This window comes from Budorcas taxicolor, chromosome 15, assembly GCF_023091745.1.
Source record: "Budorcas taxicolor isolate Tak-1 chromosome 15, Takin1.1, whole genome shotgun sequence".
Lineage (NCBI taxonomy): Eukaryota > Metazoa > Chordata > Mammalia > Artiodactyla > Bovidae > Budorcas > Budorcas taxicolor.
Genome location: NC_068924.1, coordinates 20,946,051 through 21,018,139, shown reverse-complemented (window position 1 = coordinate 21,018,139; position 72,089 = coordinate 20,946,051). Strand labels below are relative to the sequence as shown.

General features: G+C 42.1%; 2 protein-coding genes across 2 annotated transcripts in view; both read right to left on the bottom strand.

Moving 5' to 3' along the window:
* The window catches only part of POU2AF3 (POU class 2 homeobox associating factor 3), a 9,382-nt gene extending 4,421 nt beyond the window's left edge, over window positions 1–4,961 (bottom strand). The window contains exons 1-4 of the mRNA XM_052653021.1: window positions 4,955–4,961; window positions 4,326–4,572; window positions 3,912–4,210; window positions 3,082–3,176 (exon numbers count right to left, since the gene is read on the bottom strand). Coding sequence (XP_052508981.1) covers window positions 3,082–3,176; window positions 3,912–4,210; window positions 4,326–4,572; window positions 4,955–4,961 — 648 coding nt within the window. The remainder of the gene's footprint in view (window positions 1–3,081; window positions 3,177–3,911; window positions 4,211–4,325; window positions 4,573–4,954) is intronic.
* A 9,863-nt stretch (window positions 4,962–14,824) lies between these two features.
* Window positions 14,825–45,408, bottom strand: POU2AF2 (POU class 2 homeobox associating factor 2). The gene is made up of 5 exons (XM_052653020.1): window positions 45,363–45,408; window positions 44,107–44,216; window positions 19,044–19,086; window positions 16,348–16,646; window positions 14,825–15,226 (listed from the first exon to the last, which is right to left on the bottom strand). Exons 1-5 carry the CDS (start codon window positions 45,406–45,408, stop codon window positions 14,825–14,827), a joined length of 900 nt encoding a protein of 299 aa, XP_052508980.1.
* Window positions 45,409–72,089: the final 26,681 nt, after the last annotated feature.

Below are 72,089 nucleotides of genomic sequence, written 5' to 3'. Positions count from 1 at the left end.
GGGTTTTAAAAACTCGGCTTCATTGTAGAGCTCTCGTTAACCCCATTCCTCCCCCGGAATGGTCCCTTTGTAGACCTCCCCAGGTTATCTCCCTCAGGTATGTTTACAGTATCCTACGTGATATTATCTTGCTAGTCATGGGTTCACTTTCTACTCTGCTCCAAGAATACAGTCTCCTCTCTAGATTTCAAACAGCGCAAAAATCCACAATCTCTGATTTATAAAAACATATCTGTTTGAAAAAAATTAACAGTAGAAAAGGGTAAATTATGTTTTTTGGTAAGTACTAATTCAAGTTTCTCTTTATCCTGTAGGTGAGAGAGTTATGTGTGTGTGTATGCGTGTATGTGTGTAGGGCTGTTTGTAAACTGATTCTGCTGAAGGAAGTTTTTGAAATGGACAAATCTGACATGCATTTGTGTCTCCTGGCACTACTGGATACCTTAACATTTGTCTCAATCTATAACTTCCATCCAGGATTGCCTTCTTAAAATTTCAAATTGTGGATACTACTCTGTCTTTATAACAAATAATGATAAATTTCTTCCTGCTTTACGTATTTGATAAAAAATCAACTCTTTCCTTGGCTTAATGCTTCCCAAATGTCTCCTTCAACCACTGAACAAATTGGAGAAGATCTCTGTTAAACCAGAAGCAGGCACACATACACCATCCCCTGCTACCTGCCATCCGTGTCTACTGACTATACCTCCTAGGCTTCCTAGAATCCCAGATCCTTCTGCTGGTTCCCAGTGAGGAATTTTACATCTGACTCTCATAGTTAAATCATCTCTGTGTTACTCCTCCATGCCTGCGAGGACCTGGGTGGATATCATCTTCCAGAAAGCAAAGTTGGGGCCAGCTTTGCCCTGCATGTTCCTGCAAGGCACTGGTTTAGAAGTACTGCTTGATTATTTTTCAGAGAGGAATTCAGAAAAACTTAGATAAGTCAAACTGCTCTAGGGAATAGATACTGGTCAGATACACAAATGAAATGTTTCAGCCTTGCTTTCATTCCAGCAGCTAGCTAACAGGAAAACGGTGGCCAAACCAACCCAGAAGTGGCCAAGAATAATACAGTAGCCATGTGCAAGTGGGGCTTCTCCAGGCTGCAGCTGGAGCAGAATGATACAAGGTGCCAAAGCCCCTTAATGAAAGATTACATTTTGTTAACATCCTGATGAATTTTTTTTTTTCACCACTAGTATATCCCAGTTCCTTTGTTCCTGGGATTTTATTAATTTTAAAATAATCTCTGAAATAAAGGAGTTGGTAGTTAAGGCTACCAGACTCCTGCTCAGTACAGCTGGATCTGCAGGAAGATGAATTTAGGGAGCCAACAGGTGGGAAGGTTGTTTGTTTGTTTTTTTTCTTTTCAAAGAATAAGCAGGTCTTGGTCCCACTTTTTGCTCTACCATTAGCAATTGTAAGGCTTCGAACTTTAGCTGTAATAGAGGCATACAGATCCCTGATCCACTCACCTCTCCTGGTCATTATAAGAACTAAAATAAATAGTGAGTGTGCAAAAGTGCTTTAAAAGAACCACTGGAAAGCCCTCTACAAATGGAAGAAAGTTTAAAACTTTAGCATGAGCTGAAGTTCTACATATGGAGGTCCTGACTTTGCATGCATGCTCACTGGCTCAGAAGTGTCTGATTCTTTGCAACCCCACAGACTGTAGCCCGCAGGCTCCTCTGTCCATGGGATTATCCAGGCAGGAATACTGGAGTGGGTTGCCATTTCCTCCTCCAGGGGATCTTCTTGATCCAGGGATTGAACCTACATCCCCTGTGTCCCTTGCATTGGCAGGTGGATTTTTTTTTTTTTTTTTTTTACCACTGAGCTACCTGGAAAGCCCACCAACTTGACATCCAGCAAATATAAAATTTGTACTGCCCATGCCATATCATAGCAACCTCTAAACTCTGAGCAAAGGCTGTGAGTGAACACTAGTGAATATCTGGCTTTTAACTTCCGATTCTAATTTTATTTTAGCTACTAATAATGATAGCTAACATGTATTGAGCACTTTCTAAGTGGAAAGTGTTCTTCTAAGTGTTTATGTGTAATAATGCATATACTCCTCACAAAATCCCATTATCTCCAGCTTAAAGATGAGGAAACCAAGACATGAGAGACTGAGTAACTTGCTCAAGCCTTCACACAATGGAGGAACTGAGGTCTGAACCCAGTGCACTGGTTCTAGAACCTGTGTTCACCACGCTATGGGATCTGCATCTTCCCCAAAAGGCCCATTTTATGAAATCAGGCGTTGCACACAAACAGCACTGGACACAAAAACTGTTGTGGGACAGATGCCAATAAGCTGAAGACAGGACCAGTCTTACCACTGGCAATATGGGCCCATCCTTCATATCTGAATCTACACCCAAACCAACCCAAAGGCAACTGTGTGATCGTGGGCTCTAACTGCCCTCTCTTGGAGGAAACCACCCTAGTTTATTTGGTTCTGCTGCTGAGCATTCTTGCTAGTATCTTCTGCTTTAGGATGCACATAAAGTGGTAGGTATCCTTATGACTGCCCAGGTCTATCTCATAACCCGGAAGTGCTTAAGGCTTCATCACATATAAGGAGGTGGTTCTATATTCCAAGCTGTCTCCTCTGAGGCTACACAGCCCCTTTCAGCTGGGTAATTTCAGTGCTTGGGATCAGAAGAATGAGGAGAGAGGGTGCAGTGAGGGGGAGGTTCCATGGAGAATCGCCCCATGAAGGGCTCCCTAAAAGGACATTTCTGGGAGAGATCTCCTTTGCCTATGTGAGGGCACATACACTATCTTCCTACAGAATAAGAACCTACTTACCTACTGGCTGCTTCTCTCCCTGCTTTGGACCAACACGCTTGACTATGATCAGTGAGGTCTGGACTCCCCCAAGTTCTGAGCCCCACAACATGTCTGTTCTCTGTGGTGAACTGGGATGAAGGTGGGCACAGGTGTTATAAGATCAGCTAAAGAAGGCCAGGTCTGGGGATGGTCACGGGAGGCCTCCTACACTTTCCCAGACACAGGGCAGAATGAAGCTGAACGCCATTTGGGAACAAGTGAAGGGTTTATGCTTACGGTTCCCCCTGAGGCTGCCTGGTGTGCCCTTCTCTGCTGCAGCAGCTCCTTCACCGTGATCTTCACCCGGACACCTTGATACACCTTAGGTTTTTCTGGGGAAAGGCAACTGAGTCAGTGGTCAAGGGTAAGGTCTGCAGTGTCAGGCAGGGGTGTAGGGGTCTTTATAAACTATGGCATCTAATGCCAGATCTCTAGGTCTGGATAACAAAAAGAATGCTAAAAGGCAGATGGGAAAGAAACTCAAATTTCTCAAACTTGAAAGGATGAAGGGATTACCACGGGCAGGTTTCCGGGCTCCAGTGGAAACAGAACCTATGGAAATCTGTGGGCCCACCCACCCCAGGTTGGGCACAGGTTTTTCTGCTCAGGAATGTGGAGACCAGTCTAGGGAGGCTCTCCCTCTTGGCTCAGTTAGGGAAACCCAGGGTTCTGGTCTGGAAGAGAGAGCAGGGGGAGGGTCTGGATGCTTCAGCACTGACCTAGCCCACCCCACTCCCACTCCAGTGGAAGTTCCAAGTCCCTTCCTTTCCCACGGGACCAGTGGTGGCTTCTGGGGAGCCTCTGACCTCAGTGTGCCCCTGGTCTGGAAGCCAGCCCTGGGGCAAGCAGCGGGCGGTTGGGGTTTGGCCGACCCTGGGCCTTGGAGGACCAGGCCTGAGAACTGCCCCCCATCCCTCCCGGCTTTTTCTCCTGCCTCCTCTCTCCTTGCCCCCTTTCTGCGCCTTCGTCTCTTTCCCGCCTCCCTCCTTAGGCCCCGCTCCTGCTCGCCCCTATTCCCGTCTCTCCCCACCCCCTCCCTTTCTGGGGCTGGCATTTCCCGGCGGCGCCCGAAGACTCCAAGTCGAGTCCGCGCAGCGCGAGCCCTGGGGAGGCGTGCGGGGCGGCCCAGGACCGCGCGCTCTCGGCAGGGAAGCCGCCCTCCAGCAGGGGCCGCCCCGGGCTGCCCGGCTCCCGGGAGAGGCTGAGCGCCCGAGGGGTCGGCGAGGAGGGCGTCCGGCGCGCCGGGAGCTCGCGGCAGCCGCGGCCCCGAGTGGCGGGTGGGGGGACGCGGAGCCGCGGTGAGTAGGTCGGGCCGGGCGAGCGTTCGCGGGGAGGTGGCCGCGGGAGTCCGGGCGCGACTCCGGCCCTGACCTCGACCCCGGAGTGCGCGAGTGCGCGACAGCCGCGCGGGGAGGGGCGGGCCGCTCAATCGGCCGGAGCGCCCGCGACCGTGTCGGGCCGCCAGCGCCTCGCCTGGTCACTGCAGAGACCGCCGCAGGACCGGCGGGAGCCCCCGGGGCCGGGTCCCGGGAGCTACACGTCTCCGCCCGGGAAAGGAGGTCGTGCATTTCGTCGCCCAGACCCAGGGGATCCGCATCTGGCCCGCGGGGCTGGGCGCCGCACCCCCGCCGCCATCCACCGTGTCCCGGAGACTTCCTCCCCGGGTCCGCGGCCCCACGGGCAGCGAGGGCGGCCCGGGGTCCGCGCAGGAACCGCCACGGCCCGGCTCTGGGCGGCCGGCGCGCGTCCCGGGCTCATCGCGAGCCTCTAGCTCCCCCCGCCGCCGCTGCTGCGCGCGCAGAGTCCGCGCCGCCGCCGAGAAGTCCCAGGGTCACATCTGTGGCCAAGTGAGCGGGCCGGTGGTGGACCGCGCGGGACGCGGACCGCCGCGGCGGCCAACTGGGTTTCTGGGCCTCTGCCCTGGGGACCAGGCGCCGAGTGGGAGCGGCCACAGCGTGGCCCGTGCCCTCTCCTGATCGATCCAGGGCTCCTACTTGCATGCCCTGACTTTGTGCCTCTCTGTTCCATGCAGGAAAAGTCGTGGAAATACACCCGGATCAAAACGCCCCTCGCCCTCGTGACCCTAACCCAGAAGAAGCAGCGGAGTTACCCGACATCGTGGTCAGCAGAAGCTGAGGTGGTGGCTGGATGCTGCAGCTGCAGGGACTCAGCGTGGAGGAGGGCTCCTGTGCAGGGGGAGAAGCAGAGATGCAACATTTTTAAAGTTTCACAAAGCATCCAGCTGCACCCAGGTTCCTGGAGCAGGAGACAAACAGAATTAATGTTTTATACCTTCGGGTATAGGTTTGAGTTTTTTCCCCCTCATGCCAAGTATTTAAAACCTCTAGAAACCCATGATTTGACAATCAATGATTGCGCGATACTTTCAATTTGAATATTCAAAGGCTTAACAAAATGGACTATCTTCTGCAGAAATCCTGCACACAGGCACCCCAGGGAGAGTCCACAGAAACAGGGAGTGAGACCCCTTTTGGTCCTGACCCTTGCTTTTACTGTATTTTGAGCATTTTGCCCACCTTCCCACAGAGAGAGCAGGAATCCTCAAAGATGCTCTGTGTTTCTGCCTCAAAGGGAGCTCTGGGATCCATGAGTGACCTAGGCTGCCCTTCATGTCCACCTGAGCCAGACTGACTGGGCTGACTGGTTTCCATCTCCTCAGTCTCTGTTTTAAGGGAAAATCTCAGGTTTTGGGGATTGAACATGGCAGCCAGTAGGTAAGGCCTGGCAAGAAGTCACTCTGGGCCCAGGTTGCAGGCTGGAGGCCTGCAGAGGGCTTCGCTCTGCTCCTCATCTCCATCTGGCCCCGCCTGGCCACGTGCCGGCTTCCCTCCCCTTTTCCCCCCTGCTCTGTGTCTGTGCCCCAGACACTGGGGTTTTAGCACAGAATGCCTGCACATTAAGACCCTTTGCTCCTCCCCACAGAGCTGGGGATGCCTGTGGGGCCTCACCCTCTGGAGAGTTTCTGATTCCGATGGTTTTTCACTATGAAGTTCCCTTTTTGTTTTTTTTTCCCTCTCCTCTTTTTCGCTCTAGAGCCACCCCTGCCTTTTGGCCACAGGAGCGTGTGTTGAGAAAGGATGATAAGCTTGGTTTTTGCTCATTTTAGCTGAAAGAATATGGATTTGGGTTCAGGCCTTCACACTTTGGGTGAGAGGTGGGAGGGCTTTGAGGTCAGCTGCCCCCTCGGTCCCGGCCTAATCCCCTCACAGATAACCTGACGTTGCGCTGGGTTATGTTCTCCAACCACCTGCTGTAACTCCCCTGTGTGATCTGGAAGCTTGAGAAGATATGAGAGGCCCAGAGAGTGAATGGGTGCCAGGCCAGATCCTCTCCTAGCCCCCAAGGGAAGGCAGAGTGGGGTTCCCTTTCCAGGTAAGCCAAGACATTTCCATGTTGCCAGGACAGGCAACGCTTATAGGCCCCTGTTCTTTGTTCTCTGAAATGCGTACAGTGGATTTGAGTGTAAAAAATACCCAGATGCTCTGGGATGTGTTGGTTGCAGGGTGGAGAAAGGAGTTCTCTAAGAGTGACAAGACACCAAGAGTGTGGTGGGTAAGTTGCCTGACAAGTGGAGCCATGTCTCTGGGGGAGGAGATCAGGGCTGGGGACCCTTGAGGTGGGCCTGGCAGTAGATTTGTCAGCAGTCCACCCAGAATCTGTCAGCTCTGGAGCCTCTTTCTCCAAAGGCACTGAGCCTATGTTTTCCTGATGGACCTCAGGACCAGCCTGGTGAGGAGGGGAAGGCTACCGGGAGTTTAGAGAGGAGAGCCCCTGTTTCCTTTCTCCATGCCCTCTTGTGCGTGGGCACAGCCCTTCTGAGGAAACTGAGTCAAGCAGCATAGAATTAGGGACAGTCTCTTGTCCTTCTATCTTCCGTTCTCTTTTGCCCTCCTTTTTGTTTTACACTTATTTTCTTTTGATTTGCTTTTAAAAAAAATCTTCTCTTGCACCTTTGTGTTATTATTATCATTATTATTTTCCTGGGTTTCTTTTTTTTTTATTCGTCTCTCTTTTTGTCATCACTTTCCTCCATTCGTTATCTGTATTGCTGTTTTTCTCCTGGGCTTTGTGTGTGTGTGTCTGTTTTTCTGTGTTCTGGGGTGCTGTCTCAGTTTTTCAGGCTTAGTCACCTTCCTAATTTCTCCTTTCATGTAGAGATGGGCGGGGATGGCAGGAGCCATAGAGTGCCCTTAGCAACATCATGGAAACTGATGGTGGTGACTGGTTGCCCTTTGGAGAAGGCAGGCAGGGCTGCGTGAGAGGTGAGCAGTGTGGAGGCCACAGGCTCTGTAGGGACAACAGAGACCTCTCTGTCCCTTCCTCCAGAAGCCTCTGCCCAAACCAGAGCAGCAATTCTGGGGGCTTCTGCGTTGGCCCCTAGCTGAAGTGATGGATGTTCCAGTGCTGTGGTTAGCTAGCAACTTTGGAAAACTGGATTTCCTTAGGCTGGAGGCCTGATTTGAGAGACAAGGCCTCCGCACCCCTCCTGCCCCAGTTTGTAGCCTAACATTAAGGAGTTTGGTTTCCACTGTTTCTATAATTGCAAAACTCTAGCACAGATACTAAAGAGCCAGATGCCACACCTGTAGGGTGAGGGAGCATTCTTTCTAACTTGCACCTGTAAATTGTCCTTGTGGGGCCACGTGAGTCTTGTGGCCTGGAGCAGTGAGCTCGGCTCTGAGACCCCATAGCTTTGGATGTTCCACATGGACGTTTTAGAGTCTGTCCTTCACTGAGTGTTTGTTGCAAGTCATGCACTGAATGGTAGAACCTCCCCAGATCCCAGATGAGGAAACAGGGTCAGAGGGATGAGCAACATGATCAAGATTACTGAGCAGGTACATGCAGGATTAGGAATCAAAGTTTCATAAATCCCTTACTCTTAACTATTATAGTTATCTCCCTGATCTTTTATAGCAGACACTTTCAAACTTTTTAGACTTCAACCCACAACTAAGAAATTCATCTTACACGTTCACATACTATAACAGTATTTATATGCTTATAGAATAAATTTTCGTGGAACAATGTACTCCTATGTGTGTAATATGTTCTGAAATTTTCTGTTCCATCTTTTCCATCTCGTATAATTTAGGAAAAATCTATGTTGATTGGGAGTCGCTGAGATAATTTAATGATCCGCTGATGAGTTGTGACTAAAATTGGAAAATCTTGGCTGTGAGACACGCAGACCCACTTGTCAGAGCTGTGCGTGAACAGCACGGGCTGTTGTGTGTGGACTCTGTGCGCTGTCTGCTGTGCTGTTGGCATGTGTGGGGAGGCTGGGGCAGTGCAGATACTGACTGGAGAGTGGTCTGTAAACACTGGGGTCGCTGGAACCCCGAGAAGAGGCTGCCTGGAGGGGAGGAGGAGCTGCTAATTAGGCTAATGACAGCTTGTGTGCCTCGGACTGGGAACTCTTCTTTCTTGCTGGGGGCATGTGCTGTGCTTAGTCATTCAGTCGTGTCCAGCTGTGTGTGACTCCATGGACTGCAGCCTGCCAAGCTCCTCTGTCCATGGGGATTCTCCAGGCAAGAATACTGGAGTAGGTTGCCATGCCCTCCTCCAGGGGATCTTCCCAACCCAGGGATCAAACTCAGGTGTCCCACACTGCAGGTGGATTCTTTACCGTCTGAGCCACCAAGAATACTGGAGTGGGTAGAATATTGCTTCTCCAGGGGAACTTACCAACCCAGGAATCGAACTGGGGTCTCCTTCATTGCAGGTAGATTCTTTACCCACTGAGCTACCCTCATGGTTACCTGCTATGTGTCTGCCCTGAGGTCCTGATCATCCCTTTGGAGTTTTTAATAAAAGACTGAAAAATAAAATGTGGTGGACTTTAACAGTTTCTCTTGCCTCAAAATGTAACACAAGGTCCTGATGTTTGGATGTTTAAAGGGATCTCTGAGGTACTGAGACAGACTTGGTGTGTTTTTCAAACATCCCTGCTGGTGGTCGTCTGGCCTAGGCTCCCTCTACCCTTGGGATGAACTGTAGGCCTGTAGATGAATCTTGAGGAAATGGGAGCTCACTACATGTCAGGCAGCCTGTTCCTCTGCTGTAAATATAACGATCACTGGCTGAGCCAAAATCCAATGTGTTGTGTTAGTCGAGCACCATGTACGTGCTTGGCCTGGTATCAAGCACCAGGAATACGAAGGCAGAGAGTCCTGCTTTCTGCCATCAACTGCTTGGTGAGTAACGCGGATTACCTGTTCTCCCACTTCCACATTGCTGCTCCTTCATTATGGGTCTGTCCAGCACATTCATTGGTTCATTCATTCATCCAACATGTGTATAATGATGACCTGCTTTGACCAGGCCCAGAGCTAAGCCTGAAGAAGTTATCACACTTCCTTCCACTCCTGCTGCAAACCTTTTCTTTTTGAGGTTCACCATCCATAGTTCCTCTAAGCCTTCATGTATTACAATATTTCAGACCTCTGAGCCACTGACCTTAGAAACCCTTAGTTGGTCCTTGACCGTCTTGAAGTCCTGTAACACCAGAAGAATGGGAATAGAATACATTTCTTTTTAAAGTTTTAAGCTGAATATTTTAACTGAAAAGTTTTGGCAGGCTTTTGTATGCAAATGACACTGCAAAGCATTATATTTTTCCCCCAAAGTAGGAGATTTTATTAAATTACACACATTTGACACATGGATATGGAAGAACTTTCAGTATAAGAAAAAGAAGGAGTTTATTCCCTCTAAATTTGACTATGGCTATAAATTCTCTTTATTAATGCAAAGTTCTTTTGTCATTCTTACTGAGGAACACTGTTACCAAACCTTGTGTGTAATATCAAGTTCCAAAAGTGTGGAGGAAACAAGTACTTACTGGGACCAGTGTGAATACTTGGTCCATATGAAAATGACCAGGAAAACTATTATACGAAGGTTATTTAATGATTTGTGGTAAGTCAAAGTCTTTCCATAAAACAGATTCAAAGTTTTTACTTTAAGAGACTTCCGTGGGGAATGAGCATTTGATAGTTTATCATTTAGGAAGATACCATCAAATTCTTCTTGAAAAGTTCATCTTTTACTTAAAACATTTTTATTATGCAACATTTCAGACATAAAAAAGCATTAAGATTACCACGATAAAAGCCTATGAATATATTATCAAGGTTAAGAAATATTACCAAGGCTAAGAAAAAATAAGTAATCACTCACTTATGTTTAATTTTTTGGATTTTTCTACCTAAGATATTTGGTTAAGAGAGAAGGCTATTGATTTTCCTAATGTGAAGAGCTAATTCTTAGATATTATTTGTTTTATCCACATTTTTTCCCTTCAGGACTTGGACATTTTTTACCTCTTTTCCTTTTGGCTTGTAATATACTGACAATTGCATATCACAAACCCACATATCTTATTTATCAGGAATTATGAATAAAGGACACTTTAATATCAAAGATCAAATAAGTCATGGTCTTATCATTTACAAATAAGTATAAAAGATTTTCTTATTATTTATTTATTCTGATCTTTAGGGTTTCTAATTCCTAATCTATTTATCATATTTGTTTTAATCACACCAGATATAATACCAAACACTGAGTAACTTTTATTTCTAAGAATTCTTAGTAATATTTACAGTCTACATAGATCCTAAATGAATTCATAAAACATTTTCTGTGCTACTTCAAAGGTTCAGTAATTTTCCTTGTTAAAGACATTTAAAAATACAAAATTAATCATCTTAAATATATTACCAGTAAAACTCAATATCCAGTACACTAAGTTAAACATCAAACCTGGCGAGGATTTTCTTAAACATCAGAACTGTCATCCATAGTGTTGGGATCTAAGTTGTTATTCATCTTTGTGGTATCATTTTTGCTCAATTTAACAAAGACTAACGGTAACACCTACAGCCTGCTGGACACTAAGCCAGCTTCTGAGGACACAGAATTGAAACAATCAGGAGTCTTTTCCTTGATGAGTCTAGTTAGAGAAGCCTCTTTAGCCAGAGGGTACAATTTTGCACTTAACCCCTCAAGAGTCAGCATTTATCGAGTACGGTATATAAGATGAACAGGTTAATATTGTTTTCAATGGAAGGGCTACCTGATAAAGAACTTAATGACAGAGTGTAAAGAATGAGTATAGGGACTTCCCTGGCGGTCCAGTGGTTAAGAATTCATTTTGCCATGCAAGGGACATGTGTTTGATCCCTGGCCGGGGAACTAAGATCCCACGTGCTGCTGGGCAACTAAGCCAGGGTGCCACAACTGAGCCCGCACGCCTAGAGCCCGGGCTCTGCAACAAGAGAAGCCATTGATTGCAATGGGAGGCCTGTGCAACACAGCTAGAGCAGCCCCACTTGCTGCACCTAGAGAAAGCCCACACGCAGCTAGCAAGACTCAGTGGAGCCAGAATAAAATGAAGGAGTAAATAAAACATTTTTTAAAACAGTATAATTTTAGTAATTTTTAATTTTTTTTGGTAGAATGACTATAATGTAATGTGACTTAAACCTTGAACACCAATTGTTATTTCAATTCTTTAAATATAACTGATGTTTTATTTTTATGAATGTATTATTTAGATTTACATAGTAAAAATGGATCACAGAGGAACGACTAATACCTTTATACACACACACATATATATACATGCAAATATTTATTTTACTATTGGGGTTAGTAATTCTTTTCCCTTTGTGGAATTTTCTGTACAATAAGTACTCTAGTACTAAAATCTCCCCCTTTTCCACTAGAGTGCCATCATATTGTATTAAATATTAACTGGGCTGTAGCAAGTCATAATGCTCATTTACAAGAAGTTATTAAATAAATGAGGTAAAGCTATTGTTTTCTTCTCTCATTCTTTGGGATTTGTATAGTATTATAAGAGAAATGCAAACACTTTCAACTACATACTATAATATCTGTATTTAGTGATTTATAGGCAATTGCCTCTATTTTAGTTTTTGCATGGGCAAAATTTGCTTTCCATTTTCTGTGGACATTGTCCTCTAGGGAGATAGCTTGAACTTGATATCACCATCTCTGCTTACATACTTTGTTTATTTTAAAATTGTTATTGGAGTATAATTTATTTACAGTATTGTGTTAGTTTCAGGTGTACAGCAAAGCAGATCAGTTATACATATACATATATGCACTCTTTTTTAGATTCTTTTCCCAATAGGTCATTACAGAGTATGGAGTAGAGTTTCCTCTGCTATACAGCAAGTTCCTATTAGTTCTTTATTTTATATATAGCAGGGTGTGTATGTCAATCCCTCTGTCAATCCCTTTAATCTCTGCTTATTTCACATCTTAAGGGACCTAAAAGGGATGGTGTTTTGAACCTAAGCTCTTAAATTTTCTCTCACTTCCCCAGAAAAGCTGTGAGTCTGAGAAGAGCAGGTTTAATAAGGAGAGGGAAAGGAGAAGGTATATTATTATTATTTTTTTGACATCGTGCATTATTACAAAAAGGCACAGTTAGTCTCTGGAGTGCTCTAGGAAACAGAGAGTACATGAATGGGAAATGGAATAGGGAAATAGAATTAACTTCCCTGACATAAGTTTATATCTTGGTTTCACTTTTTAACAAGTATTGTAAATTCCCAGAGCAATAAAACAGAATTAAATGAAAATATATGCAGTATAGCAATACACTGTCAAGCTAAATAGAATTCTTAAAAATTATTTACTGTATAGAATTATTACTACCATTCCCCACTCCACTTGACCTTTTAGACTGGAGAACTGACAAGGACACAGCCTATGGGCTGGTGTGTGTCTCCTTTTTTATAAATTAAATTTCCCAAAGACTTGCATGCTCTAAGAAGGATGTAGACGCCATTGGTCACTGAGCTCTACTTATCTGAGAGCCAGGTTATGAGAAGAACATGACAAGTGAGCAGAAAGCAGCAAACCAAGAGAAATAAGCAAGCCTAATATTTAGTGTTATAATCAAATCAAAATTAAAGTTACAGGAGCATATATTTATGATTTACACATACATTTATAATATCTGTGTTGCGTGATACTTGGTAACACACAGAAGCAGTAGATGACTGTAATTATTATGAATTTCATACAGTCAATCTAGAAAAGTGACTTTAAGGCCGTTCCTTGTGAAGGCTCCTGTACCTCCAGGGATGGCCAGATCTTCTCCTAATGAGGGGCTTGTCGTCCAGGTGTGAGTGAAGCTGGATGACAGATGGCTCTGCCAAAGATACTGGCAATCAGGACTAAGTTCTCCAGTTTGATCAGACTTCAGAAGGGCAGCTCCCTCTCCTGTTGTAGAAGCTACCCGCTTCCATGGTAGTGCAAAGTGAATACTGAGCAAAGTAAAGATTAGGCTGTGGGAAGGAGTGTGGGAGGAAGAAGTAGCCAGGGGACCTGGGAGAGTGCGGTCCAGCAGCTAAGGACCACCAGTGCTCCTTCCATCAGCATCTGTTCCTCTGAGGATGCTCTCCCAGGGGTGGGGTGAGGAGTAGGAGTAAAAGAGGCTCCTATTCAAGCATTTCTGTGGGGATGCCACAAATCAGGAGTGTGGTTGCTCAATCAGAATATACTCTTGAATGCCCAGAGGAGGAACATCAATTATTCACTTCTAAGTGTGAATTACTATCCGTTTTTGACTTTCTAGACTTCTAAACAGAGCATGGGACCCTGTCACAGAGGATGTGGTGGAAACTGTTTTGAGTGGCTTTGGGCCCCTAGGAGATGGAGGAAAAAAGCATTGGATTAGGAGAAACCTGAAGGGTTAGAAAATGTGGTGAAGGGAATAAAGAAGAGAAGGTGGTAAGAAGACAAAAGGAAGATTCTGGGTGTAACCTGTGGAGCTTGACACAGGCTTTGCAAAGTTAAAGTGGGTGCAGGGTGTTTATGATGGGCTTGGCCTGCAGACAGGCATGGTACTTGGTGGGAATTACTGTGAGAGCTTAACTGGCAAAGGAATCCGAACCAATGAGACTTACACGAGACAGATTGATTCTTCAAATATCAGTTTCTTCATTTATACAAAGTAAGACCTATATATTTCTGGCCAATGAGCCACCAGCAAGGTCTCTCTTCAAATAGGAGGTGTGCGCACATCAGACACTATGTCCTTTAGAGCCCCTTTGCTTCTGGTGTTCTTGCCGACAGTCTAGGCCTGCTGTCTGTGTTTTCCTTATAATGCATGCATTCTTATTTGATTATAGAACATCCATTTTACTAATCCACTCTGATAACTGTTGGTGTATTCCATCAGAGAAACAATATCTAGCTTAATTGATCAAAGAGGCCATTGGTCAAAGAAAGGTTTTGGCCTTTATTGTTTTGGGGATTAGCCTAATTTTTGGACATCCTGGGCTTTCGTGCAGAGTCAAAACCATGTAGTCATGAAGCCATAGTGTCCTGGCTTCATCCTACTTTAATGACAATAAAGCATTTTTTATGGCATCACATTTGTTACTTGCAAGTTATTATTTATTATTTGCAATTCCCTGTAAGGTGAGAAATGTATGTAATATTTCACACTTTATAAAGTCACATGCTATAAAATGCATTTTGTTTTATGTGCCCTAATCTATTTTATACCCTATACATTCTCTTTTATTGAGGAACACACATAGTACATAACTAAGAAAAATTAGACAGGAAAATCAGTATGTTTTATGAGCTGCATAAAGTTTTTAATGTAATTTAAGGAAAACTATCAGTGTTTAAATGACACTTCAAAGATAACAGAAGATTCAAAACATAATGGGTTATTAAGCCCCAAAACCTCACAGTCAGGCTGTCTATCCCTGACACACTGAATTTACATTGTGGTGTGTTTCAGTGGGGTTATGGTGGGTGGATCACAAATGAATGCTGTCGTCTATTAACAAAGGGTGGCACAACAGCTTGTCCTGAAAACCCACTTCTGAAAGAACTGCCACACCACAAGAGTCTGTGAATACAGAGAACTGACTTAAAGCACAGAAGTCCTCTGGTGCCCTCAGTAGGCTCTGCGGCACTCGTATGCCCCCCACGCCAGGCTCCCATCATCTTTGGTCCATGGAGAAGCATCCTGGAGGGCAGAGGTGTCTGCCCCCTCGTCTGGGGAGAAGGGCCCCACCTTGGGTGGTGGGTCACTGGACATCGTCATGAAAGAGGTGAAAGGGTAGGGGGCCGGGGTGGGGTACCCCTGCGTGTGGTACAGATCCTCCAGCGCGTGCAGTGAGTAGGACTGAACCCCGGTGAGGGGGCCCCCCCAGCCGGCGCTCCTGTGCTGGGCCGCACCTCCCGACTCCAGCTGGGAGAAGGAGCTGGTGCTGGGTGCCAAGCTCTGCAGGGCATCGGCCGGCACAGGGTCTGGCTGGCTGAGGCCTTCGGGCACCGTCTGCTCCCACGAGTCCCTCTGAGGAGGATGGAAAGGTCACTGGGGTTAGTCACTAGGTGATGGTCTGACGGGGACACATTTCCTTCCCGATACAGGGGCCCGTGTCTTCCAAAGCAGGCTTGGTGTCCTCCCTGTGCTGTCCAGCGCCTCCTTACAGGCGGCTCTCTCCTCTGCTGCTGGACACTGAGTGTTTTAGTGCCTTTCTCAGTCTAGAATTGGGTGTGTGTGTGTGCGCGTGTGTGCGTGCATGTGTGTGTGTGTAAATAGAGTCCTTTCCCTAGAAAACATTAAATGAGTAAATGTGAAAATGATAAAATGAACATTTAGGCAGTGTTTCATCTACTCCTGGAAGGAGAAGCCTCTAAATTACAGGGTGGGCTTCTAAGGGGGCTGGGAAGGCTACCCTGCCCCCAGGGATCAAAGACCTGGAGCCTCATAGGTTGGGGGCTGGAAAGGTTTAGGCTTGATTCAATGCTAGGCCACTTACTAGCATCCTGACTCTGAGTGCCTGGCTTTGTTCTTCTGTCAAATGGGGCTTTAATAACTATACCCTGAGTTGTTGCCAGTATTAAATGAACATGTGCACGTAATTCCCACTCTCTTGCGGCCTGTTTGGTCTAAAACCACATGTCCACAGATTCATTCCTTTGTGGTCGTGGGCTTTACAGTTTTGTGTAAAAAGGTTATTCGTGCTCTTTCTTATGAACTCCTCTCTGGAAGGACTGTGAGAGAAGCAGGTTCTAAAGGGTAGAAATGCCCTCGGGGAAGGAGGAAGGAAGGGGAAGATCAGAGGCCTCCTGATGCATCTGCCCCGGGGACGGCCTCGCTGGGTCTGCGAGGTAAGACCGTGCTCTTTGCTTAAGCGCTGGCAGAATGATGGGGGAGCATCTGGCAAAATCCTTAGAGTGTTCATACAATGGCTGTACGTCCCGTCCTATTTAGTCGTCCCGCCTCAACCCCTGGATAGACAGAGCCTCCTCCCGCGTGGCTGGCCCGAAGCCCCGAGGAAGGCTCTCTGGGCGTGGATTCTGGCCTCTCCCGGGGCGAGTAGACCCTTGGCTGCTGGGCGCACGGGCTGTCCAGGGCCGCAGGAACCCCGACTTCGATGACTCCCCTAAACTAAGCCTCTGAGTACTCACCAGCACGAAGTGTGCGGGGTCGCTGGGGAAGGGCGGCGGCAGGAGCGGCGGCAGGGGCGAGGCGCTGAACAGGGTGCCGCTGTTGGGGGTCAGGGCCGTGGGGCGGTGGTCCCCGTAGGGCTCCGGGAAGTAGGGGTCCAGCAGGGCTGCGTGGCCCTGTCCTGCTGAGGACTCGCAGGCAAAGGGCTTGGCCGCGCTTGACGTGCAGGCGTCGTTGGCAAACTGCTTGGTGTTGTGAAAGTCCGGGTCAGAAAGGAAGGCTCTCCTGACACCATAGTAACCTGACATCACCGGTGAGCCTGTTGCCAAGGGGAAAACAGACGGACAAATGTCTCCTTGGAGGAAGTCAAGGCATGTCTATGGCAGCCCGGTCTTTCCACGTGTGACATGGTGTTTCTAACGCAGGCCTGACGCCAAGGCCAACGTTTAAATAGATAGACGGCTTGAAAAGCATTCAATAGGGCGGCATTATCGCTTTTAACTACTCTGCCCACCAAAGCTGGTATGTTTAAGGTTCGAGCTGCCTTTGGTAATGAGCTCACTTTACATGGAGTTATTACTGCCCAGTGTCTCTCACATACACATTTTTTTTTTTTTTTTGGTACACCTTCTGTATGCGAGGTGTTCTACTAGGAAGGGGCTTGGCTAAAGAGGACAGGATCCCCTGGCATTTGCTGTTATCTAATGATGCATCTTTTTCACAGCTTCTGAGCCTTGTCCCCATAGATTAAGAGGCTGCTTCTGGGGCATGCTGTATGAGATTCAGTTTCTCTAGATAAGGTGAGACACTGACCTCACCCCGAATCAGAGGCAAGTTGTACTCTTCTTTTAATTTTTGTACACTGACGGTGACTTGCACCTAGCAGGCAACTGAAAATGGTTTGCCTTGCTTTGCTTCTGGGAAGCCAAGTTAGAGGACCGCGATGAAGAGTCTGGTGTTATTTGCTGCCCTCTCGTGGCCAATTCGAGTCCCCAATCAGCTCCCCTGGACCCTGCAAGCGTGAGAAGGGAAAACCTGGCACGGAAAGCCCCCTTGGTCGAAACCTGGAGAGGCTGACGCTAAGAATCTCAGTTAAGGTAAGCCCAGCGAAATAGTCCCAGACGAGGAGAGAGGTGTTTGCTAAACGTTTTCTGAACCTGTAGCTCAGTTGTATCAGGGAACCCTGTATCATTTAGAACGTGTTCAGGAGCATAGACTCAAGGACTGTAAAACAGATTTTTTTTTCCCCCAGCTGGTGTTGGGTGTGATCCAGTTAGCTCAGACCTACTCCCTTAGTCACAGAAGAGTTGATCTGGGAGGAAGTTGCAGGTGCTTGTCTTTCTTACTTTCCACAACCGCAGTGGACTGCTTCTGAGCTTTGTCCCTGCCCACCCTGCCCACTCTTCTGCAGGGAGAGAAGACAGACTCATCAAGACCCTCTTCCTTGTTACCCTGACTCAGTCGTACACGACTCTCCAGACGTAGCACTTAGACCCCTGCTACCCAAGGCGGCACGTTGTATTGTGCTCAGTACTCTTTCATCTGAGCGTAGTCCTCTTTCCAGTTGACCCACCGGCTCTACGCGGGCAGAACTTACATCTTATACATTTTCTGTAATCCCAGTAGTATAATACTATGTGCAACAATTCATGTAAATTTATTCATTCATTCAAAAGAAATCAAAATTCCTCGCAAAAACTTAACAGCACAATTCCACTCACTCCATTTCCGTCTTAAATTCTGTAGCCCCCGAATTCTAATCTGCTCATGAATTTGAAAGCTGCAGTTGGAGGTTTCATCATAAGCATACTTCTCTAGAAAAAAATATCTGTGCCTGTGAAAATCAGTATCAACAAATAAGGTTTTGTTTCATGCCATGAATCTATATCTATTGTAGTGGTTAAGGCTGTAGTGGTTGGGCCCTAACCCTAACCCCTAACCCTAACCCTAACCCCTGACCCTAATCCTAACCCTAACCCTAAGTAAAAAAGGGTACCAGGAGACTAAGTAAAAAAGGCTACCAGGCTCTCCTGTCTGCATTTCCAATTTTCAAACAAAAAAACACAGAGAAGAAAAATCCTTCGCTGTTTAAACATGTATTTTTTCTTCTTAAAAAGAGGAAGAGCCATTCCAGGTGATGAGAGGCTGCAGAAATTTTGTTCTGTAGAATGGAGCAGATACAGCCAAATTCCAGTGACAGTAAGTACGACTGGGAAACACAGTATAGAGACATTCAGACGTGTGGGATCTTCTCCTGCTCTAATGTCTTTCCCTTATCCAGCTCTGAAGATGACCCAAATTATTAGGAAAACCTATGCCGTTTCTGAGCTTGGAAGTGGAATTCTCCAGGCAAGAATACTGGAGTGGGTTGCCATTCCCTTCTGCTGGAGATCGTCCCAACCCAGGGTTTGAACCGGGGTCTCCTGCATTGTAGGCAGATTCTTTACCATCTGAGTCACCAGGGAAGCTGTAAAAACTGTATGAAGGGCCTAATTGCTATTGCTTTTGCCCCCAAAGCTTATACTGGACAGAATGCATTCCAAATTCAGGAACGGCTGCATGAGGTCTCCCTTTCCTGATTTTACATTTTAGAAACAAGTATTTTAAAGCAGCAAAATGTTCAAGTCTTGTAAGGCATCTTTGAAAGAATGGAAGCCTAAATGCCCGATTTACTTCAAAAGGGAAGGAATCGACCCCTGTGAACTGCAATACTTACCTGGCACGGGTCCAAATGGAGACTGAGTGGAACCGACACTGCCCTGGAAGACAGAGGGGCATGCATGTTTTATTCTTTTAAAAACTTTTTAATTAGCAGATAATTGCTTACAATATTGTGATGGTTTTTGCCATACGTGAGAATGAATCGGCCGTAGGCATACAAGTGTTCCCTCCCTCCAAACCCTCCTCTCTCCTCCCTCCCCCCCCTTTTTTCCTCTACTGTTTGTGTTAATGAAAGTGAAAGCTGCTTAGTCATGTCCAACTCTTTGCAACCACATGGACTATACAGTGCATGGAATTCTCCAGGCCAGGATACTGGAGTGGGTAGCCTTTCCCTTCTCCAGGGGATCTTCCCAATACAGGGATCGAACCCAGGTCTCCCACATTGCAGGCAGATTCTTTACCAGCTGAACCACAATATCCTTTTTCAAATATGTATCAGTGATTTATATAAATGGGCTATGGGCTTCTCAGGCGGCGCTAGTGGTAAAGAACCCACCTGCCAATGTGAAAGACATGGGAGATGCAGGTTTGATCCCTGGGTTGGGAAGATCCCCTGGAGGAGGGCACAGCAACCCACTCACTCCAGTATTCTTGCCTGGAGAATCCATGGACTGAGAATTGGCGGGCTACAGTCCATAGGGTTGCAAAGACAACTGAAGCAACTTAGCACGCATATCACACACACATTTATATAAGTATATACATACATACACAAATAAGTTTGTATTTGGTTTTATCATTGAATGGCCCTCTTTTAAGCTGTCTTCCTCCCTGTAGAATGGAAGCTTCACTAAGGGTAGAAACTTTGACTGTGTGTTGTTCTCTGCGTATGGAACGGGGTGATTCATAGTAGACACAACAAAAATATGTGGAATAAAAACAGCAGTTTAATGAGCATAGGAGGTTGAGGCTGTTGTCAGTTGAATTACTTCCCCTGAAAAGATATATTGAGGTCATAATTGCCAGTACCTGTGATGTGAACTTATTTGGAAACAGGATCTTTGAAGCAGTAACTAGTTAATTTAAAATGAATTTACTCTGAAGGATTGTGGAACCTAAATCTAATATGACCGATGTCCTTATAAGAAGAGGGGAGACAGACACAGACACAGAGGGGAGCAGGCAGTCTGAAGAAAGAGGCAGAAATTTGAGAGATACAGCTTCAAGCTAAGGACCACTAACGTTTGCCAACAACCTTCAGAAGCTTGTGGGGATGGGGGTGCAGGCTTCCCCAGTGGCTCAGCAGTAAAGAATCTGCCTGCAATTCAGCAGATGCAGGAGACGAGGGTTTGATCTCTGGGTTGGGAAGATCTCCTGGAGGAGGGCATGAAATCTCACTCCAGTAATCTTGCCTGGAGAATTCCGTGGACAGAGGAGCCTGGCGGGCTGCAGTCCATGGAGTCTCAAAGAGTTGGACATGACTGAAGCAACTAGGCACGCATGCGCCTACGCCAGAAGCTAGGAAGAGGCAAAGAAGGGTATACCCCTAAAGCCTTCAGAGGATTCTGGCCCTCCTGACAACTCGATTTTGGACTTCTAGCCTCCAGATCTGTAAGAAAATAAATTATTTTTTACGCTGCTTTGTTTGCGGTAATTTGTTACTGCAGCCTTAGGACATGCCCTAGTGAGGGTGTGATTAATGATGAAACAGAATTCACCACAATGTGAGAAGAGGCACTATAGTAGTAAGATGGGGTGAGGGGGACACTTAAGCTGGTATTGGGGATGGGGTGGGGAACACATCTTGGAGGAGGAGATGCTCAAGCTGACTACTGAAGAAAGGGTATCCAGGTGTGTCAAGTCTTAAAATGCAAATTATGACTCCAAGATGCCCAGGAACAAAGTAAGTGGAAAATGTAGCTGTTGTAAAAGTGAGGAGGTATCAACATCCACTTTTTCGGATTTGAATTCTGTCCTGACCCTGATAATCCTACAGACTCTCAAGAGTTGGAGGGATTTTAGAGAGTCTTATTCAACCAGCACTCAATGCTGAAATCCTCTCCAATGTTATTAACCCTGGATGCATTCAGCCTCTAGTGATGGAGAACTCAACACCCTCTGAGAAAGCCAATTTCTTCTTTGGCAACTTCTGTTACAAATGTACTTATTTCTAATCTCCTTGGTCCATACCAGATAAGTTAAACCCTTCTTCCGTAAATAGCTCTTCAAATATCTGAGAGTAACCCATCATTTCCCAACTGCCTTAATCAGACTGCGCTGACATAACAAATACCACAGACTTGGTGGCTCAAACAAAAAACATTTCTCCCAGTTATGGAGGCTGGAAGTTTGAGATCAGGGTGCCAGCATGGTAGGGTCCTTTGGGGGACCTTCATCCTGGCTTGCAGATGGCTGTTTCCTTGCAGTGTCTTCATGTAGCACAGAGAGAGATCATCTTTTCCATGTGTCTCTTCTTATAGGAGCACCAGTCCCATTCACGTGACTTAACCCTCATGACTTCATTACCACCCCAAAGGCCCCAACTTAAAATACCATCATACTGGGGACCAAGGCTTTAACATATGAATTACAGAAGAAGGGAGTGAAGTATACAAACTTTCCATCCATAGGACTAAATTGGAATTCTATTTTCTCTAGGGAAATATCCACCAATCGGCAGATTTTTTTTTTTTTTTTTGATGGAGGGGGAGCTCCAAAATCCCTGAGAATAGTGATTGCAGCCATGAAATTAAAAGACGCTTCCTCCTTGGAAGGAAAGCTATGAAAAACCTAGACAGCATATTAAAAAGCAGAGACATTACTTTGCCAACAAAGGTCTGTCTAGTCAAGGCTATGGTTTTTCCAGTAGTCATGTATGGATGTGAGAGTTGGGCTATAAAGAAAGCTGAGCACCGAAGAATTTTGAACTCTGGTGCTGGAGAAGAATCTTAAGAGTCCCTTGGACTGCAAGGAGATCCAACCAACCAATACTAAAAAAAAAAAAAAATCACCCCTGAATATTTGTTGAAAGGACTGAAGCTGAAGCTCCAATACTTTGGCCGCCTGATGTGAAGAACTGACTCATTGGAAAAAACCCCAATGCTGGGAAAGATTGAAGGCAGGGGGAGAAGGGGATGACAGAGGATGAGGTGGTTGGATGGCATCACTGACTCAAGGGATATGAGTTTGAGCAAACTCTGGGAGATAGTGGAGGACAGGGAAGTCTGGCGTGCTGCAGTCCATGGGGTCTCAAAGAGTGGGACGTGACTGAGCATCAGACATGGCTTAGCGACTCAACAACAGCCACTCAGAGGTAGCACGGTATTTGAAAGAGAAGACTCTGGAATGCGTGTCTGTATTTGAATCCCAGATCTGTCTCTTGTTTGCTGTGTGATCTTAGGCACGTGAAGATTAAATATGATCTTATATGTCATGCACTGAGAATAGTTCCTGGTTTTGAGTAAGGAGGTCATAAGTATTAGCTATTATCACTCAGATGCATTTTAAAGTTTCTTCAAGTCTATGGTTTATTCCTATAAACATGTCACCGTGTTTGATATTAAAATTTTTTTTTAAATTATTTTGCTGATGTATAGTTGATTTACAACATTTTGTTAGTTTCTGCTGTAGAGCAAGATGATTCAGTTACATACATTCTTTTTCATATTCTTTTCTGTTATGGTTTATTACAAAATACTGAATATAGTTCCCTGTGCTATACAGTAGGATTTTTAAATTTTTTTACAAAACATCCATTCTGCTTATAGTGGTTTGCCTCTGTTAATCTCAAACTTCTTAGTAGGTGAACAATGTGTGTGGGGTCCAAGGTCAGGATGCTGTGATGTCTTGTACCGGAAGGAAAGGAGGTAATGATTAATTAGAGAAGAGCTGTGTTCAGGCACATTTTCCCATGTTGCCAGGGCCCATGGTATCTAGTGTTCCCCTCTGCTTTCCATCTCTTTCTGGCTGGGTGTTTCCTCAAAGGCCTGTGCCAGGACCCATTCCCCCTGCCTCTTGCCTCAGCCTCCTTCCCTGGGGAAGCAGAGTGTGGGAGGGTGGTGGCTGTCCCGGGTGCTGCCTCGGGGGGAGTCCTGTTGCCCTCTTGCCTCCTCTTCTCTCTGCTTGCTCCCCTTAAACTGCTCTGGCCAAGGCTGGGGACAGGAGGGAGGCTTCTTGTGAAAGGCAGGGTGCACATCCAGCTGGACAGACAGAAGTATGAGCGCCTCTCTGTAATGCACCGGATCATCAGCTGGCCTGGCCCGCCCTGGCCTCTGCCTGAAGCATGAGCAAAGGCTACTCTGGGCTCACACAGTCGCTGCAGCGTCTGCCACCACGAGGGCCACCAACAACCTTCTTCCATCCCTTTTCGTTCTGCCCACTTTTACTTATTACCGTGGAATTGCCAGCCCTGCACCCCCAATCCAGTTTTAATACCTGAAGAACTTTCATAATGACTAGGCTAGTTGATTTTATTTGTTATTTGATGAAAAGAAGCCTCTTGTGTTCATTTCCCCTACATAATTTTGCCCTTTACCTGCTGTGGAAATTAAATCCTCTATTTCCATACTTTATGATTAGTCATAAAATTTTACCTTGCGTGTTTAACAAAGCCTACAAAGAGCGTCTTAAGCCTCCCACTGACAGACAAGACCCTTAGGACGTTAGCTCTTTTTGCTCCTCTCCTAATTTACATCAGGGCTTCCCTGGTGGCTCAGGTGGTAAAGAGTCTGCCGCAATGTGGGAGACCCGGGTGTGATCCCTGGGTTGGGAAGATCCCCTGGAGAAGGAAATAACAACCCACTCCAGTACTCTTGCCTGGAAAATCCCATGGACGGAGGAGCCAGGTAGGCTACAGAACATGGGGTCACAGAGTCGGACACGACTGAGCGACTTTGCTAATTTACATGAGTATGTATTTTCTTGAATTTTAGCTTAAACCTCCACAAGTTAAACATCATGATTATTTCATCATCATTTTGCCAAGTATTAGACTTACTACATGTTTATCATTTTCTTTGCTTATCTGTCCTCCAAACTTTTTTCTAGATTCATTTTCCTTCTTCTGAAAGAACCCTTTAGAAAATTCCTTTCCTGTAGGTGTTGGTGGTTTAGTGGCTCAGTCGTGTCTGACTCTTTGTGATCCTATGGACTGTAGCCCATCAGGCTCCTCTATGCATGAGATTTCCCAGGCAAGAATACTGGAGTGGGTTGTCATTTCCTTCCCCAGGGGATCTTCCCAACCCAAGGATCAAACCCACGTCTCTTGCATTGCAGGCGAGTTCTTTACTGACTGAGTTACCTGGGAAGTTGGTGTTGGTGGCAACTTCCAGCTTCTATGTAACTGGAAATATAATTCCTTTTGCCTCTGTGCTTAGAAGATACTATTTCTGGATTCACAATTGTAACTTTATAAGTATTCTTCTCTCAGCACTTAAAAGATTTCACTTCATTGTCTTGTGGTTTCCATGATTGCTGTTCAAAGTCTGCTATTAACCTTACAGATATTCTGCATGACAATCTTTCTTTCTTTTCAGACTACCCTTTAAAGTATACTCCTTTTGGCTTTAAGATTTTTCAGCTTCACCTCCTTTTATCTTGAGAGAGACTTTTAAAATGTATTCTGCTTGTATATGATGTGCTTCATGTGACTGGGGATGCATGTCTTTTGGAAAAGTTTCAACCATCTTTTTCTTAAATATTATCTTGTCTGTATTAGCTGTATTGTCTCCTTCTGAGTCTTTGATGTTTGTTAAATCTTTTACTTTTATCCCAATAAATTCTCAACTTCTTGTTACCTTCCCTCTATCCATGATTCTGTGTTCTATATTTTGGAACAGATTGGTATAGATTTCTTCAGCTCTACCTCCAGTTCACTAATTCCTTTTTCAACTGTAGCTTGTTTGCTGTTTAACTCATGCATTGATTTTTTTTTTTTTTTTGGTATCAATGATTAGATATTTTCTCAGTCCTATAAATTCTATTTGACCTACTAAAAATATTGGTTGGTCTTTTGTTGAGTGTTCACTATTTATTTTTATTGTTATTATTATTAAAAAAATTTGTATTTGGTTATGCTAATACCAAAATTCCCCAAAGTCCTGGGAATTTAGCTTTATTGTTCATGCTGACTCTCATTCCTAGTGATTTGTTTCTTTTGGATTTGGTGATCTTTGATTGAAACATGTATCTGGGTTGACCTTAATCTGTGAAAATCTGAGTTCCTAATGTTGTGTTTCTCCTGAAGATTTATGCTTATATTTCTTGGGAAGCACCTCCCTTCCAGGTTCCCCAGTCCCAGGTTCAGCTACCCCAAACTTAGCAATAATAGCTCAAGGACCAGTCAGTCTTCACATAGAAAGCTAGTTTGGACCCCTGTCCTTAGGGGAATCTGCCTTTCTGATGTGATCATCTTCTCATCATTCAGTGTCTTTATTTCTGCTCAAACATTTCCCCTCCCTTCCCTGTCAACCCTCAAATCATCCCACCAAACCTCCTAGTTTTATTGATTTCCCTTACATCCTACGAGCTCGACAAATCAGCAAAAAATTTTTTATGCAGGATCCAGTTTTGTTGTGGGTAAAATCTCCCCACCTCCAGACTACTGACTCTGCCTAAAACAAAATCACATCCCTAAGGATTAAAAATAGAAGTAGATGCTGTCCTGTCTTTCACACACCAGATCTAAAAAAATTTTTTCTATGACTTCCAACATTTTCCAGCAGAGTTATGAATTATACTAAAATTCATAGGCACATACTTGTAGAAATGTCATAAGCACACTATTAGGTATATGACCAAATATGTAATATTACTATCTCATTTAATTATCAAACCACCCCAGAAGGTCAGTAACATTATTTTCATCTAAATGGTGAGGAAATTGAAATAGAGAATAACTCAGGTTTCTCTGCAGGTAAGGTTATTGCTGGTGGTAATGGTGTGATTTCAGGGTCTGTTTCTTTTATTTTTAAAAAACTTTTTATTGGAGTGTAGTTGATTTATAACATTATGTTACTTTCAGGTGTACAGCAAAGTGAATCGGTTATAGATATATCCACTCTTTTTAAGATTCTTTTCTCATATAGGCCATTATGGAGTATTGAGTAGAATTCCTTGTGCTATACAGTATGTTCTTACTAGTTATCTATTTTATATATAGTAGTATGTATATGTCAATCCCAATCTCCCAATTTATCCCTCCCCCATCCCCTGTGAACCATAAGCTTGCTTTCTACATCTGTGGCTCTACTTCTGTTCAAAACTTATCTCATAACTACCACACCAGACTGCCTTCCAAGAGTTTTAATAACTTGAAAATAAATGTGGGAAAACTTCATAGTTTAAAAACTTAGTATAAAGGAGACTTAGGATATTCAGCATTACTGACTCAATGGACCTGAGTTTGAGCAAGCTCTGGGAGCTGGTGATGGACACGGAAGCCTGGTGTGCTGCAGTCTATGGGGCTGCAAAGAGTCGGAAACAACTGAGTGACTGAACTGAACTGAAGACATTCAGAGAAACCATATAATTAAATAAATTCTCACAAAAAGATTCAGTGGGATTTGTATTTCCCTGTGTTTGTGTGTGTGTGTGTGTGTGTGTGTATATATGTATATATATATACACTTCCATATCTATATCTATCTATCTATACATTTTTTAGCCTTCAGTGAGTATTCAATTTTGGGGGGAGGAGGTTCAAATTCATTAAGGCATAATTTATGTACAATACAATTTCCAGCTTGTAAGCATATAATTTGATCAATTTTGACCATTTCAGAAAACTCCTATATGATCTCCCTCATTGTGATATAAAACATTTCTACATAATTAATTATTTATATCTATAATCCAGAGAAGGTAATGGTGCCCCACTCCAGTACTCTTGCCTGGAAAATCCCATGGATGGAGGAGCCTGGTAGACTGCAGTCCATGGGGTCGCTAAGAGTCGGACACGACTGAGCAACTTCACTTTCACTTTTCACTTTCATGCATTGGAGAAGGCAATGACAACCCACTCCAGTGTTCTTGCCTGGAGGATCCCAGGGACGGGGGAGCCTGGTGGGCTGCCTTCTATGGGGTCTCACAGAGTTGGACACGACTGAAGCGACTTAGCAGCAGCAGCAACAACAGCATAGCTATAATCAGTGCTTATGGTGACCTGGGAAATATTTAGATTGGATAAGTCATATAAAAGGCAGTGATAGCACATAACTTCTGTTCATCTCACAGAACACAGAAGAGCTCTAAAAGGCCTATGTTGGGACCAGGAGGGGTTTTACTGGACTGATTTCAGAGCTGGTATACCAGATTCATATGCTGAGAAAGAACAACCTAAGACATGAGCCTTCAACATGTGCACTAAGTATCTTTGCTCATGTGAAGGGAAAACACATTTCTTTTTACCTTGTTCAAGACATTATATTCATTCAGTTGCATCTCACCATATGAATTCTTTAGAAATAATATTGAAATTAATATTGAAAGGCCCATAACTTTTGACCAAACGAGATGGTATATAATTTTTATTTTGCATATAGCAAACAACAGGATCTTGCAATGCCAGGTAGCCAAATTTAGAGGTTTACATTTGAATGAAATTTGCCAGTGTGCAACTTCCTGTAGCTAACACAGCAGCCTCACAGCTGCCCCGAAAGCCCCTCCATGAAAATGAGTTAATTTGAACTAATAGGTCACCATGATAATAAAATGATAAGATCAGGAGTTTCCCTTCACTACATTTATTGTCACTTTTATGACCCTATAATATTTTTAGGTGCCAGCCTGATAATCGAAAGACCATGTGAAAGGTACTAAAGAAGAGGGCTGCAAGGAGTGTAAGATTTTTCATGATATATTTAAAAAATTCTGACTATATAGTCTGAAAGTGTCTCTCTAAACTTGAAGATATTGCTATGCTATGCTAAGTCACTTCAGTCGTGTCCGACTCTGTGCGACCTCATAGACAGCAGCCCACCAGGCTCCCCCATCCCTGGGATTCTCCAGGCAAGAACCCTGGGGTGGGTTGCCATTTCCTTCTCCAATGCATGAAAGGGAAAAGTGAAAGTGAAATTGCTCAGTCGTATCCGATTCTTAGCGACCCCATGGACTGCAGCCTACCAGGCTCCTCCGTCCATGGGGTTTTCCAGACAAGAGTACTGGAGTGGGCTGCCATTGCCTTCTCCGGAAGATATTGCAACTAATGCTTAAATAAAAATCATAGTCCCTTCTGAATGGCTGGGATTCCTTTTCAGGGAATACACTGCATATTTAATTTCTCACTGTCATCATATCTATGGTTGGGAGAGAGGTGGAGATGATGATATACTGAATATTTTTAAACCATGTTTTAATATCTGAATTGAGAACAACCATTAGTCAAACAATTTTCCTCTGACTTTGAAATGAATGTAAAGTCAATGCTAGGTATAATGTTGTTATCCTTTAAATAGGTACCCATGTTAGGATGGAATACCTTCTTCCTCCACAAGAAAATGGGCGTAGAGAATTAGATGCCTTAGCTAATGTGCCAAGTATGTGGTAGCACCAGGGCATTCTGACTGGTGTGAACTCTTATGCAGTGACTCAACTATAACAAACCTTTTCTAATAAGTCTTTTTAATTTTGCAAAGTTTGCAAAAGGTTTTGATTTATGGACCAGTTATCTGAGTTACCTAATAATTTAGTCATGAATATTGATAAGAGAAATGCTCCATAATGAATAGGAACTAGAGTTCTAAGCATCTACCATGTGCCGGATGCTCTATGTAATGTTATCTTATTATAAAGTCGATATTATCACCTCAAGTTTACAAAAGAGGAAACCAAGCATCAGAGAAGTTAAGTAATGTGTCCCAAATTATCTACCTTATAGATTGCAGGATTAGGATTTAAACCCAAACTCTCCGACTCTAAGACTTATTTCCCCTCAAGCTCTCAGTGATGTAACCAGTAGGTTCTGTGCACTAGCCCTTCCGTCAAACCAAAGATATCTACTGGCACCTCTGATATGCTAGGCACAATGTTGAATGTCTCAGGTGCTAGAAAAAATGCAACCAAAGGGCTTAGAATAGGATCTACTTAGGGACATAAGCCATTTGCTATAGATTAAATATGGCCACAATTACTTTGCAGCTCTTCCCTTCAATAAGTGGCATCTATACCTCTACTGTCTTGAATCTGGGATGTTTTTGTGACTTGTTTTGGCTAGTAGAATGTGGACTAGCATTTTATAAATACCTACTTCATGCCAGACTCTGTGCCATGCACTTTATATATCTTAGTATGGGTTTAATCACTTTTAGTAATTAACATTTGTATACTTCATATACTCTGCATAATGCTAAGTGATTCACATTGTTCCATTAAAGCCTTGCCATCAACCAATGAAACAGACTGCTGTAATTCATTATCTCTAGGTTACAGATCAGAAAACTTATAGGCAGTGTAAAGACTGTAAAGGTCACAGAACTAGTGAGTGACGCAGGCCGGATTCTACTAGCCCTGCTCGGGCTGTGCTCGTAGAGAGGGGAGCTTGGGGTAAGGATGAGGTAGCAGTGGCGGTGAGCTGCTGTCCTGAGGGAGGTGACTGAACACATCATGGAGGTGATATAGGAGTCCTGTTTTGAAGGATGACAGGAAATCAGTAAGCAGATAGGATAAGGGGTCTCATCGTTGAGAGGCAAAGCAAAGGCTCAAATGTGTGGACAGCAAGTCACAGATGTGGAAAAATATGCAGACAGGAAAGCTGGAGGAAGGAGCAAGTGCCAGGTTATAAAGAGCATTTTTTGAGCCAGGCTGAAGGAACTTGAACTTTGTCCGCTAACAGGAAGTGGTTCTTCAGATGATTATTAGCAGTGTAGATGTATTAAAAGTGGCATTCTAGGAAATGTAATCTGGGGCTGAAAATGATGGTCAGAAATGGTTGGTGTGGTGAGTGTATGGGCTGCTGGAGCTTCCCAGATCCGTGATACAGGTCTGATGGGCTCTCGGTGGGGCGGGGTTGGGGAGGCTAGCAGGTGACATTTATATCCACCTCTATCTGGCTTTGTGTTGGAGCCTGGTGAAGGCTGATACTCGCCCCGTGGATGCTAAGGGCTGCTGGCCACCTGCCCCAGTTGTACCAATTCCCAGGGCTCTTTCTCTCTTTTTTTCTTTATCGCCAGCCTCCTCGTTGATACCCATGTGTAAAGAGGGGCCTGGCATGTCTCCCTCATAAGGCCCTATTTACAAAGGAAAAAAACCCTATGTCCTTAAATGATTTAAGAGGTCATTTGTATAGGTTCAGTCCTAAAGCCTGTAAGAATTTGTGAGGAAGCAATATTAAAATGTGTATCTTTAAAAACATTTGCCTTGATTCTATAAAGCCTAGATTATAGAGTATTTATCTCACAAAGAAAGAGTTGATTTTGGGCACCTTATCTCCAATATCACCATCTCAGGTGACAGTAGGGACTATGTAATTGATAGAAGATGGAGACATGATAGTATGAAGTGCTTTGCCTGATGCCTTCAAACATAGAGAGGTAAAATGAAGACTAAAAGAGACCTGTTTAAATTTTCTCTTGGGAGAAGGGAATTCACCACGAGAACACTATGCATTTTTGTAATAGTGCATGTAAATAACATAGATTTTGATATTGATTACCTTGGTGCAACGACTTAATTTCTTTATAATAAAATGTCATAGAGAAATTCTGAAAGATTGCACATGACCCTGGGAAGTAGAACAAGTAGGCAGGGAAGGTCAGTAGACTTTAAAAAAATTATGCTGTTTTATTAAGTTTGAAATTTTATCATGTGTTATTTTTGTAATTGAAACTAGTTAATAAAAATTAAAAACCAGAGTTTAGGTCTTATATCTTTACTGTGGATTTCAAAATAAAAAAAAAATTGTGGTTCCAACTGTCTTACATCTTCTGGTCTACAGTTATGCCCTTTGGAAAGTAATACTGTTATAGAATTCCAAACTTCTGACAGTTTCTTAAAATTTTACTGTTAAAACTTTCCTGCTTGGCACAAAATTATGTCCAGGCTGCCTCTGTGAGAAAGTTATTTCTGTTGCCTGAGTTACAAAATGAAACACATTTTTTTTCACCCTTGGGTCTTGGCGTGCCTTTGGCATGCTATTTGTATTTATGTAGATCGATAGCTAAGTTAGAATGACAGGAGCTACTGGGATGCACATTAATAAATGGTATTGTACATTTTGGCCAGAACGAAATGTGCAGAACTTCAGCTCTGCCAGATGGACTTGCCATGGCTGTTTCACTGAAAAACTTGATTACTTTTGCAAGCTGAGTAAAAGAATTCACCACCCGGAAATATTTTAAATTTCATGACATTAAAAACAACCACTACAGAACCAATAAGACAGCCAAAAAAAATAAGGTGCTTGCAAAAAGTTTGTCTTTATTAATATTATTAAAAAAAAAATCTGCAATTGTGAAGGAGCAGGTGGTTGGGTGGGGAACATGGACAGCCCTGGAAATGTGGTTCAGTTCTCCGAACAGGCAGGACTGTGGGTTAATTAAAGTCAGACAATGGGCCATTTTGTAATCTTTAGATAAAACATTCATTTAAATGAATGCCAGGGATATAATATGTACTTCTATATTCAAACATTGGTGTTTTGAATTTACAGGGCATTGCCTGCTCTGAAAAATTTTCTTTCTTTCTTTTTAAATTCTTTCTGGGCTCAGAAGGGGGTTAGTTGGCAATGTTAACAAACAATATGCAACGCACTGTGCTAGGAGAGTGAGTGAAAGGTGTGGAGGAGCATTCCCAAGGTAGACACTGATTCCCTTTATCGATAACCATGCAAACATTACAAATGAATGGATCCTTCCGCTGGCAATTCAGAAAAAAGTAACAAGGGCAAGTGAGATGTACTCCTTAAGGAAAGATCATATTTTCCCCCAAGAATTTAATATTCAAACATGAAAAGAACAGGTACTTCTAAAATATATTTTTTTAAGTAAGAAAAACAAAACATTAGCAAAGCAGGAAGATACACACTGGGCCATCTGATGACCATTTGCTGCGCCCAGGGGAGCAGGAAATTTTTACAAAAGCCAGACTACATTACAGGATGGGTTTATAAGAGTTGAAGAGATGAAAACTAATTTTTATGGTAAATTTTTAGAAGTCATAGAAGAGCGTGAAGATTTCTTGTAATAGCAGTGGTCCAGATAATTGGCACTTGTGTTTAGTCATTCAGTCATGTCTGACTCTTTGCAACCTCATGGACTGTAGCCCACCAGGCACCTCTGTCTGTGGGGATTCTGCAGGCAAAAATACTGGACTGGGTTACCATGCCCTCCTCCAGGGGATCTATCCAATCCTGAGCCTGAACCCAGGTCTCCTGCATTGCAGGTGGATTCTTTACTGTCTGAGCCACCGGGGAAGCCCAATTTGCACTTATATGTCTTCAAAGCTTGCGATGCCTCTGACCAGAACATGGAATCAACAGAATATGCCTGTTCTCTGTTCTTGACTTGACAAGTCCAGAGAAGGCTGCAGTGGCTGTGATGTCTTCCTTGAATTTATAAATTTAAATTTATATTTAAAGCATGGAGGAGGATAGGCGGGCATGGCAACCCAATATTCCTGTCTGGAGAACCCCATGGATAGAGGAGCCTTAAGGGCTGCAGTCCATAGCGTCATGCAGACTCAAACAGGACTGAAGCGACTTAGCATACATGCACAAATCAGTTTGTGGGCTTATTTACATTCTGCCTCTTCCTTTCACTTAGAATTTTCATTGTTATTTAATACCACCATTAGAATATCAAAGAGAAATAGCACAATATATATAAATTGCCCAAGTTTTAGAAAAGTTTGGAAATGATATCTTGATGATATCTATCTGTCTTTAGCATGGAATTCTAAGACCCACCCAGGAAATGAGATTCTTGGTAGTCTGTCTCTTTCCTTCTTTTACCATATATTCGTAAGATGATAAGAGCAGAAGGAAATTGCCTCCCCTTTCATTACTAGCTATTTTATTTATTCAGCATATGCATATGATTCTTTAGTGTGTACAACTGTGAGAGAGTGCTGGAACACCATGTAGGTTGGGAGAGCATCTAAGAGGTGGATGCCCAGAGTGAACTGGTAAGCTCGGCATTTCCCTGAGCCTGGGGTCTCTTCCAGCCTTCAGAAAGGAGCTGAGACGGGTCTCCTCCTCCTTGGGTGGGACAGTGGTATCTTACATCTTGTCCCAGGAGCGAGTTATGTGCTACCAGCCTCTCAGGTCAGGTCAGCAACTTTCAGAAAAATATCAGACTTCAGCTGAAGGCAGAGCAGAGCAGCAAGCTTCAGGCAAGAAGAGGAGGTCAGGGTGAAATGGATTGGCTGAGGCAGACCTAGAGAGCTCAAGAAGAGAAAGCTTCTGTGAGGTCCGTGTGGTGTGCTTGGACTCTGGCTCTGGAAATGCTTTCCTCTTTTACAGGGAGGGCCAGGTGCCATGCAGAGCCTGAGAGGAATGACACTCGGGTAGCAGGTTCTGGGATGGAGCTAGAGATAGGTTCTGGAAGGAAATTAAGTCCAGTTTCTTCCAAGATGTCTGGGTGTCAAAGGAGAGGGAGGTCCTGGCTCTGGTTTGGACCGTGTGTGGCACCATCTGAGTGGTATACAGAATCACTGCAGGGACAGGCAGGGAGACAGACTTGTGGCTGAGAAGGAGTGAAGGACATGATGGGCCAACGGCCTGTGTGGAGTGTGGAAGGTGAGCTCAGGACTGAGTGAGGACCCGAAGCAAAGTGGTTATTTATTCCCAAAGCTCGTCCTTCCTTGGGCCAGAAATGTAAACTTAAGAAGGCAATATGGTGGGTAAAACAAAGACTGTGAAGTCCTAGAAACCTGGTTTCAAATCTATGCTCCACCGATTCCTACCCCATTCTTAGTTTCCTCGTCTGAAAAATAGATATGAGTGTCACCTTCTTAAAGCTATTGGTGCTCCTTGTTGATAAGTGAAATTTACCCTAAAATGAATAAATGAAAATATTTGTGACGTCTTCTTTACTTTGGAGCCTAGAAGAAATGTTAGCTTAATAAAATATTATTATTAAGAATTCTTATTTACCCCAAAGAAAATTGAGAGGACAGAAGAGGACTCAGGTCCAGAAGTCACCTCAACTGTTCTATCTGTGCCAGTCTTTGACTAGATATTTAAGCTAGAGTAGAATGTTTACACTCCGTGTAATTGTTTTTGTGCCTTATGTGATTTTTCTACTGTCTATTTCCCTTGCAAACTCAATCTGCCACTCTAGCTGAACTAGAAGAAAGGAGATTTATCTTTCTCAGAATAAAGAAGGGATTACAGCCTGGCTTTGGGTAGACCCATCAGGCTGGGGTTGGGGAAATATAGCAAAGCAGAAAGATAAACAGCTGTACCCAGTGGGGAGAAGGGGGACACATCAGAAACACTATGAGTACTGGTCCCCTCCCACCCATACCATTCATATGACTATATGATCCTTTGTATTTGAGGAAATGTAGACTTAAAGAAGTAACTTGCTAGGTCAGTAAATTGATAGCACATCCTAATCAAAATGCTGAGACTTTTATTTCTTTCTTCCTGCCATTTGAAGTCAGTGTTTTCATAAAACAGTCATCCATGGTGGTGGTGGATAAGTATAACACTTGATTTGTTATTCAAGGCTAGTTATGTTTTTGGATATTTAGGACTGCAGGTTGGGAGCTGTTGACTATCTTAATGAAATGCATCAAGCTGAAGCGTCAGCTTAGCTGTCTCCTCATGTATAATGGGGGCTTCCCTGGTAGCTCAACTGATGAATCTGTCTGCAATGCAAGAGAACCGAGTTCTATTCCTGGGTGGGGAAGATCCCATGGAAAAGGGATAGGCTACCCACTCCAGTATTCTTGGGCTTCTCTGGTGGCTCAGAGGGTAAAGAATCCACCTGCAATGCGGGAGACTTGGGTTTGATCCCTGGGTTGGGAAGATTCCCTGCAGGAGGGCATGTCAACTCACTCCAGTATTCTTGCCTGGACAGAGGAGCCTGGTAAGCTACAGTTCATGGGGTTGCAAAGAGCTGGACATGGCTAAGTGACCTAGCACATGTATAAGGGAGGACTGAGTGGTGTTGCTGGTGTTGCTGAGTCACAATAAAAGTGATGTTGCTAACTGTTGCTTCCATTGTTTTGTTGTTTCATTTGCTCACAGTGAATCAATTTTTCAAATCTACAAAAGGCATCCCCTGGCCTTTCTAGTAGCCAATTTATTTATACAGTATTAGAATTTGTAGTAATGATGACAGAAGTATCTATTTCCCAAGGTTGCTGTTCAGAGCTCACCACCACCTATGGATATCTTCCTTTTCACAGCACACTAACATGACAGATAACATTTATCAAATGCTCCCATGCTCCAGATACTAGGAAAACCATAAAAACTGCCATTTTCTGAGCACTTAGAACGTGCCATGCCCCATGTACCAGCCAACCAGAGGCTATGGGCATAGAGGGGAGTGTCTGGGAGAGCTCTGCAGGCAAGACTAGAACTAAATTTTGAAAGGTCACACACTAGGCCACTTCACTTCTCCACCATTTGGACCAAGAGGGTGCACCCACTGCATATCACAGAGTCTCTCCTCTCCCTGTGGACGGTCACCCCTCCTCGTGTTCCGTTGAACTCTGCCCCTCCTCACTGCCCATCTGAGTTTTCTTCTCTCCCAGCTTAGCTCAAGGCTCACGCTCCTCCAAGAAGTCTTTCACCTCCCCTGACCATGGCTTGCTCGCCCTCTTTGCAACCTCTGTCCTGCTCTCTTGATGGTTGCTGTCACGTGTTTGGCACTTGGATACCAAAGCTGTCTTTTAATTTTTGATTACTTATTTCATGCATAACTCCTTCTCTCAGCTGGACTGTACATTTCTTCAGTTCAGTGAATTTCTTATATCACTTGAATACTAATGTTCATTAGATGAAGTGTTTAATGCTCTAGCATTGATTGAACACATACTATGTGCAAAGCCCTTGACACATGTTAAATCTAACACTTACAATAACTTTGGGAGGCAGATATTATTCTCTTCCTTTGACACTAAGATTAAAGTACCTTTACAGTCATCATACAGTTGGCAAATGGCAGTGCTGGAATTTGCATTCAGGTCATCTGGATCCAGAGTCCAAACTCTTCTTCATGCTATGCTGCCTGTGTCTTTGATGAGAAACTCCTGCAAATCTAAGCACTGCAGCTTCTCAGATGACACAGTGATCTGAAACTTCAGCTCAAGGATGCTGGAATTGGAATATGACCTGGTTCTCAGAGACTGAGATATATTTCAAACCATAGTGAGATGGGAACATTTGAAGTACAAATAGTAAAGAAGTAAGGGGATGGGATAAACTGTTAAAAGTTTGAGTATTAAAATTGAATACCGAAGTAGGACCAACGAAACTCTGCTTTTATTGACAAGGACAGAGGCCCAGAGAGGAGAGAGGAATTCCTGGAGACCACTGATATCCAGAAGGAGGGGATTCAAACGGACCAAGGAGGGAGCAATTTCTTTTTTAGTGCCAAAGAGAAGTCTCAGATGTGTTTTCCAAAGTTTCAGGGAAATCAAAGAAACTTTGAGATGCTATAACATGCAATTTTTAATTGCCTATTTTCATTTTTTAATACTTCATGAGAAACTCAAATGCAAATCACAGATACGAACATCATGTTTACATTTGGTGGTAACCGAAATGCGCGTGTGACTGGTGCCACAAAACAGCAGCTGGGCATAGAACAAAACAAATCTCTAACTAGCAGTCCTGACAGAAAGACAGTTGTTACAGATGGAGCTGGACAATGTGCATCTGTTCTACAGTTAAAGGTCACCGACCTCTTAAGGAAGATCAAACACTTTCATATAATCTATGCCATAAACGTATTATATGACTTCCATTCACCTTCTGTTCTTCCAGTTTTTCCCATCAGTATCTACTTTTGTCATGCTTCTTTTTGTGTTTACAGTGTTTTACTTCCAAAAATAATCAGGAAAGGGTGATTAACCAAGATATCCAGCTGACAGTGTAGCCTTATCCTGTATGTTCTTGATGTAGAGATTTTAGCAGCTAGTTTAAGCGTAAGGATTCAGGAACATATAGAAAAAGAAAATAACTGTAACTATTGATGCTTACTATTTGGAAAGCAGATACTTGAGTTTAATATAAAAAGGATCATGTTGAGTGGAAATAGATTTTGGTTTGTGTATGTATATGATATATAATCCAAATATATTTCTCGCTTGGGATATAGCTCCTCAACATTTTTCTCAGTTTGGGTCTTCTAAAAACCACCAGGAATCATCATTTGTTTTTCCTCTGGTTTATGTAGAATATTAACTTAAAATCACTTTCCTATCTATTTCCTTATTGTTCTTCACTATAGCATTTTGATGAATGAGCAGAACAGGATAACTACTAGGATGTCCATAAACCAATAAAATAGAGTAAACATCAGACCCTGATTACCAAGCCCATTCTTAACCCCCCATCCTGCACCATATTCCCCCATTCCACTACTCAGTTTTAACTCCAAGCTGAGCTCCGTTTCCTACTTAGCAAGCTTTGAATTTTTCCCCTCTTGGAACTGTTGTATATTCAATAGTTTTAAATGACTCCTAATCATAGTTTGAGGAAAAATTGATTAGACAGTTCAATAGCCTGCAAACTGTTCACGGAATTTCAAAACAAAATGAAAAATTGTGGCTATTAGATTTACTGCCTCTTCTTTTTAAAATATATTTGATTATTTTAGTTTTATTTATTTATTTTAGTCAGGTGTATTTTTAAAATTTGATTAACTTTCAATTGGCGGATAATTATTTTTAATTTTGTGTTGGTTTCTGCATATATCAACATGAATCAGCCATAGGTATACATATAGCCGCACGCTCATGAATCTCCCTCCCATCTCCCACCCCATCCTACCCCTTTGGGTTGTCACAGAGCACAGGTTTGAGCTTCTTGCGTCATACAACAAATCCCCACTGGCTATCTAATTTAAATATGGTAATGTATATGTTTCCATGTTGCTCTCTCAGTTCTTCCTACCCTCTCCTTCCCCCACTGTGTCCACAGTCTGTTCTCTATGTCTGCGTCTCTATTCTGACCCTGCACATAGGTTCACCAGTGCCATCTTTCCAGATTCCATATTTATGCATTCAGTTCAGTTCAGTTCAGTTGCTCAGTCATGTCTGTCTCTTTGTGACCCCATGAATCGCAGCACGCCAGGCCTCCCTGTCCATCACCAACTCCTGGAGTTAACTCAGATTCACATTCATCGAGTCCGTGATGCCATCCAGACATCTCATCCTCTGTCATCCCCTTCTCCTCCTGCCCCAAATCCCTCCCAGCATCAGAGTCTTTTCCAGTGAGTCAACTCTTTGCATGAGGTGCCAAAGTACTGGAGTTTCAGCTTTAGCATCATTCCTTCCAAAGAAATCCCAGGGTTGATCTCCTTCAGAATGGACTGGTTGGATCTCCTTGCAGTTCAAGGGACTCTCAAGAGTCTTCTCCAACACCACAGTTCAAAAGCATCAATTCTTCGGCACTCAGCTTTCTTCACAGTCCAACTCTCGCATCCATACATGACCACAGGAAAAACCATAGCCTTGACTAGACGGACCTTAGTCGGCAAAGTAATGTCTCTGCTTTTGAATATGCTATCTAGGTTGGTCATAACTTTTCTTCCAAGGAGTAAGTGTCTTTTAATTTCATGGCTGCAGTCACCATCTGCAGTGATTTTGGAGCCCCCCGAAAGAAAGTCTGACACTGTTTCCACTGTTTCCCCATCTATTACCCATGAAGTGATGGGACCAGATGCCATGATCTTCGTTTTCTGAATGTTGAGCTTTAAGCCAACTTTTTCACTCTCCTCTTTCACTTTTATCAAGAGGCTTTTTAGTTTCTCTTCACTTTCTGCCATAAGGGTGGTGTCATCATTAATACACTATATTTGTTTTTCTCTTTCTGGCATTTCATTCTGTATAATAGTCTCTAGGTTCATCCACCTCATTTTTATGGCTGAGAATTATTCCATTGTATATATGTACCACAGTTTCTTTATCCATTCTTCTATCTATTATTCTTTTAAATTTTACTAACGATAACTGAGAGTTCACTGAAATTTGTTGATATTGTTAAAATTTTTCAAAGAACAGTTTTTATGAAATGTCATTGAAATAGTGTAATTGAAAACAGTGCAATATAAACTTACATCAAAATTCTAAATATACATCTTTTGGTGCTAGGAGGTAGTGAGTGGCTCCTATTTTGAGTGTTCTAGTTGAAAATCTAGTAGTGTAGTAAGGAGTAATCCAGAAAAAATTTGAAAAAAAAAAAAAAAAGGAAGCAATTACTTAAAAACAGATATAATGATAGTAGTTATGAAACCACAGGATTATGGCTAAAATGAACAGAAGTGGTTTTAAGTTCAATCTTTGGTGAAAGCCTCTTTTGAGGCAAGAGATTTTTTCCTCTTTGATTCCTACTGCAAAAATGTGAAAACATTTCATGGTATCAAAAACAGATGTTCGTGAAAGAAACTGTGGTAAAGATGAGTCAACATAACCCATGTTAACTTATCCTAGGGCTGTCATAGACAGCAGAGCAGCAATTTGGGCATCAAATAGATGCTTCCTAGAGAGTACTTATCTAAGGGACACAGTTTTCGTATCTGTGTACCAGTTTCCTAGGGTTACTGGAACAGATTATCACTACCTGGGTGGCTTAAAAACACCAAAATTTATTCTTTCATACTCTGGGAAGTCCAAATCGAGGTGTTGGTGGAGCTTGCTTCCTACGGGGCCTCGAGGGGAGCACCCATTCTGGGTCCTCCAGCTTTGGTGTCTGCCTGCCTTCCTTGCTGCGTAATCACGTGGCCCCAACTCTGCCTACTTGGTCATGGGCCACTTCTTCTCCTGTGTGTCTTCTCTTCTGTATGTTCCTCGCAAATCTCCCTTCTGTAGGGCACATGGGGGTGCATTTATGGATCACCTCTTTCCTAAGAAGGTAAGTGCCTTCACTCAAGATCCTTTACTTAATCACATATTTTGCCACTTAAGTGAGCATTCACAGGTTCCACAGGATTTGCTGTAGAATCTTTTTGTCTTCTGGCCTGCATGTGTGCTAAGTCACTTCAGTTATATCTGACTCTTTGTGACCCCATGGACTGTAGCTCACCAGGCTCCTCTGTCCATGGGGTTCTGCAGGCAAGAATACTGGAGTGGGTTGCTCCTCCAGGGGATCTTCTCAAGTCAGGGATCAAACCCACATTTCTTATGTCTCCTGCATTGGCAAGTGGGTTCTTTACCACTAGTGCCACCTGCAAAGCCCTTTTTTTGATCTTGGATGATATTTACAGTAAAACAGTATGGTAGGGCCTCCAATCTCCTCAAGTTAACCTTTGACTGGTTATTACCCACATTATCAGTAGCAAATTTTGAACACGTGTTAGGATGACTTTCCTATCTGAACTTATCTAAGATATCAGCCTCATTGTCACCTAGTGAACTGGGATGAAAAAGGATGAAGTGTCAGTATTACTCAAGCCATCAGAGCCCCGGAAGTGCTCTCAGTAATGTGATTCTCCATGTTTCCTGCTCATTGAGTTGTGTTTACCACAGGGACAGAAAAAGTTAACAGTCGGTGATTAATTATTATGCTATCTTTCTTGGAATATACAGATATTTTGGAAGAGTGGTTGAGATGAAACATGAGCAAGTAGATGGCAAAATCAATTCATGGAGATACCTAAAGTCCAAATAGACAAATATTAGAACTGTGTGCATTGAATTATCCACATTTAAAATATCTTTGAAATGAAGACGAGAGTAAGTTACTAGCAGTGAGACACTGAGTAATATATGACAACAGGAAATTAGGGCTGAGTTCATACTGCCTGTGTACCTGATGCTTGAGAAGAATGACCAGAGTCAGAGCTGTTTTTGCCCCTTTCCAGTCCTTTCTGTATGATATATTCTCTTATGCTTTGATTTCCTTTGCATGTGCTGTGGTCTGAATGTTCGTGTCCTCCCCAAACTCACTTTGAACTCCTAAGGTCCCATGTGATTGTATTGTATTAGAGGTGGGGCCTTTGGGAAGCGACTGGGTCATGAGGGTGGAGCTGTTATGAATGGGATTAGTGCCCTTATAAAAGGGCTCTAAAGTACTCCCTGTGCTCTTACACCAAGTGAGGACACAATGAGAAGTTTGCAACCCGGAAAAGGGAAAGGGCCTTCACCAGAGCCTGATCATGCTGCAGCCAAAACTTGGACCTCCCTTCTCCAGAACTATGAGAAGTGTTTTCTGTCCATAAGCTTGGCTTCCCAGGTGGTTCACTGGTAAAGACTTTACCTGCAATGAGGAGACACAGGAGATTCGGGTTCAATCCTTGGGTCAGGAAGATCTCCTGGAGGAGGAAATGGCAACCCACTCCAGTAGTCTTGTCTGAAAAATCTCCTGGGCAGAAGAGCCTGATGGGCTACAGTCCATGGGGTTCTAAAGAGTTGGACAGAACTGAGTACATATGCACACAAGCTACTCCAGCTCATCTATGGTATTTTGGGATGACAGTCCAAACGGGTGAAACCTGCATGAATCAGAGATGATTCTACTCCAGTTCACATTGGTTTTTCCCTTTAAAAATGGTGTGGAATTGAGTATCAGAAGACTTGCTGCTTATTAACTGTAACCTGCAAATAATCCCTTCCCTTCTTTTGTCCTTAACTTTTTCAGCTATAAAATGGAAAACCACGTCAATATCAGTCTCTCAGGGCTAGTGTGTCTGTCAAATGAGATAATACACAGGAAGTGCACTTTAAACTGTGCTTATGTAAATACTGTCCCAGTATACATATCACGTGGCAATGCTGCCTGATCTTTTGTCTTGAGCATTCAGTGTAGTGCTTGGTTATATGGTCTTACATTGTTTAAATATATAAGCATTTTTCCTTTCCACCAGGTGATTTGATGTTTAATGGCAGAGACCATGTATCACATGGTTCCCATACCCACTTCTGTATAACATTCACAGTGTCACTGGGCCAGTTGCAATAGCTCAGCAAATTCTTATCTGGGTAGAGATAAGAAACTTGGCTGGGGGGAGGGGGTTTGATAGTTGCTCTTTGCTCTGCTGTGAAGTTCTTATACTGTGATGTGCAAAGAAATCACTCAAGGAGCTTGTTAAAAATGACCATTCCCTGGCCCCAGCCCTGTAATAACTCTATGTTCGTAGACATGGTACAAAGACAAGGAGTCTGCATTTTAAAATTATGATATAATATGACTTATTATTGTTTATATTGTTATGTCTTATAAAAAAATGAGGAAAACACAGTCACAGAGCTTAAAAAATCATGTTAGGGAATTTTAAAATAAAAATATATTTACTTCCACCATTTGAATAGGAACCTCTTTGTCTTGTTATATAATTCGGTCTGGTACAGCGCCTTATCATTGTGTGTGTGTATCCACGACGATGTCGAGGAGGTAGATATGCCCTGACTCACACGGGGTAGACACACTATCAGCTCCTTGTCTATGGCATCGTGCTCATTTTACTCTTATCTTCCCAACTGACCGCGCACCTGGAACTTTAGCAAGTTTCACAGTCCTAGCGGTAGCGGTGGCCAAGCACTCCGCATTGCATCCATGCAGCTGTGGTTCACTCAGAGTAGACTCTGAATTCTCTCTCTCTCTCAAGAGACTCGATCCATAGGGACGCTTTTAACTCACATCCCAGACGATCCTGAGGAAGTTCTAGAAGAAACATTGTACTAGGAGCAGACAAGAAGCCAATTATTCAGATTTCTGTTTATCTGTTTAGCTCCATTTGTTGAACTAGGAGATAAGAGGAGGTTCCAAAGAAATGAAGACCCCAAAATAAAAGGCGTTCTTAGATGGCAGGAAATTGAATCTGGAGTCAGGTCACTTGAAACATGTCCCAGAAGTTTGACTCCGCAGCAGTGTTGAAGCTAGTGCCGATGTTCGGAGCAGAACACACTAGAAGAACCAGTTTGCACTGCGCCCCAGCTCCTGTGCTTGGTGCTGTATGTGGCCCCTCCTTTATTCTTGGTCATCTGTTCCCATGTCCTGACCCCAGCAATGCCCTGGGGGATGTCTGATATTCATGTCGTTATGTTTCACCCAATAAGGTGAGTGATTATATACCCAACCTGATAGCCAACTGCTATCTCCATTCAAGAATCATTGTTGGAGATTTGGGTGTAACTACTTAAACATTTTAGGTATAGAGCGGAGCTATTTATGAAGACAAGGGTGACAGACAGAGATTTTAGACTTAAGACAACTCCTACCAGGATTTTAAAATCTGATTTTGCATGTTACAGAGAAGTTGTTTGTTCATAAGTTGCCAGTATCAGATTTAGAATAACATGGGGGTGAAGGCCTGCCTGCAGTGTGGGAGACCTGGGTTCAATCCCTGGGTCAGGAAGATCCCCTGGAGAAGGAAATGGCAGCTCACTCCAGTCTTTTTGCCTGTAAAATCCCATGGATGGAGGAACCTGGCAGGCTACAGTCCATGAAGTCGCAGAGTTGGACACGAATGCGTGATTTCCCCTGCTGTGGGTGAAGGTCAGCATTATTTCTACCAAATGAACCTTTGCTAGTTCCTGACTGGGGTAAATGGAAATGTCAGGATACATCATCCTTTCATGTCCATGAGCTGAAGTGGGCAACCTATAAACTCATAGAGCTCTTGGATTCCTTGCTCATAGACGGACAGATGTGCCATAGTGCTAATAATAGTAATTATATAGTGTGTGTGCCAGTTCAACGGAGACCCCATGAACTGTAGCCCACCAGGCTCCTCTGTCCATGGAATTCTCCAGACAAGAATACTGGAGTGGGCAGTCATTCCCTTTTCCAGGGGATCTTCCTGATCCAGGGATCAAACCCAGGTCACCTGCATTACAGGCAGATTCTTTACCTTCTGCGCCACCAGGGAAACCCTGGCTAACACTTGCTATGGAGAATATCAGACTCGAGAGGTGAGAAACTGGTGTGGAGATAAAAGGAGGGGAGATAACTAACCTTAATAGAGGACTTAGTTCCCAAAGACTTTAGAATGTATTTAACTGAGACTTACATTAAATCTTGAGTTACTTGTCTGCCTGGATCGTTTTTCTGCCAGTAGGTCTTTGACTGTGTGCTTCACTCTCACTCCTTGATAAACTCGTTTGCTGTAGTCTCCTGGGACTTAAGCAAATGCAATAGTAAGAATCAAATGTAGATGGTATAATTAGGTTAACTTCTCTAGGGATGCATTCAAAGGCTAATTTTTGTGATGTTATTTTCTTATTAGAATGGTAGACTTGAATTTGAAGTGGTTTCAACAGAGGTCATTTCGTCCTATTGCCTGCTCTCTGACAGAAACTGGTCCAAGATTTGCTTAAGTGAAAGAAAGACTTCTCCTTCCTTTACACAACAGCTCCTCAAAGTGTCCTCTTTTCTGTATTTTTGATTTGCCAAGATTTACTCCTGAAAGATTATAATTTATGCTTTAATTACAAGATCAAGGACTGGATGCAACTTGAAATAGTGCTTAGGATACGATGCAAAAGTTGGATTTGCGTGATTCAGATTATAGAGTGACATTCTTGCGGCATCATCTTCCTACCTGATGTGGGTGAACAGGTCAACTGAATTGTTTTAAGAAGATAATGTTCTAAATAAGGAAGTTATTTTTAATCTCTTCACTGCACTAATCCTTAATGTATTTTTTAAAAGTTTATTTATTTATTTAGTTGCAACTAGTCTTAGTTGTAGCCTGTGGGATCTACTTCTTTGATCAGTGATCGAACCTAGGCTCACCTGCATAGGAAGTGCAGAGCTTTAGCCACTGGACAACCAGGGAAGTCCCCTACTTAATGTATTTTTAACTTCTGAAATTAAATACAAGGCTACGTGTGTTATTTCATTTGATTCACTTCACAGATGAAGAAACTGAGGTCTGGGGCTAAGTTATTTGAAAGGCTTCATAGCTGCTAGTAAACAACTGAGCTAGGATCCAGATTTAGGTCATATTGTAGCTCTAATTACCGAAAAAAATCTTCACTTTTCACTGCGACAAAATGACAGAGAGATAGCAGACAATAGACAAAAATATTCCCCCGATGTTCTGAAATTGGCACCGCTGCTGCTATAAGCAGTGACTTCATTGTCACTGAGGATGGTCAGGCAGGGACAGAAACACCTTTTGTCTGGAGTGTTACGGAAAGCATTTAAGCACTGATTTAGCAGTTGAACTACAGGAATTATAAGATGTTTTCCCTCTCTGAACTCCTTGTTCTATAGTAGGTTGGTTGGTTTCAATTAATTTTAGTTGAGGTGTTGCTGGCTTACCAGCACTTTCAGCTGGCACAGAACTCAGCATTAGTCTGTACGGCATAGAACCAAACAATCTTCTCTAGTCTAGGATTGACTTATGAGTCAAATCGTATTACAAAAAGAATAAAAAGAAGGAAAGAAAGAAGAAATCCAAACCAAAATGAGAGGTAGAGTGGACTGTTGGGTGAAACAGGCTGCTGGCGTGGCGATCAGTGCTTGCTGACTTCATATGAGCCACTGACTTGGGAAAATTACAATTTCTCAGTCCTGTTTTTTTCAATCTGTATAATGGGTATAATAATCTCTCTAAAACTGACTGCAAACTTTTATAAGATATGCATATGAAAATGTTACAAAAAGTACCAAAGTGAATATGACATGTCTGTACACAATGAGGGAGCCAAAAACAACAACAACAACAAAAACTAGGTTCTAAGACAGTTTATCATTCAATTCAAATAAAGTTCACATGCAATCTGATTTCGGCAAAACAAAGTTATTTAACTGATCCTTTGGGTCTTGTTTTGACAGGATTTGGTCTATATATCTTTTAATTAAAGAGGCTCGGAGTATCTCTTTCAAATCAGCCTCAAATTGAAAGCTTAAGGATTTTATGTTTGTTCCAAAGTAATCTAAGTATTGCTCTTAGCATTGCGTCTGAGGCCTTATTTTGAGGGAAAACTCTAAGGCTACGTTTATTCATCAATAATTTATTGAGTATTTTTTATGTGTCAGGCATTGTGTTAGAGCTGGGAATACAAAAGAACATGCTACCTTGTGGGAGGCAATACTCAATTATAAGGCAAATGTGCTAAGTACAAGTACAGAAGTATGCATGAACAGAATACTCAGAAAAACAGAGCGTGTCAATTCTTCATGAGTGTGGGGACAGATTTAGGGAAGGCAAGGTGATAGCAGAGGTAAGAGGTGGGTATGATGATAAATGGGCAAGAACGATGCAGGTATGCAGGGCAGCAGGACGAAGGCCTGGAGGCAAGACCAGAAGGAGGGAGAAAATGAGGCTGGGGAAAGGAAATGAATGGGCCTCAGCCATGAAGTTTCTCGTGGGTAAAGGAGTTTGGACTTTATCCTGTCGGCAGTGAGCCATGGGAGGCTTCTGAGTATGGGGGTAGTGTGGTTAGATTTGCATTTGAGATGACTTTTCTAACCACTGTATGAAGGGCAGATTCAGATTTAAGAATCACAGAGCCACAGGGAGAACAGTCAGCAGGATTCCAGGATAATTCAGCCAAGAGACTGTGGGGTCTGAGTAAGGGTTGATAGGAGGGCAAGGAGAGGACACCTTTGGAAATTATTATTTAGATGTAGGAGGGAAAGGGGAGGGGACATTCAAGGGTGATTCCCAGGCTTCCTCCATGGGATTGGCCTGGGTATACAAGCTTCAGAGCCACCATAATGCCAATAGTAATGAAACCAAGAAAGAGAATAAACTTTCTCGGAGTGTTTGCAAATTAGAACCATACCATTGTGCATGGGCTTCCCAGGTGGCCCTAGTGGTAAAGAACTCAGCTGCCAATGCAGGAGACAATCCCTAGGTGGGGAAGATCCCCTGGAGAAGGGCATGGCAATCCACACCAAGATTCCTGCTTGGAGAATCCCGAGGAGCCTGGAGGGCTACAGGTCACAGTCAGACACGACTGAAGCAATTTAGCAGACATGTACGGTGGTGCACACAGAGACCATATGCATCAGGCATATTGGGATAAATAAGCCAGGCTTCTCCCAACAGCTGAGAGGATCAATATTTTTTATTCCTCTGCATTAATTTTATTTTATTTTTCTTTTTCAAAAAAATTATTTATTTTAATTGGAGGCGAATTACTTTACAATATTGTAGTGTTTTTTTTTTTTGCCATAAATTGACATGAATCAGTCAACCAGAGTGATGGGATGGGGCGGGAGGTGGAAGGGGGGTTCAGGAGGATCAATATTTTGGGAACTCCTACAATGATGATTCCTGACACACTGGGAAGCTGTAGACCAAATGATCAAAGATAGAAGCCTGGGGAATATCCACATTTGAAGAGTTGTCAGAAGAGATGGAGCGAATCCTAGTGAAAAAGAAATGGTCAGAGAAGAACCAGAACAACAACAAAAACAACAAGAGAATAAGACATCACAGAATTTGAGGGAAGGAATTTTGAGAAAGAAGGAAAAAGAATGAGATACAGAAGAATTGTCCAGGAAGAGAAGCACCGCAAAACATCCATTGCTTTCATCCAGTGGTTGGTGTTGACTTAGCAAGATCAGTTTTGGGAGGGTGAGGTCGCCAGAAGCCAGGTACTAACGTCAAAGGCAGAGGTGGAGACAGGGAGACTACTTCTTGAAGTTTGAAGTAGAAAGGGAAACAAGAGGTTGGATGATCATTGGAGAGAACTACAGGGTCAAGGAGAGGTTTGTGTATATTTTTATATCCATTTAATGAATTCCTGGATAGGAGATATTTGAGAATTTGAACAGGAAGAGGGAGGGACTGAAGATTTAGGAAAGAGGGAAAAAATGATGGAAGGAGATCTTCAAGAGGAAGCAAGAAATTGGGGTCAAGGGCACAAGCTGGCTTTCAATCTTTGAGCCTGGAATAAAGAAGGGCAGGGGAGGGGTGGTGGCTGGAGCATGTGGTCCGTAACTAAGACGCCTCTGGTGCCCGTCTAGCAGCCTGGTATATGAGAGTGATTCAAGCACTAAAACTGAGAACAAAACAGGAGTCAAAGCAAGACAGAAAAGTCCAAGTGAGAGTACATACCAGTGATCCTCAAAGTGTGGACCTTGGGTCAAGAGCAATAGCACTGGCTAAGAATGTGTTAAAAATGCAAGTTCTCAGGTCCTGCTTCAGATACACTGAATCAGAAACTGTAGGGGTGGGCCCAGCAATTGTGTTTTAACAAGCCCTTTGGGTGATTTTGATGTTCTCTGAAGTCTGAGAACCAAAGATATACAAATGAGTAGGGATATTATAAGTTTCCTGTGGATGCAGGTGCCAGCTCTAACCTAGGCATTCCTAGCTGAGCAAAAAGGGGGAATGTCTGGCTGATTGATGGAGGTGGGGACTTGGGTCTGAGAAGTTTGGGGTGGATGTTGAAGAGGTCCAGGCTGATCCTTTGTGTGTTTGCCGACTGTCTTGTTTTTACTTTTTTGGGGAGGGCTTTTTAATTGATGGGTTCAATCTAAATTATTTATTTATGTTTTATGTGTATGCCAAAAAGCCTAGAGGAAATATACCTATTCTAAATAAGTTTAACAAATAACCACATGGAGACAAATAGAGGGATAAAATTCATGAGATGACAAACAAACAAATCAAAACTTCTGAAGTTTTGCCATAAAAAAATCAGTCTTATGTACTGGTTGGCACTGACTTTAGTGCAAAATTTGGGGCTATATGCCACAGGGGATGCAAAATAAATTTAGAACTTATAACAGATGTCCTCAAAGACATCTTATTTTAGTGAGAGAAATAGACATTCACTTGTGAGGGATTAAGGGAGGGGGAAGAGTGTATTTTGGTTTGTTGATGAAAACTTTGTGGGAAGGGATGGGACTTCAGCTTGATTCAGGCTGATGTGGATAGGTTAGGAGGAGGGAGAAAGGTCTTGTATATTAGACTTGGCATGAGCAAAGGCAGAGGCAGGCAGGAAAGAGCAAGGCATGTGGAAATAAAGGGAACAAACTAAGGTCATTGGAATTAATAGATTTAAATGCCATCAATATATAGATGAAGTTCAGATGGGTAACCCTAGCCCAGACCTGTCTTGGACTTTAGACTTCGATGTCCATCTTTCTTCAAATGTATAGCAGACATTTCAAACTCCACATGCCCAACTCTGAACTTTGTTCTTCCCTCTATATTTGCTTATCTGAAACCTTCCTGTCTCAATGATGGTGGTGGTGCTGGGCTCAGTCGTGTCCAACTCTTTGCAGCCCCATGGACTGTAGCCTGTTAGGCTCCTCTGTCCGTGGAATTTTCTAAGTAAGAATATTGGAGTGGGTTGCCATTTCCTACTCCAGGGGATCTTTGCAACCCGGGGATTGAGCCTGCATCTCTTGCATATTCTGCATTGGCAGGTGGATTCTTCATCACTGTGCCACCTGGGAAGACCCTTCCCATCTCTGTTGATGGCAACTCCATTCTTATTGCCCAGAAGCTATAGAGTCACTCTTGGTTCCTCTCTTTTCTCTCATACTCCACAATCCATCCTTTAGGAGTTTCTGATGGTGCCACCTATGAAATAGACCAGAATCTGTGGATTTTTCTCCAGCTCCACTGGTAATCTGTTTGTTAGTCACGCAGTTGTGTCTGACTCTTTGCAACCCCATGGACTGAAGCCCACGAGGCTCCTCTGTCCATGGAATTTTCCAGGCAAGACTACTTGTGTGGTTAGCCATTCCTTTCTCCAGGAGATCTTTCTAATCCAGAGATTGGACCCAGACCTCCTGCACTGCAGGCAGATTCTTTACCATCTGAGCCACAGGGAAGTGCCTCCCCGGCCCCCCACCACCACCTGCTGCTAATATCCAAGTACAAGTGACTGTCATCTCTCATAAAGATATTGCAGTAGCCTTCCAACCCATCTCTTTGCTTGTATTCTTCCTCCATCCCCAGTCAACACAGCAGCCAAAGTGATTCTTTCTAAAACAAATTCCAGTTGCCTCAGTTCTCTTCTCAAAACCACACAATGGCTCTCCATTTTACTCAGGGTAAAAGCCAAGGTCCTCACGATAGCCCAACATAAACTTGCGCCCCCACACCTCTGATCTCATCTTGTGATACTATATGTACTCCAGACAGTTTCTGAAACACATCAACCACACCACTTCTGCCTTAGGACCTTTGCATTAGAGGCTGTCCCCTCTATCTGGAATACTCTTCCCTCCTTCACCCACATGACTAAATGCCCTTGTCTCCCTCAAGATTTGGCTCAAATGTCATTTTCTCAATGAGAACATATTTAATTTAAAGTTGCAATTACCCTCTTCTACTTTTTCTATGCGGCACTTGTCACTTTTTAAATATCCTATGTACTTTCCTTATTTATTAAGTTTATTGTTAATTGTCTTCCTTTTCCTTGCTAAAGTGTAAGTTCCACAAGGATGGGAATCTTTGCTTGTTTTAAGTCATTGGAACTTTTTAAGTGCCAATTCCTAGAACAGTACTTGGCACTTAGTAAAGTGAAAGTCACTCATTTGTGTCAGGCTCTTTGTGACCCCATGGACTATACAGTTCACAGAATTCTCCAGGGCAGAGTAATGGAAAAGCAATTAGCAGCCCTCCAGTAAATATTTGTTGAAAGTATCTTTTTTTTTTTTCATTGAGAATAATGGAAACATTGAATATCTTGAAAATCAGGCTGTAAAAGTCTGTTCTTTAGGTTGTAGGTGATGAACACCACTAATCCTTTTGAATAGGGGAGTATTATGACTTTACCATATTTAGAAAGAATTGGAATTCTGGGGACAAGATTAATCTAAGGGCACACCTCAGGATGGGTTATGATGAAGACGCAGAGAGGATGGGAAATGATAAAACAGTGACAGGCTAGCCAGAAACTTTGGAAATGAACAGGAAAGGGCAGGTTTAAGGAATCTTAAAGGTCTTTTTCAAAAGAACACACCAACACACACACATTTACAGACACATACTACTATGATTAAGATGAGAACCCAAGAAGCCAGGGAAGATTGGTTCTGACATGGAAAAAAGAGTTCAGTTTTGAATATGCTGACTCTGAGGTTGTGGTGGCTTAATCAAGTGAAATTACCCTTTGGATAGATGAGAACTTTGACCAGGGTTAGAACTGTATATCTAAGAAACCGCTCTAAAACTATGCTAACTAGAACTACGGAAATAAAGTTCTTCAAGAAGACTTTTTAGTAAAAGGAGTAGAAATCCAAGCCCTGGGAAAAGGTAATAGTTCTGATGCCCAGGGGAAGGCAGGGGATGGGGAGGGTCAAGGCAGACGCGGGTGGAGGACAGGGCAGAGATGTAGATATGTGAGGCTGTGGTGTGGTCGCAACAGGGGCATGATGAAAGAGGAAGTGTAAAGAAAGGGGAATAATCAGTGGTGTCAAGTATCTGGCACCTGCTGCTGCTGCTGCTAAGTCACTTCAGTTGTGTCTGACTCTGTGCTACCCCATAGACAGAAGCCCACCAGGCTCCCCTGTCCCTGGGATTCTCCAGGCAAGAACACTGGAGTGGGTTGCCATTTCCTTCTCCAAGGCATGAAAGTGAAAAGTGAAACTGAAGTCACTCAGTCGTGTCTGACTCCTGGCGACCCCATCAACTGCAGCCTACCAGGCTCCCCCATCCGTGGGATTTTCCAGGCAAGAGTACTTGGTAGGTACTTAGTAACTATTTGTGGAGTAAATAAAATGCCTTAGAGAATCTGAGGAAAATGGGGACACAGAAAGAAGGCTGGAGATCTTTAGAAGGTAGGGGAGATCAGTTTCATCTGGAGCATGGCTGGTAAAAAAAATGACAATGGGGATAAACCAGGCTCTGAGGTGATACAAAAAAGGTTAATTAAAATACATCTTATTAAAACATGGAACTTTGTAGCAATTCTTTAAACCTATTACCTAGATTATTCTTCCTGTTTTGGGGAATTCTGAAAGTTCCTTAACCTACCCTATCCTCCTTTTTAAAAGAGGAATGATATTTAGAGTTTAAAAATATTGCCAATATTCCTACTTCCAAACGTTTTCCCCCTTGTACACTGTGTCTATTTAAAGAATGCGCACCTGTATAAACCAGGAGATGCTGAAGAGTTTTTATTCAAATACTCTAGATACATTTAGATCAGTTGTTGAGAAAACAAAGACGTGTTTCCGGAGAGAAAGCACAAGCAAATTTGTTAATAAGAATCCATGTATCCTTTTGAATTTTGGGGAAAAATTTCTGCATTAGTATTGTGACTATGTATACTTAGCAAATGGTCTCAGTCATGCCTTCTCCTAATTCCTGTTCACTTTGAAGAAGAACTTGGGCCGTAGTAAATTTAATGATGTTATTGCTTTAATATTGTTTCTGAAAATTTAAGTTTTTTCTGTCAAATCAAACTCATACATTCTGCAACTTGTTATTAAAAATGTAGGATATTCCTCAATTGTTTTTAGTTTCAAAATACATTTATGACATTTGAAGCACCTTATTTTACTACTTTTGGCGACAGTCTCTGGAATACATTTTCTTGCTTTTAAATTCTTTAGAGTCTCTAAGCGGGTGTGTGTTATATAAGGTAAGGGAATAAAAAGAGAGTTTGAAACAAAAAGAGAATAAAACAAAAAACCATTCCATAACTTTAGAAGACAATTCATATTTTGAGTTACAACATTAGACAATGGTAAAGTTAAGATAATAGATGATGTCTCTCTGAATTGTAGTTCCTGATGGTATGAAACACAGGTACACTCTCACTTAAGTAGAACCGAATAAACATCCTGAATGATGGATTACTGGTGAACAGCATCCACAGTGGTTCCATTTCTCTATTTATCAGGGAAGTGCCAAGAGTGAGGTCTTGGACAGGCCAGTGGCAACGCAGTGTGTGGGCCCACAGTCTGGCTCAGGTGCCAGTTCTGGGGCTGTGGGTACCCTTCTCGGTCCCCACCAACCTTGGCCTGTCTTGCTCAGGACAAGAGCCCTCTTCCCAAGAGGAGGCAGATCCCCGTGTAGGAATACAGTGCTACCTCCATGCCCACTCAAGTCTCAGTGTCTGTGGTTCTGCTCCTGGTCTGGGGAAACGATACCACCCTAGTTTATTATGGGAAACCTCCAGGAAAACACAAGGAAAAACAAGTTCAGCAACTAATCGGGAAATGTTCAGTATATTAATTTATATATACTGCTTATGAAATTTTACTCTGAAGTAAAGATTACAATTTTTAAGGAAGTGGAGCTAAATTAGTTAACATGTGAGGATTTTGTAGAAGTTTGGTTTACCTTTTACGGTAGGCACCCACGAACCCCTCCCAGTAGTCACCCCCTGGCACTTTTTAAGCCTCAGAACTGGATCCCCAAACTTCAAACTTCCGTTTATAACCAGTTCTGTACTGCAGGAGACAGATGCTCTTAAGGCTTTTAAAAAATCTTTTGGGATCAGTCTTTGCGGAGCTGTAGAATTAAAAAAAATGTTAATTTTTCTTTCAAGCTACTTTACAAAGTGTTTAAAGAATATTTCTTCTATTATAATTTATTAACATTTACTATGCTAACTTTTAAATCTCAACTTTGTGTCTGAAACACAAACTTGACACTAATATTAGACTAATATTATTATGTTGACACTAATATCTGTATCCTCAGAGTGAATAAACTGGGAAAAATCTATATACAGCTTGAATTCATGTAATAACAGCTCTTCCTTACCATGTGTATGTGGAAAGCCTTCATTCTTAATCTTAAAAGCAAGATGATGAATAAAAGATATTTCAAGCTGTCTATAAATGTGGATTCTTCTCCTGCACTTTTCTTACAGTTGAAAACTTGCTAGAAGTTGTTACATCTGATATACTATATGGCTATACTGGAAAAGAATGCTTTAATATCCAGGTTCTTATTTTATAAAAATAATGTTCAGTATAATTGATCTTTCAGAAAACATACCCTCATGTACTTGATACAGCAAAATAAATCCAACAGTTAGTAACTAAATGTGAACAGAATTGTGAAAATATTATCAAGAGTTCTAAGTTGTTGGTCTCTGGTCTGTGTTTTGATAGCTTTTCATGCTCTAGCTAGAGTTAGGGATATTTCTTGTCCTTTGCTTTCTGTTACAGCTTTGTGATGTCAAAAATAAACACTAGGATTCTCAAGTTTTAAAAAAAGTTTTAGATAATGGATATTGACTCACCACTTTCCATTCTGGATGATTCTGGTAAATTTCCTTCTTAATGGCAACGTAGGATTTCAGGTGAATGGTGGATTTTCCTTGACAAGGGAGCCAGTCTCCTGGAAGATCAGCCTGATTCTGATGGGAAAGGCTTCTGTACATGGTAATGATGCTTCTGAAATGACTTGCTTTAGATTTGATTAAATGCAAATCCTTTGGTGTCTGTTTCTCTACAATTTGCATCCCCAGTGTAGATTATATATGAAGGTACTTTTTCCCTCCCCAAGTAGATTTTTATTCAGTAACAATGAGTTTCCATTAGGAACAAACTCTCTTTAACATTTATTATGGAAACAAGGAATCTATTATTTGTTTTATGAATAGTAGTAGAATTTTCTAGTCCTTTTACATAGAGTTCGGTTTTGAAAAATACTGTGTATGGAAAAAAACATATTTCCCAGTAGGAAATATAGGCATTATACTGTTAATTCTGTAATTATGAATACATGATTTTTATAAGCTAGGTATCTTTTAGATATAGATAGAATTCAGAAAGGAAGTTGTTTTTGTTCAGGAATAAAAAGAAAAATGAATGTCACCTTAATACGATGGGATAGCCTTTTTATTATATATAAAGCATAAATATATCATCTATATTAGAGGTTTCTAAAACCTGGCAGTACTACAGAATCACTAGTTGATCTTGTTAAAAATACTTTTGCCCAACCCCACAGCCAATTCTAATTCAGAATCATTTGAACTAGGGCTCAGAGAGCTATATTTTGAAACAAGTTTTTCTGAGTTTAAAAAATGTTTTTTGTTTGTTTGTTTTAATGCACACTCAGCATGAAATCTTCTAGATCAAAATTTAAAGAAACCAACTTTGAGGTCTTTTCTGATATTTTCATTATTTATTTTTATCCACTATTGCAGCTTAACCTAATTTTGGTCTCCCAGTCCTGAACAAACTTAGTACCTGGTTGTTCTGGATTTGTATAACACTTGGTGTTTCAAGACTTCCAGGCCTCCGTGGCGGCTCAGACAGTAAAGAGTCTGTCAGCAATGCAGGAGACCAGCGTTTGATCCATGGGTCAGGAAGATCCCCTGGAAGAGGCCTTGGCAACCCACTCCAGTATTCTCGCCTGGATAATCCCCGTGGACAGAGGAGCCTGGAGGGCTACTATCCACAGGGTTGCAAAAAGTCAGACACGACTAAGCGATCAACACTTCAGGCCTTCAAATACAGGTGACAACAAGTGGTCCTCCAGCTCTGCATCACATGCTCATTTCAGACAGATGGAATCCAGACAACAGTGGTTGTGTTTTAGTCAAAGTGTGTTCTGGACATCTTCCGAGGTCCTGGAGACTGGTTCAGAAGATTGGTATAGTTGAAACTGATTTCATAATAAAAACAAGAAGTTATCTGCCCTTTATTCTCTCATTCTCTCATGAATGCCCAGAGGGGTTTTCTAGAAGCTACATGAACTGTGATACTATAGCATATTGAATGGAGAAGCAGATAGAGTCCAGCTGTTTTTCTGAAGCCAGGCAGTGAGGCCATTTGTAAAATTGTAAAACAGTGCTACCCTTTTCAATAAATTTGTTTGGGGTTTGAAATCATAGCCTTTTTTATTAAAAGTTATTTATGTTGACATGTTATGGTTTATCACAACTATTTTAAATGAATAATAAATATTTTAAATACTATTAGTTTTAGCTTACAGTATAATAAATATTGTGAATATAAGTCCTATAAAACGCTGGTTGATGTCCTCAACAGTGTATAAAAAAGTCAGGGGTTCTGAGACTGAATAGCTTGAAAACTTTCCTCTGGAAGAACATCTGTAGTTCAAATGAGTTTCTAGAATGTTCTGACTCACAGTAGATTTGAGAAACTTGTGTCTGCATTTCTCTTACTGATAGAATACCCATTTGTGGTATCCACATTTCTATAAGAAAACCAAAATGACAAAATTTATTTCAATTTTCCAGTTTCCTGCACCTGTTTTCTTTACTCTTTTAAGCAAACGAGAAGACACAGAGAGAGGATAACCACATTGGTCCTAGAGCCTGTGATTTGGATCCTATTTTAAGCAGGAGTGCCCTGGTGGGCATCCAAATTCATTCTTGCTTACTCTTTGACCCAATAGCTCTATATTAAAATAAAATATAAAAATGTAAGCCACAGCAAATTCTCTAACATGTATATTCTTTGCAACACTGTAGTTTTAAAAGAGCTGGAACACTAGAAAACTTTCAAGTAGAATGGAACTTTTTACAAACATAGATACAGCACCCACTGCTGAGAGAAAAGAGCTCAACCTCCTCAGCATGGCACTTCTATGGTCTGGCCCATCCTACCTTTCTTCCTGTCTACTGTTTCTTCCCCCAGCACAGCCTCCACCCCAGTGCACAGTGTGGGCCTTGACCACCTGCCTCAGAATTACCTGCAACACTCAATCAATGCAATCTATCTTAGATTTACTGAATCTAGGATAAATCTCGCCATCCTGTCAGATGATCTGCATTGTACATTATAATTGTGGTTCTTAATAAATCCTGAAGGTTAAGGCTTGCTCTAGCTAGAACTGACCACTCAGTGGTTTTCAAGATTCAGCAGAAATGCTACCTTCTCCAGGCAATTTGCTTGTATACTCACTACGATGGATTCAGTGGCCCATTTCATGGTGCTTGCTTGAGTCTCTAATGACACTGCTTTCATGCTGCTTTCTATTCTGGACAATGGTTTTTGCATAGCCACCCCCCATCCCCAGCCAGAATGCCTCTCCCTTCTGCTCTGTATTCTCTCTTAACTGTGTTTATGGTGCTGTGCACCTAGAAGTCCCCAGTGAGTGCCTGCCATGCTGAACCCTGCTACAGAATGCATCAGAGATGACAGTTACTGGGTAGAAGTAGCAATAAGAAATAAAGCATAGCAGAGGGAATTCCATTATTTTTCATGGTAGACAAATATCATCACAACTACTGAGTTAGCCAGAAAGTTCATAAGATGTTGCAGAAAAACCTGGATGAAGTTTCTGGCCAACCTGATATAACCTTTCTCTTTCCACAAACTGAACACAACGGACCACAACACCAAAGAGTTTGTAACCATCTTCCTGTAGGCCGCTCCTGCATCAATAGCTCAAAGTCATGATGATTTTCTAGAAGAATTTTAATGTAGAAATGTCTACTACACTGCAGAAGCATTTCAGAGATTAGACACCATTGGGAGAGCTGAGGTGCACTGAAGTTGAGAAATTGATTTGCAATCGATAGAGGCTTGAACTTTAAAAGTATGGTGTAGTACACTTGCTGTATTTGCATAGAACTCCAGAATTGTTTACATAGAATTAGATACATTTAAAAAGAAATCTGGAGGGAACAAGATGGCGGAGGAGTAGGTGGAAGTGGAGTACTTCTCTCTCCACTGGTACATCAAGAATACACCTTCAGACACAGAAGTGCATGCAGAACAACAGCTGGGAGGGGACAGGAGTACCTGACCAGAGGAAAAGAAAATACAGAACCACAGAAAACTCAGTAGGATGAAGGAACTAGGGGGAAAAACAGGAGTGTTAGTAGGACTGGACCTGCCCTCCGGGAACTGAAGCAGGGATCCGATCCCCGCATCAGGGCAATTGTCTGAGTCAGAGGAGAAACATTTAAGGCTGAGAGGGTAACAGCTGATCTGTGGCAGCCTAAATGGAATGAGAACAAGACAGTCCTCACCACAGCCATACATACCCTGGACAGGGATGCAGGTCCCCTGGAAGGCACAGTGGCTGGGAGCTAAAGTTTAGGGATTGTGGAGCAATCCCAGGGTGAAGGCTGCTGTCGACTGCAGAGAGATGAATTGAGAGGATGTGAGGGAGGAGGTTGTGGTGAGAATGCCTGTGGAGGAAAGCCAGGCAGCCATGGAAGCAAGGTGATACTGTTGAGTCACACGTGAGGGGTGGAGCCATCACTATAGCCTCTCTCTCCCCACACACCAGCATCAGCAGCTGAACAATAGAGAGGCTGGCCCATCAAATGCCTGATGCACTGAACTACAGAGCAGGACCCCAGCCAGGATGCTCCTTTAAGTGCCTGATGCACTGAACTACAGAGTAGGACCCCAGGCAAGGGAGCCCTCTAAGTGCTTGAATGGGTGGAGCTACAGAGAAAGACTGGCCAAAGAGGCTTTCTGATTGCCATCTACAAGAGGCTCAGAAAAGACTCTGAGAGGACCATAACTCCTGTGGCAGAAGCAGTCTGTGTCCCAGCCCACTTGGTGCTGCCAGGGTCCCCACAACCCAAGCAGCTGCACCATCTTCACACTCAGCTGTCACTGGGGCAGAGCTGCCACTGGCAAAAAAAGTCTTACATCTATGCACTCAGGGTTGCTTCAGTAGTGTCCAACTCTTTGGGACCCTGTAGACTGTGACCCACCAGGCTTTACTGTCAGGGAGGTGGGTTCTCCAGGCAAGCATACTGGAGCATATTAGTCAATACTGGTTGCCATACCCTTCTAGAGCACTATATTTCCTGCTACCCTAGCTGCCAACTACCCTGAGTACCTGGTGCTGCCAGAACCCCTGCAACCCAAGCAGTTGCACCACCTCCACACCTGGCCCTCACAGGGGCAAACCCAGTCCTCCAGAGCAGCCTCAGGAGCAAACCCCGTGCACGACCCACATGCAGAGGTGGATATAAAACCACAATTGAAACCAGGGGCAGTGTGGCTAAGGAAGAAGATCCAAGGCCTTCCCACCAGCTGTGGAAGCTGCAGATTAAATCCACACAACCAACTAACCAGACTCTGTGTGTATGGAATATATAAAAGGTTATTTAGAGCTCTCACAAACGAAAACACACTACTTTTGATAGCTGTGGACATTGGAGGCAAGAACACATAGGAGTAGGATCAGATTGGAACCTGAGCTGCCCCCAGAGCAGGTCCAGAGATCAGCACAGTGTTGGAGGGCATCCTAGGGAGGTGAGGTGGACTGTGACTCCCAGCAAGGGAAAGGACTCTGATAGCAGTGACCCAAGAAAAACATTTATTATTCTTACGTTTTGACTGTTCTATAGATTCTTTTGGATTTTTTCTTTTTCTTCCTTTCCTCCCACTCTGTTGTAGTTGTTCATTTTATTGGCACCATGAAATCTAATTAAGCTTTTGAGCTTTTTTTTCCCTCAGTCATATTTTTTATTGTAATTATAAACCTCTGCCACTTTTGCAGTTCTGTGGAGTTCTCCTCCCCTTTTTTTTCTTTTCTATTTTTTAATTTTTTAAACCTATTATTATTTTTCTACATTTATTCCTTTGTTTGCTTTTCCTACTGTTCTTTTCTCCTTGCAGTTAATCTTTACTGTATATAAATCTTCTTTATCTACCTCTATTCAACTTTGCCTATCTATTCTTTCTTTTATTTCTTTCCTTTCCTCTCAATATATTTGTTAGTTTTAGTTTCATTGCTTTATTCCCCAATAGGCACCTTGCTTTAGTTTTATTTTCCAGTTTTTGCTTTAGTTAGTTTTGTTCTGGTAGATATCAGTTTTGGTTTCCTTTGTTAGCTGGGTCAATCTATTGTATTTATTTTTGTTGGACTGTTTTGGTTTTGCTTATGGCTATGAAATTAAAAGACAGTTACTCCTTGGAAGAAAAGTTATGATCAACCTAGATAGCATATTCAAAAGCAGAGATATTACTTTGCAGACTAAGGTCCGTCTAGTCAAGGCTATGGTTTTTCCAGTGGTCATGTATGGATGTGAGTGTTGGACTGTGAAGAAGGCTGAGCACCAAAGAATTGATGCTTTTGAACTGTGGTGTTGGAGAAGACTCTTGAGAATCCCTTGGACTGCAAGGAGATCCAACCAGTCCATTCTGAAGGAGATCAACCCTGGGATTTCTTTGGAAGGAATGATTCTAAAGCTGAAACTCCAGTACTTCGGCCACCTCATGCAAAGAGTTGATTCATTGGAAAAGACTTTGATGCTGGGAGGGATTGGGGGCAAGAGGAGAAGGGGACGACCGAGGATGAGATGGCTGGATGGCATCACTGACTCAATGCACATGAGTTTGAGTGAACTCGGGAGTTGGTGATGGACAGGGAGGCCTGGCATGCTGTGATTCATGGGGTCGCAAAGAGTCAGACACGACTGAGTGACTGAACTGAACTGAACTGATATGTGTATATTCAGTCACACTTTTCATTGTTGTTATAAACCTCTGCCTCTATATTGGGCTTTTGCAGTTATGTGGAATTTTCCTTTTCCCCTTTTTTTCTTTCTTCTTCTGTTTTTTTTTTCTCTTTTTTAATTTTTAAAAACCTATTATTTTTTTTCTACATTTATTCCTTTGTTTGCCTTCCCTACTGTTTTTTCCTCTTGCAGTTAATCTTTAATGTATATAAATCTTCTTCATCTACTTCTATTTAACTTTGCATGTCTATTCTGTCTATTCTTTCTTTCTTTCCTTTCCTCTCAACATATTTGTTAGTTTTGTTTTCATTGGTTTATTCCCCACTTGGCACCTTGCTCTAGATTTGTTTTTCAGTTTGTGCTTTAGTCAGTTTAGTTCTTAATAGGTAAATATAATTTTTGATTTCCTTTGTTTGCCTGGTGAATCTACTGTACTTTATTTTTGTTGGACAGTTTTGACTGCTCATGGATGTATATGTGTATTCCATTATTTTAATTATTATTTATCTGATTTTGTAACTTCCATTTGTCTGGTTCATCTTTGTTTCTTGTTTCTGGATATTTGTTTAAATCTCACAATACGATAACAAACCACTTCTGGAATCTTCATTTCTGACCAGAGGTCAAGCCCTGAGCCTTTGGAGTGGGAGCACTGACTCCAAGACCCTAGACTACCAGAGAACTAACCCTCAGTTCAGTTCAGTTCAGTTCAGTCGCTCAGTCGTGTCCAACTCTTTGTGACCCCACAAATCGCAGCACTCCAGGCCTCCCTGTCCATCACCAAATCCCGGAGTTCACTCAGACTCGCATCCATTGAGTCAGTGATGCCATCCAGCCATCTCATCTGCTGTCGTCCCCTTCTCTTCCCACCCCCAATCCCTCCCAGCATCAAAGTCCTTTCCAATGAGTCAACTCTTCGCATGAGGTGGCCAAAGTACTGGAGTTTCAGCTTCAGGATCATTCTCTCCAAAGAAATCCCAGGGCTGATCTCCTTCAGAACTCACATAAAGGAAACCATTTGACTATAAGACTCAGCATCACCCAACCATCAGTAGCACTCTGTGTAGGATGCCTCATCTAAACAACAAACAGAACAAAAAGACAAACCAAATCATCAACAGACAGGACACCTCACTCAGCCTTGCCCATCAGAGGAAAAACAAATAAACAAACAAAAATCTCAGCAGAAATCTCACCCTATATTAAGTATACACAAACCACTGGACCAAACTTAGGAGGGCAGAAACAAAAAGAAAGAAAAAATTCAACCTTGAAGCCTGGGAAAAGGAGACCTCAAACACAATAAGTTAAAAAAAATAATGAAAATGCAGAGAAATACTACACAAATGAAGGCACAAACTAGAAACACAGAAGTTGAAATAAATGAAGAGGAAATAAGCAAACTACCTGAAAAAAACTCATAATAATGATAGTAAAGATGATCAAAAACCTTGAAAACAAAATGGAGAAAATGCAAGAATCAATGAACCAAGACCTGGAAGAATTAAAGAATAAACATACAGAGACAAACAATACAATTACTGAAATTAAAAATACTCTAGAAGGAATCAATAGCAGAATATCTGAGGCAGAAGAATGAATCAATGAGCTGGAAGATAAAATGGTGGAAATAACTTCTGAAGAGCAGAATCCAGTAAAAAGAATGAAAAGAACTGAGGACAGTCTGAGAGACCTCTGGGACAATATCAAATGCACCAATATTCAAATTATAGGGGTCCCAGAAGAAGAAGAGAAAAAGAAAGGGTATGAGAAAAATTTTGAAGAGTTGAACATTTCCCCAGTATGGAAAAGGAAATTGTAAATCAAGTTCAAGAGGCACAAAGAGTCCCATTCAGGATAGACCCTTGAGAAAGAAGTCTTCCGATAAACTCTTCAGAAAGAAGCCAAGACGCTAATCAGATTAACATAGACTGAACACAAAGAAAGACTATTAAAAGCAGCAAGTGAGAAGCAACAAGTAACATACAAGGGAAACCCCATATGCTTAACAGCTGATCTTTCAGCAGAAGCTCTGCAGACCAGAAGGGAATGGCAGGATATATTTAAAGTACTGAAAGGGAAAAATCTACAACTAAAATTACTGTACCTGGCAAGGATCTCATTCAAAATTGATGGAGACATCAAAAGCTTTTCAGGCAAGTAAAAGTTAAGAGAATTCAGTACCACCAAACCACCTTTACAACAAATGTTAAAGGGATTTATATAGTCAAGAAGTACAAGAGAAGAAAAAGATCTATAAAAACAAACTCCAAACAATTAATAAAATGGCAATAGGAACATATATATCAATAATTACTTTAAGTGTAAATGGATTAAATGCTCCAACCAAAAGACACAGACTGGCTGAATGGATACAGAAGCAAGACCCATATATATGCTGTCTGCAAGAAACTCATTTCAGATCTCAGAACACATATAGAATGAAATTGAGAGGATGGAAAAATACATTCTGTGCAAATGAGAGGCAAAAGAAAGCTGGAGTAGCAATCCTCATATCAGACAAAATAGACTTTAAAATAAAGAAGACCTTAAATAAATACGGTTAAAATAAATAGATCTTAAAGAGATAAGGAAGGACACTACATAATGATCAAGGGATCAATCCAAGAGAAAGACATAACAATGTAAATACCTATGCACCCAACATAGGAGCAACCTCAGCACATAAGACAAACACTAACAGACATGAAAGGAAAAATTGACAGTAACACAATAATAGTATGAGACTTTAACACCACACTCACACCAATGGGCAGATAATCAAAACAGAAAATTAATAAGGAAACACAAGTCTTAAATGATACATTAGATGAGATGGATCTCACTGATATCTTCAGGACATTCCATCCAAATGCAGAATACACCTTCTTCTCAAGTGCACATGGAACATTCTCCAGGATAGACAACATCTTGGGTCACAAATCAAACCTCAGTAAATTTAAGAAAATGGAAATCGTATCAAGCCTCTTCTCTAACCACAATGCTATGAGGCTAGATATCAATTACAAGAAAAAAACTACAAAACACACAAACACATGGAGATTAAAAAACATGTTTCTAAACAACCAACAGGTTACTGAAGAAATCAAAAGGGAAATAAAAAAATTTCTAGAAACAAATGACAATGAAAACATGACAACTCAAAACCTATGGGATGCAACAAAAACAGTTCTAAGAGGGAAGTTTATAGCAATACAATCCTACCTCAAGAAACAAACAAACAAACAAAAACAGAATAGACAACCTAACTTTACACCTAAAACAACTGGAAATAGGAGAACAAAACCCCCCCAAAATTGGTAGAAGGAAAGAAATCTTAAAGATCTGAACAAAAATAAATGAAAAAGAAATGAAAGAAACAAGAGTAAAGATTCAGTTCAGTTCAGTTCAGTCGTTCAGTCGTGTCCGACTTTTTGTGACCCCATGAATAGCAGCATGCCAGGCCTCCCTGTCCATCACCAACTCCCGGAGTTCACTCAGACTCACATCCATCGAGTAGGTGATGCCATCCAGCCATCTCATCCTCTGTCATTTCCCTTCTCCTCCTGCCCCCAATCCCTCCCAGCATCAGAGTCTTCCAATGAGTCAACTCTTCGCATGAGGTGGCCAAAGTACTGGAGTTTCAGCTTTAGCATCATTCCTTCCAAAGAAATCCCAGGGTTGATCTCCTTCAGAATGGACTTGTTGGATCTCCTTGCAGTCCAAGGGACTCTCAAGAGTCTTCTCCAACACCACAGTTCAAAAGCATCAATTCTTTGGTGCTCAGCTTTCTCCACAGTCCAACTCTCACATCCATACAGGACCACTGGAAAAACCAGATGGAACTTTGTTGGCAAAGTAAGTCTCTGCTTTTGAATATGCTATCTAGGGTGGTCATAACTTTTCTTCCAAGGAGTAAGCGTCTTTTAATTTCATGGCTGCAATCACCAGCTGCAGTGATTTTGGAGCCCCCCTCCCCCAAATAAAGTCTGACACTGTTTCCACTGTTTCCCCATCTGTTTCCCATGAAGTGATGGGACCAGATGCCATGATCTTCGTTTTCTGAATGTTGAGCTTGAAGCCAACTTTTTCACTCTCCTCTTTCACTTTAATCAAGAGGCTCTTTAGTTTCTCTTCAATTTCTGCCATAAGGATGATGTCATCCGCATATCTGAGGTTATTGATATTCTCCTGGAAATCCTGATTCCAGCTTGTACCTCTTCCAGCCCAGCGTACTCATGATGTACTCTGCATATAAGTTAAATAAGCAGGGTGACAATATACAGCCTTGACGTACTCCTTTTCCTATTTGGAACCAGTCTGTTGTTCCATGTCCAGTTCTAACTGTTGCTTCCTGTTTCTCAAGAGGCAGGTCAGCTGGTCTGGTATTCCCATCTCTTTCAGAGTAAAGATTAATAAAACTAAAAGCTCGTTCTTTGAGATGACAAACAAAATTGACAAGCCTCTAGCCAGACTCATCAAGAAAAAAAGACAGAATAATCAAATCAACAAAATTAGAAATGAAAAAGGAGAGGTTACAACAAACAATGCATAAGTACAAAGGAGTATAAGAGACTATTATGAACAAATATATGGCAATTAAATGTATAACTTGAAAGAAATGGACAGATTCTTGGAAAAGTTCAATCTTCTAAGAGTGAACCAGGAAGACATAGAAATTATGAACAACCCAATCAAACACTGAAATTGAAGCTGTGATCAAAAATCTCCCAATAAACAAAAGCCCAGTACTAGATGGCTTCACAGGAGAATTCTATCAAACATTTATGAATAGTTAATGCCTATCCTTTTAAAGCTCTTTCAAAAAATTGCAGAGGAAGGAACACTTCCAAACTCATATGAGGCCACCATCACTCTGATACCAAAACCAGACAAAGGCAACACAAAAAAAGAAAACTACAGGCCAATATCACTGATGAACATAGATGCAAAATCCTCAACAAAATTTTAACAAACAGAATTCAGCAACACATCAAAAAGCTCATACAGCACGATCAAGTTGGGTTTATTCCAGGAATGCAAGGATTCTTCAATATATGCAAATCAATCAATGTGAAACACCAGATTAGCAAATTGAAAGATAAAAACCATATGATAATCTCAATAGATGCAGAAAAACCTTTGACAAAATTCAACACCCATTTAAGATTAAGACTCTTCAAAAAATAGGCATAGAAGGAGCCTACCTCAACATAGTAAAGGCCATATATGATAAGCCTAGAGCAAAGATTATTCTCAATGATGAAAAACTGAAGGCATTACCCTTTTAATCAGGAACAAGACAAAGGTGTCCACTTTCACCACTATTATTCAATACAGTCCTGGAAGAAGTAGCTACAGCAATCAGAGAAGAAAAAAGAATAAAAGGAATCCAGGTTAGAAAAGAAGAAGTAAAGCTCTCACTGTTTGCAGATGACATGATACTGTACATAGAAAACTCTAAGGATAGTATCAAAAAATTACTAGAGCTAATCAATGAATTTAGCAAAATCAGAGGGTACAAAATCAGTACACAGAAATCACTTGCATTTCTATATAGTAACAATTAAGACTAAGAAAGAGAAATTAAGGAATCAACCCCATTCACTATTGCAACATAAAGCATTAAATATTTGGAATAAACTTACCTAAAAAGACAAAAGAACTGTATACAGAAAATTATAAGACACTAATGAAAGGAATCAAAGATGACATAAACAGATGGAGAGATATTCCATGTTCCTGGGTAGGAAGAATCAATATCGTGAAAATGACTATACTACCAAATGCAATCTACAGATTTAATGTGATCCCTATGGCATTTTTCACAGAACTAGAACAAAAAATTTCACAGTTCATATGAAAACAAAAAAGACTCTGAATAGACAAGCAGTCTTGAGAAAGAAGAATGGAGCTGGAGGAATCAACCTTCTTGACTTCAGACTATATTACAAAGCTACAGTCATCAAGACAGTATGGTAGTGGCACTAAAACAGAAATGTAGACCAACAGAACAAGAAAGTCAGAGATAAAGCCATGCATTTATGGGTACCTTCATTTTGACAAAGGAGGCAAGAATATACAATGGGACAAAGACAGCCTCTTAAATAAACAGTACTGGGAAAACTGGACAGCTACATGTAAAAGAATGAAATTAGAATACTTCCTAACACCGTACACAAAGATAAACTCAAAATGTATTAAATACCTAAATGTAAGACCAGAAACTATTAAACTGTTAGAGGAAAATATAGGCAGAACACTTGATGACATAAATCAAAGCAAGATCCTCTATGACCCACCTCCTAGAGTAATGGAAATAAAAAGAGTAAATGAATGAGACCTGATTAAACTTAAAAGCTTCTGCACAGCAAAGGAAACAACCTTCATTATGGGAGAAAATAATAGCAAATGAAACAACTGACAAAGGATTAATTTCCAAAATATACAAGCAGCTCATACGACTCATTGCCAGAAAAACAAACAACCCAATCAAAAAGTGGGAAAAAGACCTAAACAGACATTTCTCCAAAGAAGACGTACAGATGACTAACAAACACTTGAAAAGATGTTCAACATTGCTCATTATTAGAGAATGCAAATCAAAACCACAATGAGATATCTCCTCACACCAGTCAGAATGTCCATCATCAAAAGTCTACAAACAATAAATGCTGGAGAGGGTATACAGAAAAGGGAATGTTCTTGCACTGTTGGTGGGAAAGTGAATTGATACAGCTACTATGGAAGGTGGTATGGAGATTCCTTTAAAAAAATAGGAATAAAGTCACCATATGACCCAGCAATCCCACTCCTCGGCATGTACCCCAAGGAAACCAAAATTGAAAAAGACACATGTATCCTGTTGTTCCTTGCCACACTATTTTCAATAGCTAGAACATGGAAGCAACCTAGATGTCCATCGACAGATGAATGGATAAAGAAGTTGTGGTACATATACACAATGGAATAATACTCAGCCATAAAAAGGAATGCATTTGAGTCAGTTCTGATAAGGTGGATGAACCTAGAACCTATTATACATAGTGAAGTGAGTCAGAAAGAGAAAGATAAATATTGTATTCTAGCGCATTTATACATAAACTAGAAAAATGGCACTGAAGAATTTATTTACAGGGCAGCAATGGAGAAACAGACATAGAGAATAGACTTATGGACATTGGGACAGGGGAGGGGTGGGTGAGATGTCTGGAAAGAGTAACATGGAAACTTACATTACCATATATAAAATAGATAGCCAATAGGAATTTGCTGTACATCTCAGGAAACTCAAACAGGGGCTCTGTATCAATCTAGAGAGGTGGGATGGGGTGGGAGATGGGAGGGAAGTTCAAAAGGGAGGGGATATATGCATATCTATGGCTGTGAGGTTTGACAGAAAATTCTGTAAAGCAATTATCCTTCAATTAAAAAATTAATTAAAAAAAAAGAAATCCCCAACTGTCAGTTTTCTTACTCCAAGGAAACAACTCTGCACATGTGAGTGGATGGTTGTTGCAGATGGATGTGGGTGTTGCCTGTGTTTGCTTCAGTTGCTGGTGGGTTCAGAAACACGGCCCATGCCCTGTCATGCAGGTTGTTGGGTTGAAGTAAAGTCTGCTTATGGTCTGAAGCAGCCCATTCAGAAGGAAGGGAAAAACAAGGGTAAGTTTAGGTAGAATAAACACAAACCAACATAACGCAGGCACCATGAGTATTTGTCTCCTTTATCTTGTATGGGGAACACCCATCAGATACTCCCAACCACAACATTTCTGAGTCAGCTTCCCCATTCTTTCCAGTACTGGGCACTTGCTGCATTTGTTGGGTAGCTCCTGACAACTTGGCAGGGGCTTCACTGACTAACGTGCTGTAAGTTGGTCAGGATGGAGGTGAGGGTGCAGAGGGCAAGTGGGAGGGACCCCAGAGCAGGCCTGCCAAGGTGGGAAGCATGGCACACTCTGCTCCAAGCCTTTCTTATTTCCATGTCTGTTTATGAGTGAGGGCTGCAGGGAGAAGTTAAGGCCACCTGGTGGTTTGAGCCCCACTGCACAGTACACAGGGGCTCAGGGACACGCTTCCTTTAGGTGAAGAAGGAAAGGAAGAGGATTCTATGGGGAGGCAGAGGTGAAACATGTTAGTATCTAGTGAACTGCCTCTTAAATGGAGAAAAGAATGGGCATCATGACATAGTAAATATATACTTGGAATCTGCCCTTGATTCTTGACACAGAGCTTCTAAAGTCTTTGTGATTTCCTCAGTGTTCGGGGTGCTAGGAACATTTTTTAAAAGTTTTATTTATAAGCCCAGCAAATTTTCTTTCTAATATTTGGTCTTTGATCCTGGTTCCTGGCACAGAACTCCTAAATCTCTTAGAATTTTCTGGATGCTGAGTGTCTTTTTTTCTAAGGAAGTGACACTTGATGGGCTCTTGGATAACTTCAGAATGGGTGCTGGTCATCAGAAAGACCAATCCACGAGTGAAAACTTGAAACTTTCAGCCTTACTCCTTATCTTCTAGGGAGAGGAGAGGTGCTGCTGACTGATAGTGTGATGAAGCTTCCATAAAAACCCCTGAACTACAGGGTCCAGAAAGCCTAAGGGTTGTGAACATATTAAGGTGTTTGGAGGGTGGTGCCTCAAAGAAGATGTGGGAACTTCCTTCTCCTTGCTCTGTGCATCTCTTCCATTTGGGTGTTCCCAAGCTGAATCTTTTACAATAAATGATAGCAAGTGATAGTAAGTAAACTATTTCCCTGGGTTCTAGGAGACATTCTAGCAAATTATTAAATCCAAGAAGGGGTCATAGCAACTCTTGATTTATTACCTGCTGGTCAGATGTACAGGTGACAACCTGGGACTTGCGATGGGCCTCTGAAGTGAGGGCAGTCTAATGAGACTGAGCCCCTAACCTGTGGAGTCTGCACAAACTCCAGGAAGTTAGTGTCAAAACTGAATGAAACTCTAGGACACCCAGTTGATGTCTGCCAAAAATTGGAGAATTTTTTGGTGTCTGAAAACCCACATATTTTGTGTCAGAAGTGTTGTGAGTAGAGAAAGGAGTTGTTGTTTTTCATTGCTGTTTAGTCGTGAAGTTATGTCTAATTCTTTGCCACTCCATGGACTGCAGCATGCCAGGCTTCCCTGTCCTTCACTATCTCCCAGAATTTGCTCAAACTCATGTCCATTGTGATCCACACAGTCAAAGGCTTTGGCATCAGTAAAACAGAAGTAGATATTTTTCTGGAACTCTCTTGCTATTTCTATGATCCAATGGATGTTGGAAATTTGATTTCTGGTTCCTCTGCATTTTCTAAATCCAGTTTGAACATCCAGAAGTTCATGATTCACATACTGTTGGAGTCTTGCTTGGAGAATTTTGAGCATTACTTTGCTAGCGTGTGAGATGAGTACAAATGTGTGGTAGTTTGAACATTCCTTGGCATTGCCTTCCTTTGGGGTTGGAATGAAAACTGACATTTTCCAGTCCTGTGGCCACTGCTGAGTTTTGCAAATTCACTGCCATATTGAGTGCAGCACTTTTACAGCATTATCTTTTAGGATTTGAAATAGCTCAACTGGAATTCTACCACCCCCACTAGCTTTGTTCATCATGATGCTTCCTGAGGCCCACTTGACTTTGCGTTCCAGGATGTCTGGCTCTGGTTGAGTGATCACAACATCATGGTAATCTGGGTCATTAAGATCTTTTTTTGTAAGTTCTGTGTATTCTTGCCACCTTTTCTTAATATCCTCTGCTTCTGTTAGGTTCATACCATTTCTGTCCTTTATTGTGCCAATTTTGCATGAAATGTTCCCTTGGTATCTTTAATTTTCTTGAAGATATCTCTAGTCTTTTCCATTCTATTGTTTTCCTCTATTTCTTTGCACAGAGGAAGGCTTTCTTATCTCTCCTTGCTCTTCTTTGGAACTCTGCATTCAGATGGATATATCTTTCCTTTTCTCCTTTGTGTTTAGCTTCTTTTCTCAGCTATTTGTAAGGCCTCCTCAGGCAACTATTTTGCCTTATTTCATTTTTTTCCCTTGGGGATGGTCTTGATCACCACTTCCTGTATAATGTCATGAATCTTGGCCCATTGTTCTTCAGGCACTCTCTCTATCAAATCTAATCCCTTGAATCTGTTTGTCACTTCCACTGTAAAATAGTAAGGGATTTGATTTGGGTCATACCTGAACGGTCTAGTGGTTTTCACTACTTTCTTCAATTTAAGTCCAAATTTGGAAATAAGGAGTTCATAATCTGAGCCACAGTCAGCTCCCAGTCTTGTTTGCTGATTGTATAGAGCTTCTCCATCTTTGGCTGCAAAGAATATAATCAGTCTGATTTTGATATTGACCATCTGGTGATGTCCATGTGTACAACACAACATGTCTTGTGTTGTTGGAAGAGGGTGTTTGCTATGACCAGTGCATTCTCTTGGCAAAACTCTATTAGCCTTTTCCCTGCTTCATTTTGTACTCCAAGGCCAAACTTGCCTGTTACTCCAGGTATCTCTTGACTTTCTACTTTTGCATTCCAGTCCCCTATGAGGAAAAGGACATCTTTTTTGGTGTTAGTTCTAGAAGGTCTTGTAGGTCTTCATAGAACCGTTCAACTTCAGCTTCTTCAGCATTATTGGTTGGGGAATAGACTTGGATTACTGTGATATCAAATGGTGTATCCTGGAAACAAACAGAGATAATTCTGGCATTCTTGAGACTGCACCCAAGTACTGCATTTTGGACTGTTTTGTCGACTGTGAGAAGTACTCCATTTCTTCTAAAGGATTCTTGCCCACAGTAGTAAATATAATGGTCATCTGAATTAAGTTCACCTATTCCATTCCATTTTAGTTCACTGATTCCTAAAATGTCCATGCTCACTCTTGCCATCTCCTATTTGGCCACTTCCAATTTACCTTGATTCATGGACCTAACATTTCAGGTTCCTATGCAATATTGTTCTTCACAGCATCAGACTTTACTTCCATCACCAGTCACATCCACAACTGGGAATTGATTTCACTTTGGCTCCATCTCTTTATTCTTTCTGGAGTCATTTCTCTTCTCCAGTGGCATATTGAGCAACTACATATCTGGGGAATTCATCTTTCAGTGTCATATCTTTTTGCCTTTTCATAATGTTCATGGAGTTCTCAAAGCAAGAATACTGAAGTGTTTTGCCATTTCCTTCTCCAGTGTACCACATTTTGTCAGAACTCTCCACCATGACCTGTCCATCTTGGGTGGTCCTACATGACATGGCTCATAGTTTCATTGAGTTAGACAAGGCTGTGGAAAATTCTTCAAAAGATGGGAATACCAGACCACCTTACCAGCCTCCTGAGAAACCTGTATGCAGGTCAAGAAGCAACAGTTAGAACCAGAGATGAACAACAGACTGGTTCCAAATTGAGAAAGAAGTATGTCAAGGCTGTATATTGTCATCCTGCTTATTTGGCTTATATGCACAGTACATCATGTGAAATACTGGGCTGGATGAAGCATAAGCTGGAATCAAGCTTGAAGGGAGAAGTATCAATAACCTCAGATATGCAGATGACACCACTCTTGTGGCAGAAAGTGAAGAGGAACTAAAGAGCCTCTTGATGAAAGTGAAAGAGGAAAGTGAAAACCTGGCTTAAAACTCAACATTCAGAAAACTAAGATCATGACATCTGGTCTCATCACTTCATGGGAAATAGATGC

Bases quoted from the DNA above. Each gene is read 5' to 3' on its own strand.
- POU2AF2 (XM_052653020.1), bottom strand. From the start codon at position 45,408: ATGCCGTACAGACTAATGCTGAGTTCTGTGCCAGCTGAAAGTGCTG. The intron at 44,217-45,362 runs GTAAGCCAGCAA...CATTTGCTTAAG, and splicing joins TGTGCCAGCTGAAAGTGCTG to TCCCAGGAGACTACAGCAAA. The intron at 15,227-16,347 runs GTGAGTACTCAG...CATCCTCCTCAG, and splicing joins ACCCCGCACACTTCGTGCTG to AGGGACTCGTGGGAGCAGAC.